Here is a 72,089-nt window from a genome sequence, read left to right on the forward strand (position 1 = left end):
ATCTGGTTGGATTGACCCAAATTAAAAATGTAATATTTTATTTTACTTTATTTTAGTTTATATGTTGAGCCTCAATTTTGAGCCCTGATTATGGATTTGGGAATAGTAAGGCTTACTACGGGCCTTGGGGGCTTATTGCTAGCCTAGGTCCTAGTGCCAGTCCAGCCCATAATTTAAGTCGTGACAGTCATACTTTCTAAATTCTCACATGATGTCATCATTCATGCTACTCAACAACGTAATTCGAGCTAGGGAATTCTTTTTCTTCCAAGCATCATATGCCTCACAGTCCTTCACATGTTGGGCCTGTTAGTAGTATGCCCTAGAGCATATCATTTAGTATGTATCTTGTACATATTTTTAATAATAAAAGGCATTTCCACTTTTCCGTTTACATAATATATTTATGTGTAATAGAAAAGGTCCATTGATATTTTGTTAGAAATATTATTCTTAAGTTTTTAAGAATATGAGTGACAATATTTCTAGCACAAAGTATCATAAATAGGTTCACAATCGAGGATACTTCATAATAAGGACATGACTTATCCAGAAAGATTGTATTCATGTTTGTTCCCAAGTTATTTATATGAGATATAAATAAGATGGAATGGTGAGTCTCATGCCATATAACAAACTTGATAGGCACTTATAAATGATAAGTAGGTAGAACGGTGACACTTATGACAAGCACATGGAGTTTACTCTTGTCAATGTTTTGTCATAAATCATATCAGTGCATATAATCTTTAGACCTGAGATAGCACAGTTATCTTGTATATACATAGTTTGAGTTTGATACTGCTTTCATACTTGTACTGTGTATGGGTATATGGGCATGTGTTGGCTCCTACTAGTTATATATGGAGGTAGGTGTTGATCAAGATGGAATCTGTTCCTCTAAGTAAATAGAGATAAAATCCTATGTTCATTTAATTGTTCTTGATGTTTCAAGTTCTGGCCAGACAGATAGATTTATTCGTAAAAGAGTTTCGATGAGAAAATCTTTTAATCAAGAACTGAATTAAAAGAGAACATAATATTCATAGCAAATGGAGTTTGACATAAACCATGACTCAAATTTGAGTTGGGATTTTGTATGAGAGATTCTAGTGCATGGTAACATATGATTATAGGTTCATTTAAGGTAAACCTTATTACTAATTGGGTGGCCATGGCATGCTATGCTAGGTGTTAACCATGGTCTATGAGGTTCATAAAATGATTTAGAGAAATCATTTATGGTAAGAAAGAGTTCTGATGATATTAAGAGTTGATATCATGTCTCATTGCCAATTAGTGATGAGCCTAGTAAGTCACACACATACACAAGTTATCACCTATTTAAATATGATTTAATTAATTAATAAAGAGTTTAATTGATTAATTAAATAGATTTGGTTTGCAATTAAATTGCAAAGTCCCTAGCATGACTTGAAACCAAATCTAGATTATTGGATGTGTAGTATAAATTAAATTTATATTTAAAGTGTTTAAATATGAATTTAATTGATGAGAAATTAATTAATAGAGATTAATTAATTAATTTATATTTGATATAAATTAATTAGAAGAAGAAAATAATTATTTTGGGTTAAGAACTCAAAATTAAGACACAGGGCATTTTGGTCATTTCACAGTGACACGTGGCACCATGAGATGGTGACACATGGAATTACACATAAGCTTGCCAAATATTTGTTAATCATGTAAGATGATTAAAATCAAGATTAAATATAGGTTTGACACTTGGCACAATGTGATTGGGTCACTTAAACCTAGAGCTAATCAAAAGGTGACATGTGGCTAGGGTTTAATGTGTTAACCTAGCTATTTAAGTGTGGTTATGAAAAGAAAACATAACCAGCAGCCTCTCCTCTCAATTGTCACGCCACTTTGAGCCTCTCCAGCTATTTCTCTTCATCTCTCATCAATTCAAAGAGATTAGCCATCAATCTCTTGAATTAAGAACACTAGAAATTGTTTCTAGTGTCCTGTTTACATCTCTAATCTCTTAAAAGGCAGAACTTGAATTTCTAATTAATAGAAAAGGCTTTAGAAGCTGTTCAAGGGCTGCCATAGGTGTTCTTGGTGTGGACAAGCTAGAGGGACAACATCTGGTGTCCTGAAGACGAATCTCAAAGGCGCAGACACGCTGCAGCACATCAAGAGGTTAGTGTAATCGTTCTTGATTTAATCTAGGGTTCTAAAATTAATCTGATTAATTTTAAAATCTTAAATGGAAAATACAGATCCAAAAACATATTAAAAGAGTTTTAATATGTTGTTTATCATTGAAATCAAATAGATAAAAATAAATCTTGCATGATGCATGTGACCCTAGGTGAAAATTTTTGAATTCAATGGTATAAACTTGTGTTTTTCACGCTTCCGTTCCTTCAGGGCCTTATATCCAGCTTTAGGAACTTTCATGCCAAGGTTGAAACTCTCAAGAAACTCTTATTCTTCTAGCACATACTGGATTTTCATACTCTAGATCTCATAATTATCGCCATTTCAATTTCTCACCGTTGTTAAGTTTAGCAATAATATTCTTAGCAGCTAAAGCCATTAAGTTTTGTATAGAGACAACTTTTACACATTAATTGAATCCTTATCATTTCTAACCTTATCATTAATTAATTATTATAAATACTCACATTAGGCTTAGAGTCAAAAGTTTACTATGTTCTCCATCATCATCTAAGGTCCTAATATGTGATAAATATAACATAGTTAATAATGTAAGGCACCATTTTATTTATTTAAAAAAAAAATCAAACATAATATTTTTATTACCATGTAATTAAAATAAATGATGTATCCAAGAACACATATAAATAACACAAAGAATTAACAATTATAATAAAAAATGTTTTCATTTATCATATATATTTCTTTTTAAATATTTACAATAAAATAACTAGCATAATTATAGATATTCAATACTGAAAGCATTAACTTCAAACTTTATAGGGAAAAGCCTATTCAAATAGATGATAATTGTAGTACGCTTTAACAGGCATCAAATCTCTTAATGCTTTCATTTATTCAAGTTCAGGCCTATAGTCCACTTTAGGTAGTAATTTTCCCATCAGGTTTTTCTTTTACCGTCACTAATTGACAACCCTAAGGAAGAACTAGCAGTATTCACAACTACCCAGTTAGCATACTCCATAATAAATTCTAACATAAGGAATTTGTAGCGACCATTATTGCCTTCATTCATTTTGCACCACAGTGCATCAAGAATTCCCTTCTAATTTGGAGTAATTAGGGTTCTCCTGAAAGCCATGTATTTCTGATGTTCTAGTAAAAGACCATCTTCTCATATAATAATATGAATTAACCCATTAATTTTGATAATATGATTCACCAAATGAATCATTTCATCATTTTAACTAATAGGGTCTATTTGATAACTAGCTAAGTCATCGATCATTCCATTGACTTTGTCCCTCTGTTGGACAATCAAAATCATCCTAGGAGTTCACACAGTTTACATTATGATTTGTAACAAATACAGATATAAAAATAAGTTCTAAAACAAAAATATTCATAAAAAATGCACATAATAATAAAAAAAAATTATTATTGTAAAAAAAATATCATTTTACATAAAAAGGATAAACATAATAATAAAACAAATTTATTATTATTGATATTATTCTTATTAGTGATAAAAAAAATAAAAATTCTAGAAAAAATATTAATTAATTAATTTTTACATAAATAAAAACATTATTTTATATTCCAAAAAAAATATTTTATCACTAATATATATATTTTTTTAATTTAGAACTTATTTTAATTTATTTATATTTTTTAAAAAAATGAAAAAAAAATTCTGGACAGGTCCAAAAATGACCTATCATTTAGACCAAATAGCGTGTAGTTTACCCAAAACTACACACCATTTGGTGCGAACCAAGGGAGGGCAACTATGTGGACCAAGCACGCGATCTAGTGGGCTACACCCTGTGCTCAGGTGAACCGACACGCGTCACTAGGCCACACTACATGCCATGCCTAGCACTAGCCAAACCCAACTCCAGCAGCTGGGATGCATGTGCCATGCACATGTGTGCGTCAATGCGCTAAACGGAGAGCATGTAAGCCACGCGCCAGCAAGATGGCCTCCATTGGCCATGAAAAAATTTTTCAGTGGGAGGTTTTTGGGCATTTTGAGTATTATGATATGGTTATTTTTTACAAACAGGGACTCTTGCTAGGTTTTTAGACTTACATACCCTTGAGCGAAAACTGGGATAAACTGAAAAAAGGACCATCTTCAACCTCTACCTAGAGCTATATTCTACCTGATTTTAGTGAATTTTTATCAATTTTGAAATGCCATAACTTTCTCAATTTAAGTCCAAATTACGCAAATAAGATACCTTTGGAAAGCTTGCTATATTTACTTTTTATGGATTAAAAAATTACCCTAACCATAATCACACATGAAGATATAATGTTTCAAAGTAGAATCATCGATCATTTTTGCAAAAAATCTAGAACAAAAAAAATAAAATTCTAGATCTAATATATATCATACTTTCACATATTTGGCACATCAAATATTACAAAAAAAAAAAATGGAAAACAAGTTTACAAGCTCTAATACCAATGTTGGAATACTAAAATCAAGATCTAAGCACACAAATATGCATAAAACCATAACCTCACTTGTATCGCATAACTGCATATATAATCACATTATAATAGATGAACTATATATATAAATTTTACAATTTAAATGTACCTTTTACAGCAATGAATCTCCAAGATCTGAAGAGAGAATGAATGAATAGAACACTTGCACACCCATTTTTTTTTATGTAAAAGTAAAACTTTACCTTTTCTTTTGCCACTCTTACCTAGTATGTGCTGTAATCAATAGCCTTATAACCACTCAGATTTTTTAGCTTACTATTTTTCAGTTATGGAAAGAATCTCTTAATACCATAATCAATGACCTTCTTATAATTATTGTAACCTATACAATAATTGTAATTGATTCTAATATTAGACCATATCAATAATCATTTGAATTTCCAGTACAAAATAAGTATTAAGTTAATGGGTTAATGAACTTATATTTTAAGTCTATCATTAGACTTTAAAATATAGACTTGAACCTATTATGAGTGGACTTTATTCTTCAATTAGTTTAAAACATGAGGGCATAGGGGACATTGGCATAGTGTCAATTTGAGCTAGCTAATAATTCCCTTGATTGGGTATTGTTAGGTGGCATGCCTTCGAAAGTGTGGTTAATTTGAATTAGCCTTTAAGATTAAATTAGGTTGCTAACTCAAGAAAGAAAGCAACTGCCAAACAGATTCCTGGTTGGTATCACATGCCTAGCTAGTGGGAATATACAAGTTCTAGTTGGACTTGATGCACTTGAAGGGTTAAGCCTAAAAGTACGTCTACTAGAGTAGAAAAAGGATTAAGCATGAAATGAAGATGATGCTGAAGTAATTCTCCATAAAATTAAAGGGGTATGTTACCTTTAGGCCGCATGTTCCCGTCCTTGTCTTTTTTTTTTTTAAATTATTATATAGACCTGATTTGTCGTGAATTCTAGTCACAATATGTATAATGAGACCCACATATAAAATAAGTTGATCCATACTCTATAAGAAAGGAAAAGCATGAATTAACAATGAATTTTTGCAATGAATTCTAATCCGTTGCTAATAGCGACGGATTTTGCAATAAAAATTTCCACTTAGGATTAAATCAAATGTTAGAATATCTCAGGAGATGGTGCCATAAGACTCCAACTCTAATTACTTGGAAGTTTTTCTGAAGTGCTAATTACCAACGAATTGATGCATTATGTAAACCTGTCCTTAATCGAAAGCTACAGATGTTATGAATTAATTTATTGACCTTTGAGGTTAGAGTTTGAACCCCAATAAGACTGGTTACGGTTCATTTCAGGTTTAAAATTAGATTGAAATTGGTTTGATTGAAATCAACTTTGAATCGGTTGGTTCAATCTGGTTCAAAATTAAAACCAAATTCTTTAAAAAATAATAATAAATCAGAGCCAAATGGAGACTGAGATTAAAAGCTCTTGCAGTCTGATTTCAATTCCCGTCTCTTTTTTTACCTTAAATTTAATTTTAAATCTAATAAATTGCATATAAGAGACATGTTAATCATATTTTTAACTCTTACAAACAAGCTACTAATTAATAATAAATATAGACATATATGAAATCATGATAGTATTTAGCTTTGAACTAATAATTAATGAGAATGTCATCCTCTTTTTACAGTAACAAGTATTGATGAAGCAAATGAAATTAACAAAACAAAGGCTCGTCAACTTACAGACTGTTCTCTTGGCTTTTCCATTTTCTATGTGAAACTGTAGCAGTTAGGCAAACACAGAAATATTTGTTATGGCTTTTTCAGAGGATGATAGAAGCTCATGTGTTTAGAGGTTCATATTCTATAACTGGTGGATTACCAAATTATTTTTGTATCAGGGCCAAAACTAGAAATTAATTTTTGGGTCAAAAATAAATATTAAAAAAATTAAATAAAATCTCTATAAATATATAGGGGCTAAAATAAAAATATATAATATTAAGAGAATAAAAATTAAATAATATAAAAATATTAGTGAAATTTACATAGAAGTGCAAAGGCCAAAACAGAAATAAAAATATTAGAGGGGCAAATAGTAGTTCTTTGAAAACTACACTAAATTTTATTGGTAAAATTTTAAGTTTAAAAATTTTAAAAGGGCAAACAATAATTTTTGAAAAAATGATTAAAATTTATAGATAAAATTATAATTTTGAAGACTTTTGAGGCAAACAGTAATTTTTTAAAAAAATATATTAAAATTTATATATAAAATATATTTAACGCTTAAATTTAATATCAGTTTTGGTTAATTAGTACTTTCAATTTCACTAATTACAACTTTTTTCACATATATTACTCTTTCTTTATTTTTTTTTAAATTTAGTTATATATGTTTTTTTTTTCTCCTTTCTTTCAAAGAACAGAGATGAAATTGACCTTAGCAACTATTAAAAAATATTAAGAATTCTATTTACTCAGCTAATAAAAGGCCTAAAAAAAAGTTTTCTTTCTCTCAAAGTTCAACCAGTGTTCAATTTGATTAATTTTGAGCTTTTTTATCTGATTATTCTTAACCTTTTATTTAAACTCAAATTAGTCCTAATCTAATAAAATGTTTTCCAACAGTAAAATATTAATTTTTATTTTTTAAATATTAGAATTATTTACTATTTTTTTATAAAGATAAAAAATGAAAACATATAAAAATTCAAAAATACCAACCCTAAACATCATGTGTGTCTTTATCAACCCTGCAATTATTTTTCATCACTTTAAGTTTTTCTTTTCTTTTTTTTTTTTTAAATTAAAGATAAGACAGATTCATCAATTTAGTTTCAATACAAGGTTGAGGCATAACAAGCCAAATTAATCTTGAGACAAGGCCCATAGGCTCAACAACATCTATAATAACCAAACCATTATAAACCCATATGCTTAAAGAGTCATAATCTAATAAGAGGCTATAACTCAAGTTGCGACAGTCAATCCCATTCCGCTGCTGCACTCATAGTGTTAGCGGTAATGGTAGAGCAAGGTTAGCACCTCCATAGCCTCAACAAGAAGAAGCCAAAACTAAAGCACAAGATTGAACCAGGCAGAAGGAGGAAAGCCACAACACAGTTAAGGACTAAACCATGCAGGGTAGCTATAGATACAACTCAACCAACTCTAAACACCCTCGAGATGTCCCCCCCTCCCTCTCTCACTGCAGTTGAAACCCCTTAAGAGTTAGAAGAAGCTCACACCCATACCAGAACATGCAACCTAGAACAGAGCCAAACAGATTTGATAACTCTCTCCAATAACCAAACGGATCTGTAACAAAAGAGCAAAAAGACCAACCAATTTACAACTCATCCCAAAAGTGGAGAAGGAAAAACCCACTTTTGAGCAAGGGAGGAAACCTCACGGGCAAGAGAAGCTGCAAATCTAGTAGAGAAAAAGGTAGAAACCCTATAGCAGAGACGAAAATAAGAGAGAAGAACTCTCTCTTTAAAAGAGAGAGGCAAGGGTAAAGATCATTAAACAGAGTGTGCTTCATCATTACTTTAAGTTGCAACTCCAAAATCATCATTTGACTTTCAAATCTAAAAGGCTTCAATACCAATTATAACTCTACAAAATCAACTAGCTTAAATAACTTTCAGATCCAAAATGGTTAATCCAAGTTATTTTAGTAATTGGATTTTAGTGTTTATAAAGCACATTAAGCCTTTATATACCACCAATATGGGATATCATATTACATGTCAAGGAAAGTGTTTAGGTAAATTGCAACGGAATAAATATTAATTTGGGCTAATGGGTGCGAAAATAAAATTATAAAAAAAAATAAAATTAAGAAACACAGAATTTACGTGGTTCGGCATAAAACCTACATCCACAAGTGAAGGAGAGTAGAAAATCCACTAATATACTGAAAGTGGTACAAGAATAAGAAAATTAATCACTCAAATCCCTAAACCCAATTACACCCAATAACCTCACGACTATTTTTCTCTAAAATTTTCACTCACCGAATGATTATCTCCAAATGGAGAATTAGTCTCCCCTTTCATAGGCCCAAGGGTCAGCTAAAACATTAAAATAAAATAATTGAGTTTTCAGACCCATTACAGCAAACATTTACAGGTGGCTATTTGCTAGATTCTTAATATGTTTAAGAGATAAAAGCTAGACATTTGAATAAATCTCAGTGAAGAAGGAAAAATAATTAATTGGTGGGACCAATATCTTAACTAAAGAGATATCTTCTTTGGTCATCTTTTTTCTAGCACTTCATCAATCAGTTGCAATTCTTTAATATTAAGAATTCTTAGTCTTAGCCATTAAGAATTCAAGGCACTGCACCACACCGAACAAATCTCTACCTTGACTTAAATTCACTAGTTCTGAATTAGAAGATTTCTCTCCATCTTCTCCGCATAAACCCTTACGGGCAAGATCAGTTATTAGAAATTCCACTCAAGTCCAAACAATGCTTGAACTTGCTCACTGAAAGAGGCTTAGTCAACATATCAGCTGGATTGTTTGCACTACCATTCTTTTTAACAATAATGTTGCCTTATGAAATTATATCTCGAACAAAATGGTACTTCAAATCAATGTGCTTCATCCTTTCATGGAACATTTGATCCTTGGTTAAGTGAAGAGCACTTTGGCTATCACAATGGACGATAGTCACTTGTGAATTTGAACTAAGCTCACTAAACAAACCTCTTAACTAGATCGCTTCCTTTACTGCCTCAACCACTACCATGTATTTTGCTTCTGTAATGGATAATGCAACTATAGGCTGTAAGGTGGCTTTCCAACTGATAGCACAGTCAACAAGGGTAAATAAATAACCTATAATGGATCTTCTTTTATCAAGATCACCTGCATAATCTGAATCAACATAACCAACCACATTGCCCTTACTTTTTGCAAATTCTAAATAAGCATTAGTAGTACCTTGCAAATATCTCAAAATCCATTTCACAGCCTAGCAATGCCTTTTACCAGGATTAGACATATATCTACTAACAATACTAATTGCATGTGAAATGTCAGGGCGAGTGCAAACCATGGCATACATAATACTACCAACAGCATTGGAGTGAGGAACATGTGACATGTACTCAATTTCTTTTTCAAACTGTGGTGACAAAATAGCAGAAAGTCTAAAATGAGCAGCAAGTGGAGTACTTACAGGTTTAGCATTTTTCATGGCAAACCGCTCCAAAACTTTCTTGATAAAATTCTTCGGAGTCAGATAAGGTCTACCTGTAGTCCTGTCTCTCTAAATCTCCATACCAAGAATTTTCTTTGCTGCTCCCAAATCTTTCATCTCAAATTCACCACTTAACTCTTCTTTCAACATGTTGATATCAGACATATCCTTGGCAATAATAAGCATATCATCAACATAAAGCAACAAATAAATAAATGAGCCATTAACAATTTTTCTAAAATACACACAGCTATCATATTGGCTCCTGGAATAACCATGCCCAACCATAAAGGAATCAAATCGCTTGTACCACTGTCAAGGAGACTGCTTCAAACCAGATAATGATTTCTTCAATAAGCAAACATGATTTTCTTTACCTTCAATCTCAAAACCCTCGAGTTGTTGCATATAAATTTTCTCTTCAAGTTCACCATGCAAGAAGGCAGACTTAACATCCAATTGTTCTAACTTTAAATCATGCATAGCAACTCAAGCAAGCAAGGCACGAATAGAGCTATGTTTAACAACAGTTGAGAAAACATCATTAAAGTCTTGTACCTGACTATAGCCCTTAGCCACCAATTATGCCTTGTATCTAGCATCTTTAACATTTGGAATGCCATCTTTCTTCTTGAAGATCCATTTGCAGCCGACAATCTTTTTATCTTTAGGTGGTTTTACCAATACCCAAGTTTTGTTCTTATGAAGAGACTCCACCTCCTCCTGCATAGTAATCAACCCCTTCACAAAATCATCACAAGAAACAGTTTCTGAATATGTGAAAGGAACACCATCTACTTCTATTTCTTGTGTAGCAACATAAGCAAAAGTAACATAATCTGCTAATCTTGAAGGTTCCTTTTCTCCCTCTCTAGCTTATTTCTGGCAATTGAGTGCTCCCCCTCCATTTTTTCCATTGATTCTTCTACTTCTGTAGAAGTGGGTAATTGAATTGGGCTCTGCTCTGAAGTATTATTTTTTGAAAAAGATATATTCTCCACCTCAATCTCAACCTCCACCTGCTTGTCTAAATTCTACACTCCTGTGTCAGAAGAACCAAAAGACTCCTTCCTCGAGTGAAGCATGGAAGATTCATCAAATACAACATCCCTACTAATAACAGACTTTGGTGACTTAGGGTCAGAATAACAAGTTTTATATCCTTTTACACCACGAGGATAAGCAATAAATATTCCCTTTTTAGATCTAGGTTCCAATTTTCCATCATTGACATGGACATAAACATGACAACCAAATATTCTTAGACCATACCTCTTCTGTAGTTTTACAGTCAATTGATGCAGATGGAGAATGATTCACCAAATAGCAAGTTGTATAAGCCGCTTCTGCCTAGAAATCCATAGATAAACCAGAATTTGATAGCAGACACTCAACCTTTTCTAATAGAGTTCTATTCATACACTCAGCTACACCATTCTCTTGTGGAGTTCCTTTAACAATAAGATGCCTTACAATGCCCTCATCTTTGCAAAATTGGTTGAACTCACTATCATAGAATTCCAATCCATTATCAGTGCACAGATGCTTAATCTTCTTACTTGTCTGTCTTTCTACCAATGCTTTCCATTACTTAAAAGTAGCAAAGGCATCATTTTTGTGCTTCAAAAAATAAACCCATACCTTCCTGGCATAGTCATCAATGAAGGTAAGCATGTACTAAGCACCACCTTCTGAAGGAACACATGTAGGCCCCCAAAGATTTGAATAGATATGATCCAAAGGACCTTTAGTTTTGTGAACTCTTGTATTGAAGCTAACTCTCTTTTGTTTGCCAAAAACATAATGCTCACAAAACTCCAAACTTGATGTACTTTGGCAACAAAAAAGACCTCTATTGCTTAACATAGTTAAGCCTTTCTCATTCATGTGTCTTAGCCTCATGTACCACAATTTGGTCACATCTGAATCTAACATAAATGTGGTAATTGTTGTTGTACCAATGACTGCAGAACTTTATAACACATATAACGTACCAATTCATTTGCCTTTCATCACAATAAGAGCACCTTTCAAAACCTTCAGAACTCCACCTTCACCAGAAAATCTACAACCGTTGGCTTTTAGAGTAGATAAAGAGATGAGGTTCTTTATCATATCTGGAGCATGTCGTACCTCAATCAAAGTTCTAACCATGCCATCGTGCATTTTGAGTTTGAGAGTATCAAGACTAGCAACTTTACAAGGATGATCATTATCCATCAATACAACTCCTCTATCTATAGGTTCATAAGAGGAAAAACAATTCATAAGAGGAAAAATAATCTCTGTAGAGACATATATGCTATGAGCAAGCAGAATCCAAGATCCGCCCTTGTCCAGATTGGTACCATCATCAGTCACGGCATAAACATCACACTCTTCCTCATCATTTGCAACACTAGCTTTAGTAGGATTTTCATCTTTCTCATTTCTTTCTTTGTTATTGTTCTAAAGCTTAAAGCAAGCAGCCTTGATGTACCGTTTCTTCTTCCAATAATTACAAGTCAAATTATTGTGTTTGGAGTTTGATTTTGATCTAGATCGACCATCGCTGCTAGAACCTTTTAAAGTGGACCTTCCTCGGACAATTTGACCCTCAGCTGGACTATTCTTATCACTAGAAAGCTCTTTGTCAATGAGGTCTTTTAAAAATAAGGATTCTTTAACCTCCTCTACGGTTAGAGTTTTTCTATTGTAAATTAAAGTCTCTCTGAAATTCTTAAAAGAAGAGGGTAAAGACTATAACAACATAAGAGCTTTGTCTTCTTCTTCATACTTAATATCCAAATTTTCCAAATCCATAAGGATAGAATTAAATTCATCTAGGTGTGATTTTAGGGATATACCTTATGCCTTTTTAAACATGTGCAGATGATGCTTCACAACGAATTTGCTGGTGAGGTTTTTCGTCATATACAAAGATTGAGTTTCTCCCATAAGTCTTTAGCAGTCTTCTCATGGATGACTTCACGCAGGACCTCATTTGACAAGCATAACTGAATGGCAGCTAATGACTTTTCTTCCAATTCTTACTTTTATTCCTCTGTTATTTTGATAGGTAATTTATCTTTTCCCAACAACGCTTTCTACAACCCGTTCTATGTCAAAATCGCTTTCATCTTGACTTGACAAAGGGCAAAACTAACATTGCGATCATACTTCTCAATATCAAATTTTGTAGTCGCCATAACTGATCCCAAAATAAATATCAAACCAGCTCTAATACCAGTTTGTTAGGATAAATCGCAGCGGAATAAATATTAATTTGGGATAATGGATATGACAACAAAATTATAAAAGAAAATAAAATTAAGAAACACACAGAATTTATGTGGTTCGGCGTAAAGCCTTTGTCCATGGGCGAAGGGGAGTAGAAAATCCACTGATAAATTGAAAGTGGTATAAGAATAAGAAAATTAATCACTCAAATCCTTGAACCCAATTACACCCAATAACCTCATGAATACTTTTCTCTAAAATTTTCACTCACCGAATGGTTATCTCCAAATGGAGAATTAGTCTCCCTTTTTATAAGCACAAGGGTTGGCTAAAACATTAAAATAAAATAATTGAGTTTGTCGACCCATTACAGCTCGCTATTTACTAGATTCTTAATATGTCTAAGAGATAAAAGCTAAACATTTGAATAATCTTAGTGAAGAAGGAAAAATAATTAATTGGTGGGACCAATATCTTAACTAAAGACAAAATAAATTGATATCTTCTTTGGCCATCTTGTTTCCAGCACTTCGTCATTCAATTGCAATTTTTTAATATTAAGAATTCTTAGCCTTAGCCATTAAGAATTCAAGGCACTGCACCTCACCGAACAGAAAGTTTGAAGCCTAGAACCAAAGCTTATTCCTTTAACTCCTTCATTCCTACCATTACATCAAAAACTCAACAACACAACCCAAAACACATAAAAGTTTGAAGAACACAACTTAGAACACATCAAAATTTAAGAGCACACCTTGGTTAGGTTAAGGATTGCTAGAAGTTTTAGTAGGGAGATTTCATCTATGACAACAGTAACTGTCAAATGAGGCGAGTGGGTTAAATTCTAAAATTCTGAGTAATTTGAGTAGTTTTGGATTTTTTTTTAAACCCCTAAAAAAGGAGGTAGAAGGCGATCGCACATTAGCAAAAGAGGCCAACGGAGGAGAATTGACTGTGTACCAAAACTCACAAGAGGAGACATCTTCAACCGCCAAAAAATCATCAGTGGTATTGATATGCAAATTCACAATAGCAACAACCATAGTTTGAGAGTTACTAGTAAGGGTGTGTAGTTCTGATTCCAGTTTTGATTTTCGGTTCGATTCTCGCTTCTTATACCCAGAATTGCAGCATTATTGTATTCCTTTTAAAAGAATAAAAACAATTATATAATTTTAACATCAAAATATCAATAAAAGTAATAGTGCTAATATTAAAATAATAATATCAATTTCAAAATAATCAATAAAACATACAAATAATGACTATTCAAGAAAAATATTAAAATCAAACTATCAATTCTCACATAAAAATATATGATAACACCAAATATCTATAATAAGTGATAATATTTTCTTACAAATTATAAAATAATAGTTTATTAGCAAGCATAATATATAGTACTTCAAATAATTAAATCTCGTGAAATAACATATTCACAAATTAAGTCACTTCATAACATATATCTTAATAAATATATTCTGTTATCTTATACATTTATTTTAATTATATAATTTTTAACTAGAAGTTATATTACATGACTAAAAGGTGATTTAATTATATAATTAATTACTATAAAATAATTTAATGTATTTATGATTAAAATCAATAAAAGTTAATAATAGGTTATATATATGCACTTATAATTAAAGACAAATTATATTATAGATATAACCATCTTAATTGCATATAATACATATAATTTTTTTGAAAACATATATATATATATATATATATATATATATATATAAATCAATTCTTCGTTCTTGATAAAGAATCAGAACGAAACCAAAATAATAAAATAAAATCATTTAGGTTTCTATAATAAAGCTTCTTTTTCGATTTCGATTCGATTTAATTGGAAGTCATCAATTCTTCGATTCTAATTTGGATAAAGAATCAGAACAATAAAATAAAATCCGTTTAGTTTCTATAATAACACTTCTTTTTCGATTTCAATTTAATTTAATACGGCTCTTCCAATTCTGATTCGGCTCAATACAGTTCTTCAGTTGAACTATGCACAGCCCTAGTTACTAGTATTGATAGGTTCAGAAAGAAGAAATCACAAATTGAGAAAAAATTAATAACGCAAAGAAATGGAGAGATTAAGAGGCGAATAGTAAAAAGAACAGAGTGCGAAGAGGAAGCCAATAGGATGGAGAAAAACCAAAGATTAAAATTTGATACTTTTATGGTTCTTTTTTTTTTTTTCTCTTTATTTTTTATTTTAAATTTTATTTTTTAAAAATATAAATATTAATATTTATTATTAAAGTATTACAAAGCAATCAATAAAAATTTATTAAATAGTTCAATCAATGTACATAAGCTGAAGTTTACTCAGAACAAATGGTAACTATATTGCAAAAGAAGGAACATTTGTACAGATTGTTATACAAAAAGCACAACAAAACTGCAGCTGAAGCTTTCTCCAGCTACAATGCTTTTCGGTATTCACCTTGAATTAGTGTTCATAATTATTTTTTCCTATTTCATTTTAGCTTTCTTCCTCTCACCCTTCATATCATTTACATGGTCAGGCCTATATTTCTTACAATTAAAATACCTACACATGTACAACTTAACCACCCCGAGAACCCTCCCCCGATGCCGGCAGACAAATTATCCAATCCTGAGGGAGCCTCTAGATTCCATATTCTTTCAAATGGTCAGCCTTCATGTCTAGCAAGTCGCATTCAAGTTCATTTAGCACAGAATCAAGTTCACAATTGCACCAGTATAATGACATGCTTGCTGGCCATCCCGACAGCTGAGAACCACATCCTCGCAGCCTGACAAAGCAAATAAAATCCAAATCATTCCATATAGCGAAAACATTGTGATGTTAGCGATGAATTTAATCAGGAAACAAGGATATGCAGATAAAGGTCAAATATAAGATGATCAAAAATAAAGATGACAACATAAAAATTTCTTTTTTAACTTGGCAAAAGCTATTTCCACAGCCATTTTGGCTGAAGCCACAACCCATACTTAATTTAGAAAGGTGACTTCTGTAATAAAGTATTTCTCAGCATTCTAGCTTTCTGTTAATTTGGAAGTAAATCTAATATATGTAATGATCATAACTGACACCAATACATATCTTTATATCCAACTTTATCAACCACTACATTAAAGCATTACAGTTTTAATATAGCATGCAGATCAAAAGGGAAATTAATATAGATGCATTTATCAGAAACCTTGAGAACACACCCAAAAATAAAAAGTGATACCAAAAGAGATCGATTGCACTATGGACATAAAAAGAAACTTGAGACAGAATTACCTAGCCATTCTGCACAATGATTGGTGGCTCAACAAAACCTGCCTTTAGGTGGTGCATGATCTATGAACAACCCAACAATTTGAAATCTTGTGATGCTCTCAGCCAAAAGGAAAAACAAACAAATGAGCCACAACTGCAACTTATAAAGCTTCCAGGGTAATTGATGCTTTGGTGAAAACAGAGAGAACAAATGGTGCCTCTTCCCCAGGGTGAATTGTAGTAGGCACAATAGTGTAACCTTTTGGATCAGGATCCAAAACCATTTCACATGAAATCTCTCGAGAATTGACGTAATCTGTCCCACCCACTGATTCATGTAGGTAAATATTGTAAGAAGCACGGCGACCACGAGTCTTAAGTATCCTCATCCCAATGTAGAACATCATTGAATCATGACTAGATTGATAATTTCTGAAACCAGCTGCTGTTCTAGAGAAACTCACCCCCTAAACACAGAATGTCAGATTATCTTAAACAATAAACTCCATTCAGAAAAGACTGTGGGTCATTACGCAAGTATACCTGAGTTAAGGTAATAAACACATGAATTGGTAATGATGCATCGGGACCAGCAGCCCTCAATCGAAACTGTGGATTTTGATTCCAAGAAGCATAATCTTGGCATCCACCAGCACTGTAGCCTCGCCATTGGCCATGAACAGAATACCGCATCTCAGGGGGGTAGACACGACATACATATATTGATCGGAAGTGGATCTGGAAGTCTTGCCAAGACATCCAGAAAATACCATCTTTTGACTGTCGGACAAGACAAGATCAGACTCTTTATAAAGAAATCTCATGAAGAAAAAAGAACAGAATGGTAGAAATTAGAATTCTATACAGGCAGAGCAAGTACCTGAGGAACATGCTTCAGCTTGTGTTTTATTCTATCAGTCCATTCGGGTGATGAATCAGACCAAGGACCATTCCACTCAACTTCATTAGCCCATGGATTCCGAATTTGAACAAGCTTATGTCCATCTACCTCCCTAACCTGACAATAATTTCAAAAGAGTTCAGTTTCATCACATTTCTTTAGCTATAGTGTATAGTCAGATGATAAATGGCAATCTTACTTGCAGTATAGAGTAAGCATGGCCTTGGACAATGCCACTTGAAGAAATGTGCACATCAGAACCAGATGGACTCCCAGCACCAAGTAGAAAGCCCTCTTGTTTAAAACGTAGCAATTGAGACCATAGTCTGCCACTAGCAAGATCAATCTGGGCCTGGGCACTCCTCATGTCAATCTCCTCACCAGCACCACCAGTAAGGTCAACAAGAGCATCCTGGACAAGCCCACCTTCCAATGCCTCATAAGAGCCATGCAATTTGGCATATGCTTTCTCCAATATAGACACCCAGAGTTCATTACCTTTCCTGCTGGTAGCAAATGCAGGTTTACCTGGTGATTCACATGGTATCCAATCATCGACAACTACTGGAACCCACTCACCCTACAGACAATGAGACCACAAACCAGAGAATGGAATTATGAACTCAGAAATTGTAACCACCAGGAAAGCATGGAATCGCAAACATGATTCTCATAACAATAACCAAAAAAGAAAATGATGTACCATATAATAATCCATCACTTAGCAGATCCTTCTACTTTTTTTGTTATGATAAGCAAAAATTCTTACTAAACAATACCAAGGAAGTGCCAACCATATGCAAGAGCAGGCTCATATAGATGAAAAGATTGAAAAAAAAAAAAAAAAAAAAAGATCATATCCAGGAGACCCAAGTCTTAAGTTTCAACCATGTGTCTGTAATATGGCAAGAAAACCTTCTTACCCTCTGCAGAATGCATTCCCGTTTCCATCCATCCACTCCGAAGACATTTAAGAGAGTTGTATTTAACTTGCACAGGTTAAACGACTTTTGTTTTTAACACTATGTTGGCGATCAAAAAGGTGATCAAAATCCATAACACTTCCCCCATGATTTCTCAACCAAAAGTGTCAATCAATAATTAAAAATAACAGTTCCAGGACAAAACCTAAGAACAGATATCAAGAACAAGAAATCACGTAATATATTCTTTATCCTCAAAGAAATGAATAAATTCTATTGGACGCTATTCTACCTAAGAAGGAAATGCCCCTAGAATCATTCAATTCAAGTTGACTCCCAATCCACATAATTTGAGACATTGACCAAATCACAAACATACATGAATCAAGCCTGAATCAAGTGAATCACCAATTAAGATGACTTATCTATTTGTAAAATTGTTTCCTTATCAGATCCACATAAGCCAATAGATTTAACTCAAAATTTAACTTCAACCTTGCTGAGAAAATAACCTCTAACCTGCCCCCAAATAATCTTAAATGAAATTAAAATAAAATAAAATAAAACAAAACCAAAATTTCACATAAAACCAAATCACACTTGTTGCTGCACATGCATATGCATCTATATCTTCTACTCCAATTCCAGTAGTCCCCAAGCTAACAGTGGACTTGCCGTGCATAGCGACAACACTAACAAAAATTCTAGAATATATAATTTATATTATCTTATCATATTATAAAGAGTTAGAAAGAACCATATTTTAGTCTTTAGTTTATAATTATATCATTTTTTTTTATTCTTTACACAGTCAATACTCTTAAATCTTATTAAATATATTAGTATAGCGTTTGGATTAGTGCCGGCTTATGGTAGTCTAAACTCTAAAGCATTTACTTCGTACTAAAAAGTTTGGGTGTAGTATTGTTCAAAAATGGCTTCCAAGTCCTAGAAAAGGGATCTGAAGTCAATATATTTGTTAAAATTTCATATTTTTAAATTTTTTTTTTGGGTTGACATGGATATATTTTGTTGTCAAATGATTTTGAGAACTTTAACCAAACCTTACAATTGATTCTCGAGTCACCAAATGAGGATTCCATATCTCAATTTAACAACTACCCTATTGAGTATGGTTTTTCTAGCTCAAATTTAGATATACTCGTCAATGATATGAAATCTTGGGACAGTGTCAACTGTTGCTGAGAGAAACTATGGATAAATTACCTGAATGCAGAAACGAACAGTGTAGATTCCTTCCTCATTGTATTCAGGAGTAATAATTACTTCTGATATTCGTGATACCTCCGTCAAAACAGCAACAGCACTTAAAAACCAACAATCTCCTAAACGACCCTATTTCAGAGACAATTACCGCTAGTTAGGAGGGAAAATAAAGTAAATTTGCACAAAATATCTAAGTTGATCAGAATTATATGAGACTAAAGATAAAAATACCGCATGTCATGCAAAGAAAAGCAATCCAACCTGACAAACATCAGAGGGATTTGCAGACCCAGAAAATAAGCATGGGCAGGAATCCAGACGGTTTTCCTTAACTATTTCACGAGGCCTCATCCAATCAGAGACAACCTAGGTTAGAAATCAAGGAATAGGTTAGAAAAACCAAGAGAACACACCAAGTTAGAAGCAACTTTCAAGTCAGGAAAACCTACCTGCAACTTCAAAGGGGGATTTTCTGGATCCACATACAATGATTGATCATTTGGAGGGAACTCCTGATCAGTAAAACGTGTTTCTCCTCTAGCAGATAGGGCTTCTTTGACAGCCAGTTCAACTGAAAGCATTCGCTGATTGATTTCTTCTTGCGTTTCTACCCTAGGTTTCCTAAACCTCCTTGTGAAAGAGTCCATTTCCACCACAACTTCACGATCTGACCTCCTTTTCCTCCCACTTGAATATTGACCATCCCAATCTACATCATCCCTATCATACAGATCTACATCTGCAGGATCACTATCCCACTCATCAACCTGAAAGGAACACATGAAGCAACAATCAGTGAGCAAGTTCAAAAGTATAAACATGACAGATTGTATTACATAATTTGGAGGTACATACCCTGGTGGGTGAATCTGCCCATTGCCAATTATCTTCAGGAAAGTCAACCATACCAAACTCTGTTGAGCCTATAGCAGTGTGAAGAGAGGCAATCTCATCTTCAGTTAAGCACCTTCCCCATAAAAAGACATCCATTATATGCATTTTAGACTCAGCACCTTCACTATCTGACCTTCCAAATGCATCCACATCCGTAGGCGGTCTAAAACCAACCCAAACTTCTGTCCCTTGTTCCCAAATGCTACTACCAACAGACAATGGTAACCCAGTTTGGAAGCCATCAAAGCCACCATCTAGATAGCAAGTTGCCTCACCTAAATCAGCATCAACTGTCATCGTCACAATATGCCACCTGCAAAATAATTGTAAAACCCAGAGAGACTATCTTGAGGCAGAAGTATAAATCAATGATAAAAAAGCAAAATGAAAGAATCAATTTGCTACCAGTCCCATTCACTATAAAAATAGTACAGAAATGTAGTACAAGAGATATGCAAAGGCACCAACAAACAAAGCAAAAGCACTAAGTTCTGAAGTAACTGCCAACACAAAAAAAAAATTAAATAATAAAATAATAAAATAAAATAAAATTATAGACCTTCCATCTGCAATACTTGTCGCACTGATGCTCCACTCCCTTGCGACTGTTGTTTGCCTATCACCCTTAGTAATCAATCGAAGCCCAACTTGTCCTGCCTCAATACCTTGCTCAGCACCAGCAACCAAAACTTCCCAGCAAACTTTTTTATGAAATTCAGTGCCTAAAAGGCACACTGGTCCAGACTCAGGTTGGATCATCACTGCAATTGAAAAGCTGACTTTTCGAGTTTGACATATGCTGGGATCTATCTCACCACAGTGTCGGCCACTTGTTGTTGGTTCATCATCAAGGATACATATGGCACCAGAAATTCCGGTCTATCAACAACATTAAGAATTAGATGATTCACAATAAAATTCACTCAATTAACACCTAGATCCACTTGTCCATATTTAGATCAGGAACAAAAAGTGTCAAACTGCACAGGCTCAAATAAAAAATAACATTATAATATTTAAAATAAGTAAAGAAAATTAATGCAGCAAAGGCCCCAGGTAAAACATTCTGATAAGGTCTAGATACAGATAAATACAAGACAGTTGGCATACTTTGATGTAGATTCACATGGACAAGAAAAGCTACATAAAATTCAAATTGTACAGAAGCTTGATTACGCAGGATTGGATATACTAGGCTTGAGGCTGTGCTAATAATTCTATAAGACATGAGTTAATTAATTTTGAGTTCAATTCTGGTGAACCCTTATTGGCATGCATTGTGATGCCTAAAAATTCTGTTGAGAGATTGCTACGAAAAGAATTATGCAAAATTTAGGTCATCTATCTTTCTTATTTGATTGTTGTTTTTCTATTTACTCTCAATTTCTGCTAAGCTCTTGAAGATCTATCTTTGCCTGCATTGACATCAACCCCAAAAGTCCCCATATTCCAATTGATGGGTTGCTGGAATTCCTCTTTTCAGTTACCACAGATCAAGTATCATCACTATTTTTCAGAAAATATAAGCCCTGCTATAAATTAGTTATCTAGCTATACATCAGCTCATTCACACAATCCCGCCCAACAGCTTTGACCAGCCACTGATTTGGTCATAAGTTTGATAGTAATTTGCATGAGATTTTCTTAACACCTGCTGGATAAATTATTTAAGTTCTAGATTTACCGTACCGATTCTGGTTTCAGGATCCAAATCCAAAATTTCTCCTTACACCAATCTTGAAGAGACTGATGGTCATCGAGGCATTCTAAAGGCTTTAACATCTAGCTAGGCCAGAAGACACACCATCCACACATGGAAGGAAATGCCAGTATTAAATGTATGATAACAAGAACAAAGGAGCACAAAATAAAGAACTATGGAGAAGCCAGACACAAATCATTGTGCAGAAAGAGGTGACAAATTTATAATATGAATTACAATATAAAAATCAACCTGAAGTGCTCGACGGGCTAATTGAGCCATGCGTATCCGACGTGCAATGCTTGCAACCCTCTCCCGAGCAAAGGAATCACTGAGAACAGAATCACCACCTACAGCACGCACTGCAGCAGCCATAGCTGCTGCCTCCCTGCTGCCAGCATTAGGAATAGAGGAAATCAGGGAAGCTTCAATCTCCTTCCATTTACGTTCTTCTTTCTCCAGAAGAGCCTTCCTTCTTTCTTTACCTCTGCCCTCCTCTTCACGTCTCTGCATTAAGATTTCCTCTTCCATCTCCTTTTCTCTTAAGTAACTACAAAGTTCCAAAAATATATATATATATCTTACATCAGAAAAGATGAATCTTGCATGTTGAAGAAACAAAAAAATAAATAAATAAATATTTGAAGATGTTATCACCTCTCTTGAATAATTTCAAATTGCCTACGATCCTCAGGCATCCATTTCTTAATTTTCTTGGCACTTAGGTCTGAAAACCCTATGCTGTCAAGAAACAGCCTCAAGCGTACCTCATCCTACCACAGCATAAATATAGCCATGTCATTATCATAAACATATAGCAAATACTGCATGCATAGCAAGAGATTAGGACCCTCAAGTACCTGCACTCTTTCTGCTGTAGCAGTCAAACCAAGAAGTAGTAATAAATAACCACCAAACCGATCCCACATGTATACCCATTCAGTGTCTATTGCCTCTTCCAAAGCCAAAATTCGTGCATGCGCACACATTTCCCTTCTATGATCTAAATCAGTGGCTGATTCACGGAAAAACGCCCTGTATCTCATTCTGAAGAAGAATGATCCTACAAGTAGTTCCTCGTTTCTCAGACGATCTCTCAATTTCACAACATCATCTCTAGGAAGCACAAGGTTGCCTGCCTTGTCCCGTGTAGCAGTAGGGTCTCCAACCAAAAGAGCTGTTGAACTAGCAGATCTCTGTGGAGCTGAATAAGTTCCAGATAAAGCATTTCTCGTCTGCATGATGAACATAATACCTTCCACATTAAACACAAGAAAAAATAATAAACTAAATTCACAAAAAAAAAAAAAAGAGTTTTAATTGAATTTCAATAATAAAACAAAACAGTAAGAAGGGAGAAGGATATTTCTATGATGGTATCAAATATTCTTTTAAAAGATTCTGATTAGGATATGGATGTTGACATTCTTAAATGCTAATATCCTCAACACTGTAGGCCCAAGCCAAAAAATGCTAAGATGAAGATAATAATTTAAACCATAATTCAACTTCTTCGATTAGTGGTTATGTTTATGATGCAACAATCTACACAACATTTTCTTAAAGCTTAAGTTGATTCCATACCATTTTTGCGAACAATATCCATGATTCTTAGGAAATAGTCAAAGGTTGCAGTTAATTGCAAGTATTGATTAGATATTATCTATAAGTTATCAAGATCAAACCTTCTCTTATCGTCTCTATTCATTTTTATTCTCTAAAACCAATCCCAATCATTCTCAGTAGAAATGATTTTTCTCACAAATAAATTTCACATTAATCATTTCATGACTGGAGCAAATCAAATAATATATGGAGAAGATTGAAGGAAACAAAAATGTATTCACTTGTCTGAATCAGCTAAACCACAAGTTTCAACTTTTAATAGAGAGTGCTAAAATCATTCCAGAAGTAGGAACTAAATAAAGATATGGAAACTGAAAGCATGATGCAAAGGTTTCTCCAGTATAATGTGTTCGACCTTCTAATCATTCAGCAACATTACTCATGAAAGTTTTGTTAAATAGAAATTTTAAAATGCAAAATAAACTTCTCAATATGGTTGAATGAAAATAAAATACCATTTTGAAAGTAACCAAAATGCAAGTTTATGTTTCAAAAACCTATAATTTGTCATTATAATTTTGTTTTAGGCAAAGTACATATGTGGAACAGTAGCACACTAGTCTAGCATATAATCAACTTAGAATATTGTTAAATCTGTTTACAGCTACATACAGTTATGCACATTATTTGCATTTTATAGTTATACTATACCAACTCAACTCAACGAAGCCTCAATCCCAAAGTAGCTTTTTCTTTTATGGAAAAAAGTAATATATTAACAACCAAAAGAAGAAGCATCAGATCCTTTTGTCAATCTTCCTTCTCTCAAAATTTCCTCTGTTGGTGCCACTCTCACCTTCCTGCAGATGTATTCTTTTCGTATCCAACTCATTCTTGTATTTCCAACATATCATTTTATGGTTATACGCATATAAATAAACTCAAGAAAACCTCAATCCAAATTTAGTTGGGTTAACTAATATATAGCCTCTTTCTCCATCCTATTGTATTTAGGGTTACAAAATATAACTTCCAAACAACCCATATCTGTGTTTCTTTTAATTTCATTTGCTACTAGAAAAGCAACAAAATGTCTTCCATCAGTAAAAGCATTCTGGTTAGAAGAATCAACACTGTATTGAAGAAGCAAGAAAAACAACATAATAAAAACAGCACCACAAAGGCTGATTTCAAATTATAGAATCTAAAGGGGGGAAATAAAAAGATGTCACTGAGATAAATAGCATGACATTTTATAATACCTAGAATTCCAACATAATATATTACATTATGATGATTAGATTGGAAAAATGTCTATTCAAACACATAAGAAGACATAAAAGCAACACCAAGAGGACAGTTTGAAGCCACATCAAACACACCTTAGCGGCAGATCGTGCAATTGCTTGGACAACAGTATCCTTACTGAGAAAATGAACTGCATCTTCCATCATCTGGAGATTTAAGTGGATGTTATCAAATTAAACGGATGCTCCTTGTTAAAAGGAGATGTTAGGCAAGTCATCTACATAAACTACATCCAAAACCAGCAGAAGCAAAAATTTTTGTTGACAGAAAACAGAAGCAGCATGAGCAAGTAAAAATAAGAAAAAATCACTGCAAACCTCAAGTGTCAGGCATGGACGAGAAACAGCAAAACCAAAGGCTACAACAAGCGTAATTGCAGATACAGCAGCACCAGCAAATGGTGGATAAATTTTCAAACTAGCAACAACACCCCAACCCTCAGTTGCCAAAGCAATCCCATAGAGCACAAGAAATGCGACACTGTTCAGCGGATAAATTAGATGTGAATAAAGGATGAAGCTACTTTTGCAGACAAATACAACAATATTTATATGAAATGCTAATAAAAATGAAAATGGAAAAAGAAATGGAAACCTATGAACAAATGAAAGAATGCAAGGAAATAGAATAAACAAACAAACCTGACATTCTTGCCACAATCTGCATGAGCATTGTATACATAAACAGGCAATACTCTAGGCGAATACACTACAATGGGCGGTGAGAGGAGGACCTACAGGGAGATGCAAGCAGATGCACACACCCAAAAAAAAACCGATTTGTAACACAAAATGAAGAACAAACAGAAAGAAATCAGACACAAAGGGCCAAACTTGAATAAATCAAATGCAATAAACTTACCGTCAATGCTCGTCCAGCAAGAAGAAATAGAAATGAAAAATAACCAACAGATGCTCCAACAAATGGTTTACCTGATAAAGAAATGTAAAAGTATAATCTCATTAAAAGTAAAATGTGATGTAGTAATCGCATGGAGCTGCGAAGGTAGTTTATCTGAGACTAATGGACGATTTTTTTTCTTTACCTTGAAACCATCCAACAAGAAACGCTGCCAAGCCCAAAAGAAAAGCAAGGAAACAAACAAACAGCATCTGTGTCCTGGTCAAATAGAAGTTGTTTGAAGCCCAGTGGTGGATAACACCAATAGCTAGCACGATCAGGAGAAGAACTAAAAGGAATGCTACTCCTATCTGTTCCAATTGTGGAAAAGCCAAGTCAAAAGGCTTAAGCTAAAAGGTGTGTTAATTCAGTGACAAGAAATAAATTTCACTTACAGTCCATGGCTTAATCACAACTATAACAGCAGATATTGCACCAAGCAGAAGAAGGAGACCAATAATAACAAATACATATACCCCTCGAGAGAGTTTCCAACCATCATCTTTCCTGCAAACAATTTCAACAGCAGGTCAAGACGCAAATGAGCATCCAATACAATATGAAGTGCCAGTATCTGAAGATGTGTGAAAATATCCATTCATAGATTTAGGCCATAAACTTTAATTGCTCGATTAAAATTACAATCTCACCATTTAAGCAATCCAGAGCAAAGTGATAGCAATGCCGGAATGCACACAAGAGGCAGTAAAGCAGCTAAAAAATCACCCTTTGTTGGAACTTGGTCATCCCTAGATTTGACAACTTCCAAATAGGATGCACCACAAAATGCCACAAGAACAACTACCAAAATAGCAACAGCAAGCAAAAAATGATAAATTCATGTTTATTCAAATGACTTATAAACAGAATGTTACATCAAGTATGAACATTCAAATCCCAAAGTTTAATCACAAATCAAGACCAAGACAAATTACCTGTGAATATCCCAACACATACAGCAGAAGACAGGGAAAACCGATATGTTGCAAACCATGACACAATTGGCAGCACACCAGTAACTACTAAAGCAATTGCAGATGCCATTGCCCAACCAAGGTACACTGATGATGCATAAGGAGTGCTACAGCTTCCTGGGTCACTAGCCCACCCCTTGTACTCTAAATCATCTAAAGGCTTCACAGACACTATTGCACCCAGAGCTAATACAGATCCAATAAATACTATTACACAAATTATAAGAACAATGCCCTGACAAGGAGAAAAGATGTAATTAGAATCAAACAAAAGGTTTAGTGTCAGTATGCAAAGACTACAGAGATAAAATCATAGCTACAAAAATACAACAATAAAAAGTAAGAAATCTCTTGTATTACCATGGACTTCTAACTAGATAGATTTTACAAACTTTTTAAGTATTACATAAGTAAAGGTGGAAGGGTGGTAAAGGGGAAAGGAAGGAACAAGCAAACCTCCTTTGTCCCAGAAGGGCGATGGTTTCCTGCAGGAACTGTGGAGTGTACCCGTGGAACCCAAACCTGGTAGCCATTATGAATCCAAATAGGAATTGCAACAGAGAGACATGCCACTATGAGTGGGACAGTCAGGGACAATCCCAGGAGCACTGATGATTTGCTGCAGAACAATTAAATATATTAGTGGATGTCAAAGTGAAGTATTGCAATTTGACATAATTAGGAAGATCAAATAAGTGTGTCGGAAACGGAACTTAATTATGCATATCTAGAAATATGAATATCTAAGTATGTGTGAAATATGCCAATATAATGAGTTTTCCACAAATACCTAAGTATTTGAATATTTAAGTTCACAAATAAGTTAATATAATATTTATTTAGGTTGTCATAGTTTTCCACAAATACTTAAGTTCTGTTACCATGATGACTATCTCATCAAGTAGTTGATATGATAAGTTTTCCACAAGTTTTTCCCAGACTCATCTCAACAGCAAAAATTCATTCCCTAACACCAACCACCTACCATCCACAATCTCAATAAAGTCCCATGGATTTAAGAGAAAGAAATGATAAACTGAGGCTGTCACAGAAAAAAATTGGGAAAGCTATGGCTAAGATTTCAATTCAAGTGATCAACTTTCCCCAAAGAAGAAGAAAAATATAAGCACATGAAATGAAAGAATTTGTAGAACTCGAAAACCAATCCTAAGGAAAATCACATATAATGCTCAAAAAAGTAAGCACGATGCACCTGATCAATTTCTCAGTTGAATCTGCAACAGTTAGTACAAATCAGAGAGTATCATCCATGCAGCACAACATGCATACAGGATCAAGACAGTACCCCCATAGGAAAAGTGAAAAATGATATAAGTGCACCATACCTCAAGAAGGAAAGCAACAATCCAACACATGTGCTCAGCAACCAGGCAATGAAACCATACTGAAAAACAAAGAAATTTTGGGAGAGAGAGAGATAAGACAACCAGTAATTCCATTGGAAAACCGAGGAAACAAAAAACTCTTTCTTTGTTTTGAAGCAAAGATTAGGTAACAGAAGAAAACAAAAGGGTACAACAAATATACAATTTTTTTAAAACAAAAAAGAAAGGTAAATTAAGAAAACAACGCAGAGGCCTGCAAGTGAGGACACAATTACACTAGGAGTGTACCATTGCATAATCTCCACATACATAAACTGATAAAAGAGAACTTTAAAAATAGAAATTAACCACTTCTCTTCACTATTTGCCATACAAAAACCCCTTGAATCCTCCTCTCCTGAAGTTCAGAAATTTCTAATTGACACAACCCACTGCAATGATTTTTGTAATAAATTTGAACTTTTGAGTTCAACATTTCAAATAAAATAAATAAAAGGGGGAGGGGGAAGCTACTACCAATAATGGCATATTTAAGATTGTAATATTCCATTGCCATATCTCCGACACAGTCAATAATGAAGTTACAGTGTGAAGTGAGTGATCCCTGTAGGCTTCCTAACCAAACGTGCTGCTGAAAACACAAAGAGGCGATGGACCATATGAGTTGAACGTATACAACCATATCTTTTATGGGACATTTCTGTCTATAGGTGTGACACAAATCCATCTCTGTTCATACTTGTTTCAGCAATTGAAAAAAGCGTTCTCCTTCATCAGCCAAAAGTTTGTGCACTTACATTTTTGCCAATAAGTTTGTATGACAATCAACAATTCAAATGGATTTTCTACATGCAAAGAAACACATGAATGCGTCTAATATTATGATTCACAAATTCAGAAACGGCCTATTTACAGCTACATCTATGTCTAGATTGATGTTCCATCACCCAATGAATATGTCCAGATGGGATCATTCATCATTAATTCAGAAAATAACCTAAATGCAGTTCGTTGGCACCTACAATTTTGGACTTTGGACTTCCTGTCACAACATTCAGTGCCAGGTCCATGCCAGCAATCATAAATATCATTCTTATTATCCCACTCCAAGGTTGGCAGATGGAGACAGCAAAAAAGTATGACAAGAAAAGTTTAACATGCAAAGCAGTTATAGGCTCATAGCTGACAAATTTCCAGCATTTAGTGTATATCAATGCAATTGACTGAAACAGCTTATTCATAATTGCACAAGTGTTCCTGAGATCATTGCGCCTCTACATGGCTACAAGTGAGAAAACCGAGACTGACCAGATATCTAAGTGGTAATAGTAATACAAAATGGAGGCTCAGCTGAAACCACTACAATAAGCAAAACATAAAATATATGAGAAGCAGCAGTGAGATATCCTGCAGGTACAGCTCAAGCCAACCACTTTCATGAGCACAACCTTAGATATCTGAGAAGTGGCAACGACAAGATAACCAGCAGACGAAAATGTTACCAGCTTATTAAGAACAAATACCCTCCGTCCCAAAAAGGTTGTCAAATTTCATTTTCACACAGTTTAAGAAAACATAATTAATAGTATGCCAACTCACATTTTTCATTCCATTTCTCCTTGTATACCCTCATTATTTTCTAGAAAAAAAATTAGTATCTTTCTCTTTGTTTAGAGTTGTTTGCCACAATTTATCTCACATTTTACCATGGAGTTAATGAGGGTTAGAATAGGAAAATAACTCTACAATTTTTTTGACTTTGACAAGGTGGGCATATATTTTGGGACATCCTAAAAAGAAATAGTGCACAACCTTTATGGGATGGAGAGAGTATATTTTAATCTATTAATTGCTGCCACACACAATATTTGAATGTAATGGTGCAAACAGCATCTCTAGAGAATCCAAAACTAAGTCATGATTTAAATTCATCAAATATCGAAGTTAAAAGTTGCAACATTCAGTAATTTCTACCTTGCGAGGTTTTGATGTCATGGCCATTTCTTCTGCTTGAAGTGATTGAAGGAAAGCCATTATCGAGCAGACAACAGGAGATAACAGCAGCACAGCAAAGCCAAACTCAAACTGCAACAACATTTCACCAAATTTCCACATGAGCCTTATTTACTATAAATAAATAAAAGAGAAAAGTGTAAATTTTACACATAAACAAGGAAAATTAAAATGAGTGTAAACTTAGAGAGAAAGAGACTCTCCACTCACCTGTTGGTGTGTAGCATTTATAATTTTAATCGTCTTGGGACGAAAAATTGCCACAATAATTGTTTCAACAATGAAGATGAAACTAAAGAGAACCCATGCTCGCTCTGGCGTACTCGCTATGTGATGCAGAACAAATCTAGACAATTGAAGCCACTTTTCAAGCCCATGAAGCCTTAGTTCTTCTGACAGAGAAATTTGATGTGGCAGACCATTGTCAACACTGTTTGAATCAACAATCGTGATATCAGTATTGTCACGATGATCTCTATCTGCATCCAAACTACTCCTCTGGAGTAATGCCAAGATAGTTGGATCCAAGTTTTTCTCCTTTAACATCATAGCAAAATTTGGATCCAATCCTTTGTCCTGCAACAAACTAATCAGTTCTCTATCACCTTGCCTTCCCCTCTTTTTCAGCAAAGATGTGATCCTAGGGTCATTCAGCCTGTCTTGAAATGCAAGAGCAAGATTCAAATCCAACAGTTGTTGATTTGCAAATGTTGACGTGCTGGACTCACAACCTTGGCTATCATGACCACTACTAGAGCAAACTACCAGAGAGTTATTATGATCAAAATTTTTATCCCCAGACGTCCCAGCTTCAGGTTCTTGGATAACTGAACGACAAGAACTGCTACGTAGTGCCAAGCTTGGCCTTCCACTGTCTATGCTTTTATCACTATTCATCCCTTCGTGAGAACTCACAGTTCGACATAGAACAGCATTATTCCAGTTATTAGCATCAGTTGCGCCTTGTGCTGTACAGTGGGTACCAGATTCAACAATATTACCAAGGTTACCTGCTTCAACACTACTACTGCGTTTTACACTTGAGCCACAACCTTCAGAAGAGCTAGAAGAAGTATTATGTTCCTTTCTGCGGAAACCCTCTCTTAGGCGAATCACTGTGCTCTGCAAGGCATCTCTTCTAGCAGCCAGAGGGTTTGTGACTGATAAATGACGAGAAACAGCAGCACCTAACAGCACAGATGCTACAACTGCATAACTAATACAGTGCCCCAAGTACCTGAATCATAGAAAAAGGATAACAATGGTGAGATATAATACTAACCAAACCGATAAGGCAAATTATTAATACAAACAAGATGTATAACAAACCAGTAATGCACGCCAAAGCAAATAAGAAACACCCTGGATGTGCCAGCAACAAAAAGTGCTACAACACGACTTTGGAGAAGCTCAAACCCATACAAGCATGCTCCCATATTCCAATCTGCATAACGTTGAACCAAACTAAATTAGCATCTAATTGGCATAACAGCCAAAAAAAATCATAGTAAAAATACAGCGGTTAACAAGATACCAAGGATAATAACAGCAGCTGATGTAATGGCTCCAAGCCAGCGCGCTTCCTTCGCTGTCAGACCATATAAAATGGAGTAGACAGAAAGAACCAGAAGAGAGCCAAGGTAGAGTAGACCAAGATGTGAAGCCCTATAAACAGAAAGCATAATCAGAACACACTAGAAGAATTGAAAAAAAAAGTTCATTTAGGAGCGAAAAATCTAAACATATCACATAAATCATCATAAAAGCATTTGATAATTTAAGACCTAGACGGGAGTTGAAAGATTTAAATCAGCCCTCTATATTTGGAGTGTCAAATACCTATAAATATAGCAAGCCGCAAAACAAGAAATCAGAAGTGATCAACTAAAAAGAGTGTGCACACTTTGGTCATGGCCAAAACACTGTGAACAGGGCTTACCTGCTAGATTGCCGAGGATATAATTCATTGGGATCAGGTGGTTCAGGTAAACAAGCCATAGGACCCATTTCAATACAATCACTATAAGCAAATTTGTATGCTTTGCGTACATACTCATCCACATCTAGGCCATTCCCTGCAGGTATAAATAAAGTAACAAAAAAAAGTATTAATTATGTAAAAACTGACGGCAATAACTACAATTGATTTTTTGACAATTATGGAATAATATAATAAGCATTCAGTTGCATATATACACAACAAGAGAAGCAAAACAGCATCTACCATGATAAACACAATAAGTCTTACCATTAAAGACGATGCGACAAATGAAAAGCATGTTGATCGCCAAAGCAATCGCTGAGACACCAAAAAAGAAACCAGAGGGTGAATAACGCTCTGATGCATTTTTACCAGCTGTAACATACACTGCACACAGTTCATATGCACAGAGTAGCGCAACAGCCAGAAGAAGGAGAATAGCAACTGCCCCTGTCGAAAACAAGATAAAGAAAATCAGTGACATACTGAAAGTATAGGAGAAACGAAAGGAGAATGCATCTCAAGAACATGAAAAGCTGAATTATACAACAACAAGAGCAAGCTCCAATTAATTCCAAGGACAGGATATAAAAGTTCCAGATAAGCAAGAACCAAAAAAACTAAATAAAATTCAACATGTGGTAAAATCAACAATTAAACCAATGTGGAACTCCCCACTCTGAACACTCCCATTTGCAAGACATGTAGGCCCAACAGAAATATATTGGAAGTGCTGCCAGGTAGCCCAAACAAACAATTGGATCTATAAACAGAGTCTAGGTACATGCAAAACTGCCACTAAATACTTTCACATTAGAACACCCAATCCAACTTTAAGAGATTGAGAAGGCCCAATTACCGCATAAAACTTGTATCCAATGCCCAGAGCAATATCACACTTCCATCTCGAACAATGAAAGTGCCACTAGTGCAACAGCAACGTATAAAGTGGCCTTCAGATGTACACTATTTATAAAGAACAGCATTCTCAACAAATTATGAAATTCCTAATACCACCTGCTGGGGTATCTTATTTCTTGTTTAGCATGGAATAGGAAATTGGAAATTTGCCTATTTAAAACTCTTCCTTGTGTGATAAAGAAAGTAAATTACTACAATAGTAGCTAACAATTGAATTTTGGTGGGCTTTAACCCAAGATAGCACAAAGGATGAGACTTGAGAGGCAATCTTCAGTCTCAAAAAGCAGGCAGCAGTTTTAAAATTGGGTTAAGAGATTTAAATCCAATTATTATTTCTTGTAAAACATTTATACTCTCATAGTGAGAATGATTTTTGTCTCCTTGGATATAGAAGCACTTTGACAAACCATGCAATTCCTCATGTTGTTGCTTCAATCTTATTCCTAATTTAAGTTTTCCACATAAATTAGTATTTAGCACTTTGCTATCAAAAAAATATCCAATCTTGAATGAATCTCAAACTAAATTTTATTAGTTATAGTAAAATTCTCAATTCAACTCAACTAAGCCTTTATCCCAAAAATTTGGAGTGGGCTTTATGGATTCGCTTTCTCCACTCTAAACGATTTTGGGTTAAATCCTCAGAAATGTGTAATGCTTCTAGGTCATAGTTATAGTAAAATTATTTGTTAAAAATTGTTATGGAAAGTCAATCACTATGTTATGGAAAGTCAATCACTATATTATTTTTCTGTATATTTTGTATTCTGTATTCCTATTTAGGATTTCTTATTTAGGATTTCTTATTTAGGATTTCTTCCTAATTAGTAGAACACAATTATAGGAATCAATTGTATATATATACCCATGTACAGATTAATTGAAATCAATAAGAATCATCTCTTTCTACATGGTATCAGAGCAGGTCATCAATCTAGGGTGACTATTTGTTCTCACTACCCAGCTCAGGAGAGACCTTGGTCGCCGACCGGCCGTTTCAACCCCGATCAACATTGCCGGCGTCGTCTCAACCCCCTCATTCCACCACCGTGTGCTGTTGCCTGATCCAATATAACCATTAAAGGACTTCTGAGGTTTGGCTCTCAGATCCTATTTCGGTATTTGTTTGATTTGTGATTTTGGGTTATTTTGCTGCTATAAGCACTTTGGATTAGCGTTTCGGTTAGTTTTCTTTGTCTCAACAAATGGCAGACAATAAGAATATTATTTCTGATGTGATTCCGGTGATGACTAAGATCACGGAACACAAACTTAATGGTTCGAATTACAGGAGTGGAGTAAGATCATAGGGTCTATTTGCGTAGCATTGATAAGGATGATCACCTTACTAAAGATCCACCCACTGATGATACACGACAAACTTGGCTAAGGGAGGATGCTCGATTGTTTTTGCAGTTTCGGAACTCGATTCATAGTGAGGTAATTAGTTTAATTAATCACTGTGAATTTGTTAAGGAATTGATGGATTATTTAGATATTCTGTATTCTGGTAAAGGGAATATCTCCCGTATTTATGATGTTTGTAAGGCATTCTACCGTGCTGAGAAAAAGGATAAGTCTCTCACGGCTTATTTTATGGATTTTAAACGAGTATATGAGGAACTTAATGTATTGTTGCCTTTTAGTCCTGATGTGAAAGTTCAAAGCCCAACGGAGCAATCGGTGTTATGAGTTTTCTTGCGTGCCTTCCTTGAGTATGAGGCTGCTAAATCTCGATTCTCTCGATCGAGATTTCCTCTTTGCATGAAACGTTCACACAGGTCTTTCGTACAGAGAGTACTCAATCTTCACAACCTGTCAGTAGTGCTCTTATTAGCCGTAATCCAAATGGACAACAGGGTAATAGAAGAGGAAGTAGAGGAGGAATTACAGCAAATGTATAATCAGAATGGAGAGGCTAGTTCTAATCAGGACTCAAGAGGAGTCATTTGTTATTATTGCCATGAGCCCGCCATACAAAATATAATTGTCCGCAACTTCAGAAAAAAAATCGATCACGGATGGCAAATATGGCGACAAATAATTCTACTGATATCTTCCTCCGAGAAAACTATTTTGGTATCTGCAGAGGATTTTGCACAATTTTCCCAAGATCGTGCATCTCTAAAGCCTACGGTTCCTCACATCGCGATCACGAGTCGTAAATCTACTACATGCCTTGTGTCTTCTTCATCCAAATGGGTTATTGATTACAGTGCGGCAGATCACATGATAGGTAATTCTAGTCTTCTATCCGCTTTTCGTCTAATCTCACTTCCTCATCGTTACTTTAGCCGATGGTTCTACTTCTTGTGTCATGGGTTCTGAATCGCGAACCCGACTTCGCCAATTTCTTTGTCTTCTGCTTTGTGTCTACCAAAATTCTCTTTTAATCTACTTTAGTTAGTAAACTTACTCGTACCTTAAATTGTTTTGTTTCCTTTTTTTCCGACTGTGTTTGTTTCAGGATCTTACGACGGCGCATTATTGGTAGAGGACGCGAGTCGATGGTCTCTACATTCGAAAATCATGTACCGCGGTCGCTTGTTTTCTCCAGTAACTTAACACCACTTGAAGCTCATTTTAGATTTGGTCATCCGTCTTTTTATACCATGAAGAAGTCAGATCCTCAATTTCGTCTTTATCAAGTACTAGAATGTGAGTCGTGTCGCTTGCAAAACATCATCGTTTGCCTTCTGTGTCTAGAGTCAATAAACGGGCTTCATCTCCTTTTGAGGTAGTTCATTCTGATGTTTGGGGTCCTTGTTCTGTTACATCTAAAACTGGATTTCGTTATTTTGTTACTTTTGTTGATGATTACTCTCGTGTTACCTGGTTATATTTAATGAAAAATCATTCTGAGTTGTTTTCTATCTTTTGTGCCTTTTGTAATGAAATCAAAACTCAATTTAATATTTCTATGCGCATATTAAGAAGTGACAATGCCAAAGAATACTTTTCAAAGACAATTTCAAATTTATATGACACAAAATGGCATTCTTCATCAGTCTTCCTGTGTGGATACCCCATCCCAAAATGGCGTGGCCGAAAGAAAAAATCGTCATCTTCTTGAGGTAACTCGTGCTCTTCTTTTTCAGATGAAAGTACCTAAACACTTTTGGGCGGATGCAGTTTCCACGGCATGTTTTTTGATCAATCGTATGCCGTCTTCTGTCCTTAATGGGGATATTCCTTATACTACTTTGTTTCCTACAAAATCTTTGTTCCCTATTGAACCTCGTATTTTTGGTTGTACCTGTTTTGTGCGTGATGTTCGTCCACAGGTTACTAAATTGGATCCAAAATCTCTCAAATGTGTCTTCCTTGGGTACTCTCGGCTCCAAAAAGAGTACCGTTGTTTCTCTCCTACTCTTAATCGTTATCTTATTTCTGCAGATGTCACATTTTTTGAGTCCACTCCATTTTTTCCTCCATCATCTGTGTATGAGAGTCAGGGGGAGGAGGATGATCTCTTAATATATACTATCCAACCAATGTCTAGTACTCTCCCACAGCCTGTTCCTTCTGTCTCTAGACCTACTCGACCTCCCGTTGTTCATGTTTATTCCAGGAGATTGGAGATTCCTGACTCAGATCCTCCACCAGCTACTTCGTTGGGAGATCCTGTACCTCATACTGATCATGATTCTGATCTAGACTTACCCATTGCTCTTCGTAAAGGTAAACGTTCATGTACTTACCCTATCTCTTCTTTTGTTTCTTATAATCAATTGTCTTCTTATTCTCGGTGTTTTGTTACTTCTTTAGACTCTGTTACTATCCCTAATACTGTTAATGAGGCACTGTCTCATCCTGGCTGGTGTGATGCTATGAAAGAGGAAATGGAGGCTTTAGATGCTAATGGTACATGGGAACTATTGCCTTTACCCACTGGTAAGAAAGCTATTGGTTGTAAATGGGTATATACAGTAAAGGTAAATCCTGATGGTTCTGTGGCTAGGTTAAAAGCACGCCTTGTAGCAAAAGGATATGCTCAGACATATGGGGTTGATTACTCTGATACTTTTTCTCCTGTAGCTAAACTTACTTCTATTCGCTTGTTTATCTCTTTAGCAGCTACATATGATTGGCCCCTGCATCAATTGGATATCAAGAATGCTTTCCTTCATGGTGATCTTCAGGAGGAAGTTTATATGGAGCAACCACCTGTGTTTGTTGCTCAGGGGGAGTTGGGTAAAGTTTGTAGGCTTCGAAAGTCTTTTTATGGCTTGAAACAAAGTCCTAGGGCATGGTTTAGGAGATTCAGTGAAGCAGTACAGGAATTTGGTATGCAAAAGAGTAAGTGTGATCACTCAGTATTTTATAGGCAATCTGAGGTCTAATTCTCTTGGTAGTCTATGTGGATGACATTGTCATCACCGGGAGTGACTCTGCAGTATTTCATCTCTTAAAACCTTCCTCCAAACTCGGTTTGGACCAAAGACTTGGGATTGTTAAACTATTTCTTGGGTATCGGGTTATGAGAAGTAAGAAGGGTATTTTCTTGTCTCAAAGAAAATATGTCATCGATCTATTGACAGAGAGGGAAAATTAGGTGCTAAGCCTTGTAGCGCACCAATGACTCCAACTTTACAAATCAAGTAGTGGGATAGTGAGTTGTTTGAAGATCCAAAGAGATACAGAGATTGGTAGGAAAATTGAACTACCTTACAGTCACTCGTCCCGACATTGCTTATGCCGTTAGTGTGGTAAGTCGGTTTATGTCTTCCCCAACCGTTGCTCATTGGGAAGCCTTGGAACAAATCTTACATTATCTGAAGGGCGCTCAGAAGAGGTTTGCTATATGGTAATCATGGGCATTTGAATGTTGAATGTTTTTCAGATGCCGACTGGGCTGGATCTAAGGTTGACAGGAGGTCAACTACTGGATATTGCGTTTTTATTGGAGGAAATTTGGTATCTTGGAGAAGCAAGAAGCAGAGTGTAGTTTCTCGATCTAGTGCTGAATCCGAATACAGAGCCATGGCACAATCAGTATGTGAGGTAATGTGGATACTTCAATTACTAGATGAGACAGGTTTTAAGACCTCCCTGCCTGTGAAATTGTGGTGTGATAATCAAGCTGCTCTTCACATTGCTTCTAATCCGGTGTTTCATGAGCGAACCAATCATATTGAGATTGATTGTCACTTTATTCGTGAAAAGATTCAACAACAGATCATCTCAACAGGACACATCAAAACTGGAGAGCAGTTAGGAGATATTTTCACAAAAGCTCTGAATGGAGCTAGGATTGACTACATTTGTAACAAGTTGGGCATGATTAACATCTATGCTCCAACTTGAGGGGGAGTGTTATGGAAAGTCAATCACTATGTTATGGAAAGTCAATCACTATATTATTTTTCTGTATATTTTGTATTCTGTATTCCTATTTAGGATTTCTTATTTAGGATTTCTTATTCAGGATTTCTTCCTAATTAGTAGAACACAATTATAGGAATCAATTGTATATATATACCCATGTACAGATTAATTGAAATCAATAAGAATCATCTCTTTCTACAAAAATAAATAAATCCAGAAAGGTACACAACTTAGTGGACTTCCCCAATTAGGATGCATCACAAAATTTAAGACACCTACAACAAAAATCGTCTTCCACAGTTCCACTACATCTAAATTCTGAACTCTAACGCTGTTCTTAAAATAGAAGAACAAGAAATTTAAATATGCATGCACAAAAAAAATTTCAAAAGCAACAGTAGCACTTTAACAGATTTTCATTATCCACATTATATAAGCATCACACAATTATTCACATACAAAAACATAACCTAGCTAGTAATAGTATATGCTCCTCCCTCTTTGTTGCTATAACAGATTCTTACATCTTATGTTTCCCACTATAAATAGGTAGCTTTTTCTGCTACATTGTTTGTTTATTCCTCTAGGATCCTTTTTTTTTTCCTTGATGCTTTACCAAGTTTATTTTCACACTCACTTTTTATGTTTCATTACTTACAAATTTATCCCAATATGGACTCAAAGGTTTAGCAGGATAGGGTCCTTCCATGCTGCTTAGGGTCCTTTCCCTGCTACTTCACACTTATGTTTGCAACTTGGATAGTTTCCATGCTGCTTATGGTCCAACTCTTAGGCTCAACAATGTGTTAGAGACCCAATTCAAGAGAAGGCAGAAGAAAAGGCAAGAAGGAATGCATGAGCAGATTGGTTTATTCTAGAAGGCCAAAGAAGGTTCTAGGAGAACAAGCAGTTATCCAGTAAAGCAAGATTCTGTTAACTGAAATTCCAGGGGAGGAAGAGGCACATGATCCAGAAGGTGCAACAAATAACTATTAAAAAGGTATCAAAATAGGAGAGGGATGTGTGGAAAAATTTAGTAAGATTCCAGCTGAGTCCAGCTTGGGAAAATAGCAGGATAGTCTCTGCTATGAGTTTTGTTATTTTTCTTCTTTTCTGAATTGTTGAGTCATTCCTTAGAAAACTCATTGTAATCCAATCCTTCTCCAGATATCTGGCTCCTTAATGAAATCACTCTGAATACTTCTCCACAACTCTTTTTTCTTTCTCTTGTTCTGACTGTTATCTTCAGTTCATCCATTTATCAATTCCTTATTCTATCACAATGCCAATTTTGAGTCTCCCCCATAAGGAATTCTAGCCTATTATCTAGAGAAAAAAAGACCACAAAAACAATAGACCCCAACATACTTATATATTTAGTCGCCTTTTCATTTTTCATTTCTAAAAATTACAAACTCACAATTTTTTTTTAAAAAAAACTTATATAATAGATTATATTGGTGGATATTTCTCTGTGCATGTGTGTGTGTTTGTTGTAATAATTAATTAAACAAGGGATAAGGCTGCCCATCTCATTTTGTGGTTCAACCTGAGATAAGCCATGATCATCTTGTGTCAAAATTATGTCAACAGAATTATAACACAAACACGATTAAGTTAATCCCAAATCCATTCATTTTCTGTTCTGTTCATGTGTTATGTACTCATGTTTGATATTGTCATGCCTACTCAGTACCTTGTACAATGAAGGCAAACAGTATGGAGTGCGTGCAATGAAATGAGAACTTAAAATAAAAAACAAATTATAGAAGAAGTAAAATGATCATATCAGGCACCAAAGAGATATGCTGTATACAAGTTCCAAAATAGACACATGAATACTACTTCAAAACATATTAAAAAGAAAAGGACTAAATTTTTCTAGATGTAAAATAGAACTTCAACGTTTTTTAATGACAAAGTGGTCAAGGAAATACATACTTGAACTTTGCCATTGTGTTCTCCACCAAAGCATAATTGAATAGAAGGCCAAAAGAAGAGCAGTACCAGCCATTATTACAGCCAAACCAATTATATCTCGACCCAATATTATAATCAACCATGAGCCCCACATGATAAGAACCAGAATTGGAGATATAACAATCATCCATGCTGATAGAGAGAGAAAACGACATAGAATACCCAGCTGAGGTCCTTGTAAAACATAAGGCCATTTTCTAGCAAAGATCCAACTGTAAAAAGAAAAGCCAATAAAGGAAAATAGTGAGATACAGACAAAAACCAATTACAGGCTACTAGCAGAACAAATAAAGGTACACTAAGCAGCTAGAAACAACTCATTCATATTAGATAACAAAAACAACTCATTCATATTAGATAACAAAATAATTAAAAGTTTTTTCATAGAAAAATAAATGTGGCAGTATCTTGAAAAAGAAAAGGCATTCGCATTCAATTACGACACAAAGATAATATAACAATGATAAAAAAAATTAAAAAAAAATCCAAACTTTGCACACTTGCTCGATTTTAGCTAATTCTTTTAATTTTATTAATTTGTACCTAAGACTTAGACATTGCTTTCAATTTTAGCAACTAACATGATTAAGGCCAATTGATCAAAATAATCCAAATATTTGCCCACATTATCAATGTCAGCCAATCATTTTCATTTTAATCTAAACCTTGGATTTGTATACCAGTTTTAGCAATCATAACTTAAAATTGACCAAAAATTATTCTATTACCAAATCCAATAAAATAATATAATATTTTAATTAGTTCATATTTTTCATCTCGCTCCCTAACCCTCTCTCTTCTTCCCCACCCTCCAACGCCCCTCTCTGCCCTCTTCCCACTATGCTTCATCTACAAATGCATGTCTTTTTGGAGGCAACAGTAAGATTTCTTTTGCCATATTATTCTCAGCTACTCCTTTGCTAGCCCATTTTGGTGATGGGGAGCCCAGTTCAACATGTAGTCTACCAATTTGATATTCACACTCTCGAGTCCATAATTCTCAATAGAATGCATGCTGTCATTAATGGAACCTTTTTAGCTAAAAGCAGTCCAGAAAGCAAAACTAACCTTTTATCTCTTTGAAGCCCCACAGCCCTTTTATTTATCTTACCCATGTGACAGCCAATATGAACTAGCTAATCCCGACTTTTAATCATTTTAATACACTCTGGATCAAAATAAATGTGTTCTCTTTCAAGCCGACCCCAACTAGTTAAGGCTTAGTTGTTTGTTCAAGCCATTTACAAACACAAGAAATTGAATCAGTCATTTTCCATTTCTATTCTTTGACAAATAATAAATGCATCAAATGGAGCATAACAAAAGCACAAGGCAAGCATGAATGAGCACCAAAAATGAAAAACATAGGAAGAAGCTAATCCCTAAAATCAAAAGCATCAAGAAACTCCAGAAGAAAACCAGACAGTTCCAGTATGCAGTCAGTGAAAAGTTGAGTTTCTCTCAAGAATCTTCTCAACTCATTTAGTGAATTCCAAAATCCTACAGAAGTTCTAAAATTCCACCATTTCCCTACATTTTACAGTATAAGAGAACCATCCTCCATGACAGACAAGTCATTATACTCTTAGACACCATCTCCAAGAAGCCAACAATCAACCACCATTAGTCATAATCATAAGCCAGAAAATGCCAAGGTGAAAAAATCAAATACACTTCTCCTGAAATCTTTCACAATGCAGTAAATGATTAAATGCTTGTCCAGTTGCATGGTATCTCATGAAAACATTCCATCCACCTGGCCACCATGACCACACCCCATGATATTTGATAATATTACCTCAAGCTCCAGATTTCACATCAATCTCCCAGTAAGAACATCTTATCATCATTGATAGCTTTTGAGGTTTCTTCTGGATATGTTAAATGTTAAAATTTAAGAATTAGAAGTACAAGAAAGAAAGAGAAGGAAAGTATCATAAAAGACTACATCCTTATCTTTCTCGTTAATTCTATATAATAGAACATTACATATTTATATGTACAAATCTCCTATAATTACTCCACTTAAATAGGAATATAAATCCTATACTAAATAAGAATATATAAAATCTACTAATTAGGAACATATAACATCCATGTTGAATTTCCATAACATTAAACAACATTCTTATAGAACATATTATTATTGATTCTTGTAGAAGATATGATTAAACACAATGAAATGAAGGCAAGTACATAACAGAGAGGGAGTAGGAAGGGAGAAAAAAAAAAGATACAAATTAAAAGATAAAAAAGAAAGTGACCACGCAAAACAGCACATCAGATATTTAAACTTAATGCTTGAGAATAACAAACACATAAGAGTCATCATTTTGCTTCCCACCCCCTGTCCCCCCACTTCTCTCTTTCACCCTAAAGCATCAATTGGGACTTGGAAGTCAAATAGTTTCCCAGTTTTGCACGCAATGTATGGTGCTTTTAACAAATAAATAAAAATACATTCAGATAACAATATGCTATGCTATGGTGTATGGGCCATATTTTGATTTCTGTTCCATGCCATTGCAGTTTCCCCTTTATAATAAAGCGCAATGCTTTGGCAAATGGAACCAGTGAAGGTCTGAGGTTTAAGAACTTCAAGTATGTATATCAGTAACATTTAGCAGAATATTTACTCATAAGAATAAAAATTAGAAAGTCAAACTTGGAAAACTCATCATTTTGATGTTGATTGAAATGATAAAGATACTGTCTTTTAAAAAGGAAAATGACTTTTACAGGAATTATTGTCTAAAATGAACTGCCAAACCAGTTCTCCAAAGAAAGATAAATAAAAAATACTATCTACAGATTTTTTCATTAATAAACCAAGTTAAACGTTGTATTCAATTAATTACACTTTTAAACCACAAAGGAATGACAGTAAATCAGATTATGGACCACATTAAAACTGAAGCTGAAACTGAAACTGAAACTGAAACATAACATTCAGAAATCCAACCTCAAATCCTAATAACGAAACCAACTATTATTAACAGATATCATTAATTCAAACGCTAAATCTATGACTTCCATGACACTGGTAGCTATGAGAACTAATTGAAGTAAAGGTTTCCAGAAAAGACCTAGACAGAATTACCTATAAATCCTCCAAGGTCGCCAGTTCACTACCCAAAGAATCCAAAATGAAGCTGAGCCCAAAACTGTGAAAAGGGTCCCTGAAATTGCGCAGGCCAATACAATCCCACGCTCATCTCCCTCCATGGCTCCCCTCCCTGACCTATTAAACACACACATGCATCATAGTCAATGCCAGTTTCACAATAAATACTTCCATATATTATAGCATAAAGCAACCATAAAAAAACAATTCTAAGATACAGGAAAAATAGCAAGAAATCCCCAATGGAGAACACCAATTAAGGAAATAATGAAATGGGATTTAATTACTTCAACATAAAACATGAAAATCAGTACCAATTACATACTATTCATACACATAACAAAAAAAATTTTAAAAAGAAAATGAAAATGAACCCATGATAGAGAAAAGTAATGCAGTGGGCGATGGAATGGAATTTTACCTACAAAAGTGAAGTGCTCTTGATGGGCAACAGCATGATGGTCTGAATTGAACACTGATATGTCAAATAAGGTGTGGAGCTAGTGCAATAAGGTCATATTTTGGAAATGGGTTGTGTCCTGAAACCAAATAATTGAGCTTTTACACAGAAAAAGCTAGGGTTTTGATGGTAGTGTGTAGCTAAATAAGGAGATGAACAAGTGCCAAAATTTAGCTGCTTTAGGGTTTGTTTTGTTGCGTCTGGCGTTTGATTGACTCGCTTCTATCTTCTTTGAGAATTTCTCCTCTCCAGTCAGAGAGTAAAGTAAAAAAAAAAAAAAAAAAACCCTACTGCTTTGTGAGAACTGTGAAGAATTTTTTTTGTTTTTTTTAACTTCTAGAGAGAGAAAGGGAGAGACATGAGAAAAAGATATAGCAGAGCAGGTTAATTTGTGTCTGAAAGTGATTACTATCCCACTCTCACTAAATTTGCGTGTATTACACTTACCAATTAGAGTTCATTCAGGGAAATAAGTTGTGACCACTTGCTCTAGAAGGAGAATGAGATATGAGATTGTTGATTTTCCAAGCAATTAAAATAAATTTATGAAAAAAAATGTGAGAAAAGTGTCCTAATTGGACTTTGTATGTCTTAATTGTGATTTGAGGGTCAATTTATGGTCATGCAAGTAAATCATTTCCTGATTTAGTAGGTAAAGAATTTGTGTCTTCAAACACCAAGTTTATTTAATTAGGAAAATAATTTGGGAGATGAGTTTTTAATTCTCGGTGGAAATTGACTTGCAACCAAATTGGTTACTAATAACCACTTGAGAGATGGTGATAGATAACATGTTAGATATTCGTGAAAATTATACTATTAATTTCAAATTTAATTAATATTTTTAAAATTTAAATATATTTTAAATTTAATTAAAATTTATTTTTAATTATTTAAATTTATTATAAATCTAATTATTATTATCATCTGATGCTCAAAATTATTTAATTTTATATATTTTAATTAATAATTTATATAAAATTTATTTTTTATTAATAATTTATATTTTAAAATTTTAATAATTTAATAAAATATTTAAATTCTATTTTATTTAAAATAAAATATATAAATATTATATTTATATTTAATTAAATATTTATATAAACGGGTTCGAATAATGAATACCGAACATATAAAATCCAAATGCATTATGAATATTATTTTTCAAATTAAAATCTATCCCAAACTCAATTATATATTATCCAAATCTATTCTATTAATTTAATCGAATTAGATACCTACAAAAACTAAATCCGTAGCCATCTCTATTTAGCAACCATTTCTCTTAAGTAGTCCCAAATATTGGATTGATTAACTTTTTTTTAATAAAAAACACACAAGACAAAAGTAACATATATCTTTTTAACAAAATCACGATAATTTTATCATTACATAATTAACTGTATATCCTATACACACATTGTCTATAACTTAGTATATTTAATTGAAAACATTAATATAGGTTGTTGGTATCCATCATTCAATAATTTAATGTCCATCTTACCATTAGATTAGTTATTTGTTTATTGGATCAATTAAGTTCAAATATGAATTTTTGACGTTTAGATAATCAGGATGAACCATAATTCCATGAATAAATGTATTGATGAAATATTATCGGTGGTAATTAACTTAAATTCAACTTTTTTTGAGAGAAAATTCGACTTTATATATAATGAGTTTGATAATATTTAGATTAAATATTATATCAAAATTAAATAAATAAAACTTTTAAAAAATTAGTAAATGATTGACACTAAATTAATAAAATTAGACTAGACGTAAGAAGTGTCTAAAACATTTCTTTACATACCTATTATCTCGAATCAAGATATTGGGTTATGGTGATGATGGTTGTGAAATCTCTGCAGGGGATAAGTTGCCATCCACAAACCTATTGGAAAATTGAGTTCATCAATCTAGTCCCTTAATTCAGATATCCCTTTGGAAATTGATACCTCAATCAGAAATCTCTCAGAAGAAATAATGAATATGTCTCAGTTATTATCAGGATGGCGAGTTTTATCGATTTATATTTTTATGGCATAAATCCTTAGTATTGTGGTAGTGTTATGGGAAAATAATACTTATTAGTGGACTCAATTCTATTAAGATTATATAAATTACATGTCTAGAAAATACTGTCAAAAAATATACTATTTAAATAAGACTAATGTAACTCAACTATCTTTTATAGGCATTATCTAATGCACTTTATGCGATTATAATAGATAATATTTCGTTTCACGCCACATAACTCCATAACTTAGTATATCAAATTGAAAACATTAATATAGCTTTTTAGAATTATAATAATAATATCATTATTGGTATCCATCATTCGATAATTTAATATCTATCTTACCATTTACATTAGTTATTTATTGGATCAATTATATTCAGATAGGTATTTTTATCGTTTAGGGAATCATAATGAATCACAATTCCACAAATTAAATATATTGATGAAATATTATCGGTGGAAATTAATTTAAATTCGATTTTTTTAGTGAAAATTTGACTTTATATATGAATGAGTTTAATAATATATAGATTAAATATTTATATTAAAATTAAATAAATTTTAAAATAAATATTTAATTTAAAAAAATATTTAATTCATTTCCATATAAAATCGAATTTATAATAATAACACTTAATGCTAAATTTGTCTCTCTCTCTCTCAAACATTGAATGAACTCCATTAATTTAAATATTTGTCTAAAATATCTGTTGGAGGAGAGGAAGAAAAGGAAAGATAACAAAACCATAAAACATTAACTCTATAATAATTTGTGGCGAAGTAATAAATTGAATTCATTTAAAGCACATCTCAGCAAGATCACCTGAAGTCATGACCACCTTAAAGTTCTACTGGCTGCAGCAAATATGCAGAATTTGATGCAAGCAGAAAATGCATATTAATTCTTCTATGCTCCCAGTGAATTTCTGCTTCCAGGTAACTACAAAATGAGCTGCATGTTTATATGCCATTTAAGTTAATACCATTAATAAAAATTATATTGCCATAAGGCTACATTTGATAGGACATAATATAATATAATATAATCAATTATGTGATAAAATAAATTATAAATTTTTTATTTTATATTTAGTTATAAAATAAAATTGCAAATAATGTAACATAATGATCTTTTTTATTTTACTTTTTACTTCATTTACAGTGATGCTAATAAGGGAATGGCAATAATTGCAATGATTAGTGATTGAATGGTGATAGTGGTGTTAGCAATGATAGTAGTCACAGCAATGATAGTAGTCGCATGAAGGTGACAATGGTGATGATAACGGGGTGGTGGTACTGACAACAACAATAATAATGATATTAGTAATAATAGTGATAATTTGAGTGACAGCGATGGTGCAGTGACAATGATAATTATTAGCTGATGATAGTAATAATAGTGATCGAGTGTGGCACTAATAGTGATTGTTGAGTAGTAATAGTTATAGCAGCAAATTATACAAATGGTACCTTAACGTAAAAGTTAATAACAGTAAGATACCTAAACTTCAATTTGTAATACAAAATCCCTACCTTTAATTTAAATAACATAAAATCCCTAAGTAACATTCAATAACTAATTTCTCAACTATTTATACCAATGTGGCATTTGTCAAATTGAAATTTTATATTTTCATAGATTGATAGTGTTGGGTAAGCATATTATGGGTTATTAAAGTATCAATTTGTGCAATTTAAATCGTCAAAGCTGTGGGTAGATAGAGAATATAATTAAATTTTTTTTCTCGATAAGTGACAAATTAACAGAGAAAAAATATAAGCTAAAATAAAATTTATGATTATATACATTTTTAAATATAATAATCACTATATTAATTAAAGTGTAATTAATTATATAACATAATTATTATTTCATTATATAAATTTCTATTATATATTTAAATAAAATAATGAAATATACATTGCAATCCCTATTTCATTAGAAATTTCATTACACGTGTACAATCTAATATATATGTATAATGTGTATTGGCATCTTCGCTTGTATTTAACCCATTTATTTTATCCATATTGATGGTGATAAGATAAAATAAATAATTAAAGGCAAGATCTTTCCTTTTCTTTTTCCATGAGATTATTATGAGCCAGTTTGGCTATGTGGGTGCAAACTCGCTTTTGGCTTTTTATTTTGATCTGCCTAAACTGCTTCTCCCTAATCATGTTTGTTTGTATAAGTTCACTATTCAATAGATAAAGAGTATCCCCAATATGTTTTTTATAAATTACTTTTCAAAACCTAAAGTCCTAGAACTAGCTTCAATAAAAGATGATAAAATTTTGTTAATGAGCAAGTGATGTGTATTAAGCCACAATGATTCAATTCTAATTTGGACACAATAGTTATCTTTCTAGATTTTAGAGATAGAAAATTCTTTCAAATTTATTTGTTCATAGTTCTTCTCGGTCTCGGAGTGTCACTCTCCAATTAGCCTCCCCTGCTCTTAGGATGGGAGGACATTATTGTTTCAACCTGGCTTGTAGGCAACTCTCCCCCATCTGGGTTGGGAGTAAATAGGGTTTGTGTTGTTTTTCTTCAGATCTGAAGGATAAAGTGAGGTTATATTAGAAGATCTATGCATTGGGTTATTTTGATTTTGATTGAGCTACACCTTTCGTCATTAATCGATGACCATCGTCCTCTGAAGGGTTCTTAGCATTTACGGTGGTGGATATTTCAGGGATATTCCGTCAATCTCATTTAGCGACAGCAACTGCCCTTCTAAGTTATAGGAGATTGAGAGGCCCTGCTCCCCCTCCGAACACTACCATTAATGTGGCGCTTATTAGCCCTTACGGTCCCGCAATTGGTTGGGCTTGAAGTTTAAGGCAATAATTTTGGTAAGCAAACAAGTTTTCTTGTTTACTCTAAAAGTTTCTGATTCTTCTTCGCTCGTAGTCTTTTAGCCAAATGGTTAGTTTTGTTTGGTTATAGAGACTTGAAGATTTGGTAGACCCATAAATTTTAACCATTCCCTTGTGTTCTTTCATGCTAGTCTTCCCATTTGAGCAATCATCATTTTTCTTCAAATCCTTTTAATAGGCAAATTATTATTATTATTAGTGCTAATTTCTCATTTTTAATTATTATTAATAATTATAATTTTTAAAAGAATTATTATTATTATTATTATTATTATTATTATTAAAAGAGTATTAAAAAAAGATTCATATTTATGTTTTCTTCTACAAATTGCCACCATTTGAGTTAGGTTCTAGAAAGCTTATGTCAAAATTGATAGCAATTTTTTGCTGCCTTTTCGTTATCTCACTTTGAAAATTATGTAATTTCTTTTTTCTTCGCCAAAAATAAATGTCTAATAATTAGAATGCAACTATGAGTTTTAACCCACTAAACAAATAAAATTAAAGAAACCAAAAAAAAAAAACCTTCATTTTGAGCCCTACAGTTTGAAAAGGCAGAACTTGACATATGAAGGTCTAAGCAATGAGTTAACATGTCTGTTACACACTAATAATTCTTTTTGCAAGAATGAAGCAGCCTAATCCTAAAGGCTAAAGCCATTCTTTTTAATCCTATGAAACCAATCCTTTCATATATTAAAATTAGTTAATTAATTTTCATTATTTAATTAATATGGAAAATGCAAATATATATATATATATATATATATATATATATATTTCTAGTGATCTGATTATGAAATTAATTTCATGATTTCTTTCTCTTTTTATTCAATATTTTTAAAATTAATTCTCATAGATATGATAGTATAAATTTTTATCATTTAAACCCACTTGAATATAAACCTAAGATGTTAATACATAGGACTTATATATAACATTATTAGATTTCATTATGCAGTTTTGTTTTTTCAGTTTATGATAATGCCACAAAATTTTTTCAACAAGAATTATATTGTATTTTGTCCTCATTTGGTTGTTCTTCCTCTGTTCTGTTGCAATTAACATGGTATCAGAGTAAGTTTTTCTTTTCTTTTTTTTTTTTTTTTTTTTTTTGTCACTCCTTTCATTTGATTCCTCTTTTCTTTTATTCCTTTTTTTCTTGATTGTTGAATTATGGCAACTTCTGATGATGAAACGAGTGCTCCAAACACTGAAAGGAATCAATTAATTATTATAGATCCCAATCATTCCTATTATATTCACCCATCCATAGCATTAACACAAGATTCAATCCAAAATATAAGAATAAAACAAAGCAAATAATTTTATGAAGAAGAAAACTTCATTGAAACAAATCTAAAAAACTTTTACATAATGAATACAATGGGTATTTATAGAATTCTAAATTTTAATCTTGGTATGAATGAATTAAAGAGTCATAATCTAAGTAGAAAATATATTTAAAGACCTAAATTAAATAGAATTAATATTTTAGAGTCCTAAATAAATTAAGAAATATAAATAAAACTTAATAAAAAATCAATTTATCTATAACTAGAAGTCCTTGTAAAATACAGAAAACGCAAGTATTTGGGTTTAGTCTTGATTTGCGCACTGCATTATTCACTTACACTTTTGAGAAAATTCGACCTCGAATTAATTTCTAGACCGAATAATAATGGAACGACTATCTCCTATACCATTCTCCTCCATTTGAAATAAATTCGACCTCGAATTTTAAAATGCTGATGAATCAAAATCTCTATTAGAATATCACAACAAGTTTTCTTCTTGAATGGTGTCAATATGATTGGCTTAGACAAAATTGATTTGAGTAATTTTACATCTTCCTTGGTATGCTTAAACTCACCTGAACAAATAAAATCAACAAATAACACTAGGAAGATTGTTAGAGAAAATTTCAATTTTCATTAAAATCTCCTTGACTTAATGTTCTTCTTTCCCCATAACATTCTCTTCAAGCTCTTCATCATCCACCATAGTAAAAGGTATTGCAAAAGTGTCAAATTCAAGATGATCCTTTTGTTTTACAAAATCTTTTAGTGACTCATCTTCAATCTTTTGTACGAACATTGACCTCCTCATTAAGCATGCCAGTTCATATTGTTCACAATCTTCCTTTTCATCCTCTCTATCAGGTCCAAAATAGATTTTACCATCATCATCATCATCATATTTTTCAACAATGTTGACAAATTTCCTCTTTGGACATTCATTAGACCTGTGCCCAATCTCATTACACCTATAGCATTTGACTGGAATGGGCTTAACATGGGGATTATTGGTATTTGGAGGGTTAGAACTACTAGCTTTATTGTTGACACTTGCAAGACTCTTAGCTATCTCCACATTACCACCCAAAGAAACATGTTGCGAGGTTTCCTCTTTTTCAATTCTAGCTTGGTGGTCATCTCCATCATATGTGGGATAATAAATTTGGCGAGTTTTCTCCTGTAACATAATCTCAGCTTTCAAGGCTAAGTTCCTTGCCTCTTACACACTCATCACCATCTAAACTCTAATTTTATCATGAATTAAAGGTTTTAATCCCCTCAAATATCATGCTGCTTATTGATTATCACTTTTGAATAAGTGATTTCTTGTTGCGAACCTCAAAAATTTAGCGGTATATTCATTGACACTCCTATTTTCCTACAAGCAATTTTGGTAAGCTTCAAATAAATATTGTTCATAATCTAGAGGTAAAAATCTACCCCTTAATAATTGCAACATCTCCTGCAAGTAGTAATTGGATTGCATTCTTCTCACCTCCTTGTCTCTTTCAATTGATCCCACCATACGGAAGCTCCTCCCTTAATCTATAAGCCACCAATTTTACCTTTTATTCCTCCAGAATTTTAGTATGCTCGAACAAACAATCCACCTTGGTCAACCAATGAAGAAAACCTTTAATGTCAAGATCTCTACTAAAGGTAGGGATATCCATCTTCAATTTGAACTCATCATGCCTCCTATAGTGTTCTTGGAAATTTCAATCATCTCTTCCTTGTCCTTGATGTGCAACATACCTGAAGTTCATCTCCTCATCGTCGCTTGTATCATCCTCCATCATAGCTCTTCTTCTAGGGTTGAAGAGAATAGGATTAAGTTCAGCTCTACCAGGGTTAGCTCCACCAGCTTGAATAGGTATTGATTCCTAATTTCACTAATATTCAACATGGTATGCCATTACTCTTAAAGCTCCTGAAATCGGCGTTCTAAATTTGTTTTAAATTGTTTCATATTGTTCCGCTATTTTTCAATTGCTCTCCAAATAGCTGGCAAACCCTGATTACCATCACGAGGTTGATTGTCACCACCACTGCCAATGTTGGCCATCGTAATAAGCATGAAATCCCTACTCTGATACCACCTTAGGAGTGTAAATGAATCAAGCCAAACCAAGCTTTGACTTGTTTAGGCTTAGCTCGTTAATATTGGTTTAGGCTCAAGCTCAAGCTCGAGCTTTAACATTAAGGCTCGAGTTCAGCTCGTTCGAAATATGTTGAATTCGAGTTTGGCTCGTTTAAGTTCATTTATTATATTAATGAGCCAAGCTCGAGCTCGACTCGTGTTAAGCTCAATAAACTCATTAAAATAAACTTAAACAAAAACTCAATAAAATCAAGCTCCGTTTGAGTTCAATAAGCTCGATCTCAAATTCGATAACCTCGAGCTTGAGCTCGAGTTTGAGTTTAATAAGTTTGAGCTCAAGCTCGACTATTATTATATCTATTTTAATTCACATTTTTTTTCATAATACATTATTACATGAGTCCATAGTAACAATAATAGAAAATAATAAAAAAAAACAGTTTAAAATACATTACAAGTTATTTTAAGATAACACAAATTACAACACCATTATAATTCAAATAAAATTAATTATTCTTTATTCTTTCAATTTAAAACTACATAGTTTTAAATCAAAACTACGTAGTTTTAAAATTACATTATAATTTTATGTAATTACAATTAAATTAGTATTTTATTTTTCTAATATTATTCTGATAAAATATATTATTTTTTGCATTATTAATTAATTCATAATATAATAAATTTTATTATTTTTATATAAGTATATTATAATTTGAGCTTTTTTATTATTTTTATATTTAATTTATTTAAATAAGTTTAAAAAGATTAAATATATTAGATTATTTAATTTATCAAATAATATTTGGTGCTTTATACTTTTTACCAATACTCTATTTAATATATGAACAAATTAATTTGTATAAAATAAGTAGACAATTAATATTAAGAACAATAATAATTATGAAAGTACGTATCTAAGTTATATATAGAGAAGATGAACTAGTGCTAAACTTAAATTTTAACTTTTTAAATGTTTAAAGTTTAAAGAGAGATTATAAAAATAGATATTAGGAAAGGGATATTATAGAGAATAATAATAATAATATATGGATATATTAGTTAGTACAAATAGAAAAAATAAGAGACTGTAAAAAGATAGAAAGTAATAATAATTGTTAGATATATTAGTATTAAACTTGAAGTTTAATCTTTTAAAAATTTAAAATATAGAGAGAAAGAGAACAAGAGAGATATGAATTCATGTTTTAAGTCATATGACTACCATTAAAATTGTATAATTAAATTCTGATTTATTTAGTACTTTAATACTGATAAAATAATTCAAAATAATTTTTATGTATTTATTATATAATATTTTAAAGTTATTTCTCATATAAAAATTAACTTCATCTTTTATAAAAAAAATTTTATTTAAAATACAAATAATTACATATTATAAATGCACTTTTTATTTTGATCATATCATAATTTTATATAATAATATAATATTTAATAATATATTATTTTATTATATTGGGACTATATACCTAATATTCTGATTTTATTTTTATACAAATTAACTTTATTTAAAAAAATAAATTATAAATAACTATATTTTATATATTGATTATATTATAATTTTAAATAATATATTTTTTGTATTTTATTTATAAAACAATCATAAATAAAATAAATATATTTACAACATTATAAATTACAATTAACCGAACTAGTTCACAAGCTTACGAACGAGCCTTAAAATGAGCCGAACCAAACATAACTTTTACGAAGCTGAGTTTCGAGTAAATCACAAGCAACTTAGTTTATTTACACCCTTGTGCCACCCGATGTAGCGTGTAACATGGAAAAATATAGACACAAAATCTAATCCATGGTCTTAAGAAATACAAGATTCAATCCAAAATCTAAGAATAAACTAAAGCAAATATAGTTTCATGAAGAAGAAAATTTCATTAAAATAAATCTAAAAAACTTTTACATAATGAAAATACAATTATAGAATTCTAAATCTAAATAGAAAATATATTTAAAGATCTAAATTAAATGAAAGTAATATTTTAGAGTACTAAATAAATTAGAAAATATAAATAAAACTAAATAAAGAATCCATTTAAAACTAGAAGTCCTTGTCAAATATTAAAAACACAAGTTTTCGGGTCTGGTCTTGTTTAGGCACCTCGTCGACTTCCACCCATGGTTCCAAGCTATGGTCGTAGCGCTTGAGGCCAAAAACAAAATAGGTTTGGTTGATGGAACTTATGAAGAGGTTGAACAAACTTCTCCGTCATATCGAGCTTGGAGAAGGTGCAATGGGTTGGTGAAACTCTGGATACTCAACTCAGCGTCCAAAGATATCTTTGACACTATTGTGTACTGCTTTACAACTTCAGAAATGTGGAATGAATTAAAACAGCGATTTGCTGGATCATTTCTCATAAGGATTTTTCAATTGAGGCATGACATCTATCAGATTTTGCAAGGTACAAATCTAATCAACATATACTATTCCAAGCTAAAAAAAACTTTGAGATGAGCTTGGTTCCTTAAATACTAGTCAAAATCTGCGTGTCAATGCTGAATATGAGAAACAAGAAAAGGTTTTGCAATTTTTGATGTGGTTGAACGAGTCATACATTGTAATTTGAGGACAGAACTTACTAATGGACCCCCTACCCTTTGTTAATCAAGTTTACAATAAGCTTTCTCGTGAAGAGTCTTGGAGACAAATTGTCACTCAAGGCTATTAATCTACAACAGCTTTGGTCTCACAAGCTTTTGCGGTTCAATCTAGGAGGAATTCCAAGAAAAATAGGAATCTCATTTGTGATCATTGTAAGAAACCAGGGCGTACCAAGGATAAATGTTTCAGGCTACATGGGTTTCCAACAGATTTCAAATTCACTAATAAATCTAGTAATGGAACCTCTCAATCATGGTCTGGGAAAGCTACTGCAAACATGGCTACTATAGGAGATAATGTGCAATCTGATGTTCATCAGTCTCCCAATACTATGGGTAATGCTGGATCACCTTTCACTAAAGAACAACTGCAGTAGATTTGCAACTATATGACTGCTATTGGATTCAATTCCAAGAGTTCATCAACACCAGAGGTTAACAAGGTAGGTATTGCTCACTGTCTTGTCTCTTTATTATAGTTCAATAGCAGGATCATAGATACCGACGCCTTATAACATAGATTCAAGTTACAATATGTATGATGGAATCCAACTATTAAATATATGAGTCTCAAATATTTATATTCTAAGTCATGATGACTCGAATCTAAGTAAGAATTTCTCATAATAGATTAATAAATTTGTTTTTCTATGTATTTATTTTGAATAGTTTTATTCTGTTTTTTGAATCAGCAAGTTTAGTGATACAAAATGAAATGGAAATGAAAATCACTACCTAATTATGGGGTGATTAAGAATCAAAGGAAGAATCTCACTTCCTTGAGTTGCACAAGAAAAGCACATGTTATTATGAAATGGCAGACACTGCCTTATGTTTTTATAATATCCCTTTGATAAGTGTTACAAATTACAACACAAAAACTTTGGTTTCAAAGATACTATTAATATTAACAAAGTTTGCATTGTTTGGATCATTAGAAATTGTTCCTTTATAGTGAATGATGAACCAACTAATGAGACTAAGGGGGTGTTTGGTTTACCTGTTGGGTGCAGCTGATAGCTGATAGGCACCCAAACAGGTAAATTGTGGTGTTTTACAAGTTTAAAAAAATAGAGCTAATAGCTGATGGACAACTGATATGATACCCATTAGCTGCAGTTTGTATCAGCTCTAAAAATAGAGCTGTTTCTCATCAGCTGATAGCTGATCTGGTTTTATTTTTTATTTTGACCATATTATCCTTTTTTATTTAACTTGAAAATTAATATTATTAATATTTTTATTTTTTTATTTGTAATTTTAATATTTTAATTAATGTATTTCAGCTTTGTTAAAATATTTTTTATTAATAACATAAAATATAAAATATTTATTTATATCCAAAAACTTAAAATTAATTATAAATTTTTCTATTAACAATAATAATTATTTTATTATTTTATCTATATTTTTAAAATTATTTAATTATCTTAAAAAATAATTATTTTCTTATTTCAATAATAAAATAAATGATATAATATAAAAGATTAATAATTATATATTTATTTAAATAATATAATATATTAATTTAATAATTATATATTTAATTTAATAATAAAATAAATAATATAATGTAATAAATTTATAATTTTATATTTATTTAAATAATAAAATAAATTATATGATATATACCCTTATTAGTCATTTCACATATTAACAAAGAATAAATAAATATAATTTTACCAAACACTTAATAAAAAAATTTATCATCACTATCGCTTATCACTATCACCTATGATAATGTATCGCCTAATAGCTATCAATTGTATTCAACAGTTAATCCAAACAGGCCCTAAGGCAAGTGTTGCAACTGAAGAACATGTTGTCTGATGGATTAGCAAAACAAGATTAACATGTCTTTTTATCTTAAAACAACTTAAAGTTCTATGGCTCTCTCTCTCTCTCTCTCTCTCTTTCTTTTTGAAAATAAAAATTTTAGATTTCGTTTGGATTTTAAGATTTGAATTTAAAATTTAAAATTTAATATTTAATTTAAAATTTAGAATTTAAAATTTATAAATTTTAAAATTTTATGTTTGACTAATAAAAAAAATTTTAAATATAAGTGTCTCAAAGTTCTGACATCATGTAAAACTGATATAATTGATTGTAATTGGATGAATTTGAAATAATTAGGTAAAAATAGTTATTTTAAAATTTTAATTCTTAAACTTGTTATAAATACATGGAATTTGAACCAAATCTAAATCTATTTTCATTTAAAATATCTAAACAATATATTTAATCTAAATTCAAACCCATAAAATCAAATCCATGGATCCTAAAAAAATCAATTCATTTGATCTCCTTTTATCAATTCCCATATTTGAAATGAAAGAATGCAATTCATTTTAATTTAAAAAATAATTTTTAAAAAATCAAAAATTAGGTATAATTCTGTGAAAATTGAATTAAATGCTTTTCTTTCTGATGATTTTTTCCAAATTAAAACTTATATTTCTAAAAGTTAATTATTCAAGCTATTAGAGAAATATGGATTATAAGGTGAAATCTTTGAAGTCTTTGTTCACCCCAAATTAGAATAGAATTCTATCTTGTTATTAAATTTATTGCTTAAAATTTTATTTATAATGCAAAAATTATTAATTTAAATGGATAGATGAATTCTTCTATCATTAGAATGAAGGAGGCTTGCTCACAAGAATAAACCACATAATAGCCATATGAAGAGGCCTTTTGGACCCATAGATACCTTGTTCTAGGAGCAGGACACATGGAAAGAAATAATATGGGCTGGAGAAATATGAAAATCATAGAACTTCTCATGCTTCATTTGTGGGCACTATTTCACATGAAACTGCTGTTTAACATGACAAAGTGAGTTTCACTAATGAAGGTTGTTGGCATGTAGAGCTTTACAACTAATATTTTACATCACTAACTTGCTTTTCTTTTGTCAAAAAATTGAAATAATTTTTTTAAAATTTTTTTTCAAAAATTAAAAAGCAGAATTTTATGTTTATATAAGTGAGATTGAATGAAATTTAAATTAACATAAAATGATTAGAGAAATTAAAAAGTAAATACAATACAAATATAAATATTAATTTATATATTTTTAAAATAAAAAGATTAAATAATTAATTTTATTAAACTAAAGAGACTAAATAATAATTTTTCTAAAATATTAAGGGTAATATATATATATATATATATATAATTTTAAAAGTTATTTAAATTTTTTTTTGTTATCTCAATTAATAACCAACCAGACTAATCACCCCCTGACCCTGCAATAATCTAAAAACCACATGAGCCAGATAACAAACTATAAGATCTCGAATCAAACAATACGTTTACAGCTCACAGGCTCAAACCTGGATCTCCTCCAAGCCTACCCTGGATCTCTTCCAAGCCTACCTTATCACTAACTAGCCAATAAATCATTGGTTATTTTAAATGGGCTGAACTGAATCTGAACAAAACTATTTAAGTCCAGACTCTACCAGGTCCCGCCCAGGTCTTATTATTACCTAATTGTTGATGTTGAGCAGAGAGTAGAGAGTGAGGTATTGAGGGACTGCGAGCGGGGCATCTTGCAGAAGTAGAGATACAATGCACCTTGGATTCTCACTGCTGTCTGCTATCACAGTGCCATTCCCTCACATGCATCTCTTCATCATTTAAATTTTTTTTTTTTAAACACTCATATCAATAAGAGGCTAACAAAACTGGTACATTGGATGAAGAAGAAGAAGAAGAAGAAAATGGAGTCTTCATTCATTCATTCACAAACCACTCCAAGAAAAGGTGTTAACAAACAAATAGAATACAAAGAGAGTAACAAAGGCCTGTTTCTTTTAGATTTGAGAAACTTTGGCCATATTCCCAACCACTTACATGGAGAATCAGAATACTTTAGGTTAAAAAAAGAACCAAGTCCAAATTTCCCACTAGAATAGGTCACATCACTAACCCAACCTAACAGTAAAAAGGGTGTACAAAGGAGGGGAGGCATTACCAGGTTGAATGATACAGAGGGAGAGGATTAATATATATATATATATATATATATATGAGGTGAAATAGATTTTCCTCTTTATGGGCAATTGGAGTTTCTGCCAGGGCCCCCATAATAAAAGTAATGGCCCCAGTCACCATTGCTACCAGTTTGAACATCATAGCAATTAGATTGCTCAGTGAAGGTGCCAATTCCTTTAGGTGCCTTGAGATTATTGGAACCATCAACAACTTGAATATTCCTGAAGTAACTTGCTTTCCCAAACCCTTCTTCAGGGAAATGTCCACTGCCCATCTGAGTTGAGGTGTGTTGACCATTTGGCACTGAGTTCACCACCTCACCTCCCCACTCAATCATGGAAGCACTGTCTGTTAAGTATGAGAATAGGAAAGATGGCCAATAACCCAACACATAGTCATTACCAAATTGCATCCACCAGTGTCCCTCTTTCGGATCCTACAAGAATTCCCAAATAATCAAATTAAGATACATGAACAAGCAACAATACAGAGATGCAGAAGTAAACTAAGAAGCACCCATATAGAGAATGTAAGTAAAAATCTGTAACTACAGTGTTTATCTCTTGATTAATATTCTCTTTTCATTTTCTATTTAACCCTTCAGTAAATGTCCAAGTCACTGATCCAAAGATAATGAAAAAGATTCTTAGCATCTGCAATCACAATGATGTTTCTGACACCCTCCCTCTATTATATAAGAAAGTAACATTTATCTTCTCATGTAATGCCAAATATACATTTTATCTTGCCACTTGAAGCTCCATTTACAGGACAAAATCCTTCAAAGTTCACATGCACCATATTGTACTATTTAACCTAGAGCTGAATGAAGGCCTTGGCATTTACCTTCCAGACAAGAATACTGATATCATATTGGGAATTGCGGTAGCCAGAAACAGGAGAGATGCTTGCTCCCATTGCTATCTCACTGTTGATCTGAATAAAGCCTGAACAAAGGAGATTGTAGCATCCTGTGGCTTGATACGCATCACTCTGTAATATTATCACAAATGAAACGTTGTGAGCAAAACCCATTAATAATTTCACTAAATTTTTTGAGGGAATTCCAAGAGTGACCAAGTTGGAAGTTTACAGTCCAGTATGTGAAAAGCCTTGTGTTGTTGTCACCATATAGATCTGGACTGACCTGTTTCCATCCACATGAAAGTATTAAAGTGAAGGGCAAGGTATATAATGATATGTTATTATTTATTTCAATTATTTCTGGTCAATACAGAATTAAAACAAAAAACTACAATAATACCTGCCAGCCAGCTTCAATACTGTTGAGATCTTCACCAAATGAACCTCCCAATATCCATAGCTGAGACAAGCTGAATTCATTAGGCTGTTGTATTTTGGGTTCCCACACATTAATGGTTGCTTTTGCTCCATAATACTTGTCCCCTTCTACATAAGCTATTGCATGCTAATCACCCCAAGGATATGCCACAGGAAAGAAAACAAACATTTAGAACAAATAGATAATAACAAAATGTCAAAATCAACAAAGTAAATGGCAAAAGCTTCTTATATAATATGTTTTCAAGGGAATAAAAGATGAAAAAAGAAAAAGAAAGAAAGAAAGAAAGAACAAATGCAAGGAAATTTACCTGGTGGCCACTTTCATTAGTGAGATCAGGATCTGCAGACCTTGGCTTGGGGATGCTTCTGTGCTTCTTCCTGCCATACCTTTTCACTGAGCTTGCACGCAAAACATCATCCTTCTTTGTTCTTCTAATGGGTATGGTACCCTCAGGGCATTTACCATTCATGTGCCACAACTGAGTGATTGGATTTGTTCTTTCTTTTGATTCTGTGGCCACCTTATTCTCATCAAAGAGCCCTTCTGGGTGGTAACTAGGCCTCATCTATAAAACCCAAAAGAACCCCAAAGGTATAAAATCAGTAACAGCAAAGAAAATCATTTTTGAGAAGATGCCTTAAAAGGAGAAGTATGAGGTTGAAGGAGATTACCTGAATCTTGTGGTCTTTGAGGAATGGATGATCAAAAGCGGGCTGATGAGCCATGTGAACACAGTCTATTATATCCCCATCTGGACTCTGTATAGCCATCAAAAATCCAAAAAAGAGATGAGAAATCCTACAATAATACGCATAAATTTCTCACTCAAACAAAACTATTTTGAAGGTAATGAGTGACATGAGGTCCCCAAATATATACAAATAAAAAGAATAGATTGAAAAGAAAATAAAGAAAGAAAGAAAAGAAAGGAAACTCAAGTACCCATTAGCATTTATTCTTTATTTCTTCAATAACTCCCCAAAGGGAAATAATTGCAAAGGAGAGAGAGAAAAGAGGGAGGAAATAATCAGAGCATCAATGAGTCTTCGAAAAATAAAAATTGAACATCAAAAATAACAAAAAGTACACAGTAGCGTCCATTTACTTTGATGACCCATTTGATTGCTGAGAAAAATGCAGGAAGTGAAAAGAATGTGAATCCCATTTCAAATATTTATAGCATTTGGTTTATAATTTCAAAAACTCAAAACAAATCCTTCACATAATTAAACAACCCCATTATAAAAACCAGTACTAAGATGAGAGCTTCAACTATCATCTTAGCCATTAGACAACCAAAAACAAAAAGAACCCCAGCGCCAAAACTTGATTTCCTTTGCTTACGCCCCTCCCTCCCTCCCCCTCCGCACTTTCTCAGCAACCAAACAAAGCTTATGAGAGAGATATACCTCAATGCTCTTAACAGCTGGCTTGTTCAAGCGATTCAAGTGTTTTTGCACCTCAAGTTTCTGTCTTTCGACACTTAATCTAGCGGCGCGAGTTAATGACAAAAGACCCAATAAGCAAAAAAACACCGTCAATCCTCTGCCTCTGCTAAAATGCGCACCACCACCGCCACCACCCATCTTTAGTCAAACCCACCAAAGAACCAAGAATGTCCAAATTAAGCAGCTCTCGCTTATCGTTCGAGCCTGGTGGAGGTTAGAGCTTAATCACAACCAATATTTACCAAGCGCACACAAAGAAAGGAAGAAACAGAAAGAAAAAGAGCGCTTAAAAGGCTTAAGCTTTTCTCTTTTCTGCTTATCCTACGCACCCCTAGAGCTCAACTTTGAAGTGGGTCTGGTTCTGTTCACTCAAAAAAACACTATGCCCACCACCATCATTCCCCTCTCTCTCTCTCTCTCTCTCTCTCTGTAGCCTTTCATTGAAAACTGTCCCTTTCCCTGTCCTATAAAAAAAAATAACAAAAACCCACTTTCCCTATCAAAAAGGAAAATGAAAATTTTGTTAAAAAGAAAAAAAGAAAATGAAGAAATTTTTTTTTAATTGTTTTGATTCTCCATCAAGCCTTCTTTTTTTCAGATCTTTGCACGAGCACGAATGGCAAATGGAAATTTTAAAGATAAAATTACTAAAATTTCTTTAAATTTTAGCATAATATGCAAAATTTTTCAAAATTAATATTTAAACAAAATTAGTAAGAAAAAAAAAATAGTTTGGAAGTGCTTCCATAAACATAAAAAAAAAAAAATAATAACAACAAAGAAATTTAAAGTTATTATTATGCAAAAAGTTTATGAAATAAGAAAATAATATAAAGAACGTATTGAATTTAATATTAAAATAAAGATGGGAAATTGGGTCATTAATTGGTGTTAGTACAGTGTTCACATGAGCTCACTTTGTCGTTTTCAGAAGGCTGCGTTTTGGAGCCCACAATGACAAATCAAATCCCTCTGCTTTTTCACTTTGCCCCTTATCCTTTCTCAAATTCCATACCAGCCATCCTCTCGTTTTGCTTTTAATATTCCTCCTTAATTACACGTTCCACTAACTTTGCTTTTATGGAGTCATTACGAGGCGTTTGAATTTGTATGGAAATAAATTTATTAATTATTATATTAAATTTTTATATATAAATTTATATTTTATATATATTTTTATAAATATTTTAATATAAAAAATAAATTTAATAATTATTAAATTTATTTTTTATATAAGTTCAAATTTAAATTAAATATATTTTTATTTTTAGTTATTTATTTATTAATAATAATATATTTATTGTAAAAAGTATATTAAATATGTATTTAGCAACAACTTTAAGTAGTATTTATTTTTTTAATTTATACTGCTTGAATTTATAATAATATTTAAAAATTAAGTGAATTAAATAATGCTTCTAATTTTTAAAATAATTTATAATATTTTAATTATTATAAAAAAGATAATATAATTATTTTTATATTTAATAATTATATAAATAATTAATCACTTATAATTAATATTTAATTATTAATAAAATAATTAATAATTATTAAAATAATTAATTATTACTAAAACATTCAGTCTTGCTGAATAGACTATTAAAATTTGAATCTTATAAATTTGTTTTAAAATAATATTATCTTATATTTAAATAGTTATATTAATATTTTTATATTTTTATTTTTGTTAATAATTATATTGACAATTTTTAGTTAATAATATTAAAATCATTTTATATTCATATTTTTTACTAAATTACTATGTATCATTAATAGAAATTCTTATATATATGATGGCCCCATTATTAATGTAATGGTGATTATGGTTGTTTGAAAACTTGAATTTCAGGGTTGGTTGATGATTAAATTGGTGATTTTCATGGTCTTATGTTTGATTGATTAACTTGAGGAAAACCATCTAATCCTATTTCCGGCATTTAACTTGTCTAAGTGGTACATAAGAAATTGTAAGTTATTCATTATTTAAAGTATTTTATGATAATTAAAAAAATAAATAAATTACCTAAATTATAATAAAAATATTTTTTTCGTTCACTTTTATTTATGATTTTTTATAAATCATTTTGTTCAAAATTATTTATCTTTTAAGAATATTAAGGAATATTAAATTTTTTTTTTCTAATTTTGCCTTAATATTTACTAAACATAATAACTATTTTTATAATTTTTTAAAGCGCATCCTATCACTCTTTCTTTCTTTTAATTAAGTGATAAATGATAATTTAATTAAATTAAAAATTATTTTATTATAATGTAAATAATTTAATTTATTCTTTAATTATCACGAAAAAATTTTAAACTAAAGATAAAAGTGAATAACAGTATAACTTAATTTAACTAAATTACCTCGTATCTCATATAGATGAAGATATTAATTTATATTTTATGAAATTATATAAATAATTATTACGTTTAATAGAGATAATAAAAAAAATTAATATTTATTAATTTTCTCAAAATAATAAATTATACACAAAATAATTTATAAATGTCGACAAATAAATGTGAATAAGAGAATAATTTATATACTTAAATATAATTAGATCACACTTGTTAAAATAATAAATTTCTTAAAAATATGCTTCTAAAAATCAACTTCCTAGAAAATATACCATTTTAAATCAAACGAGTCCTCAATGTAATTAAATGTAATTGCATGCATTTTCCCACCATTTCTTGGGAATTTAATGATAAATGAAAAAAAATTATATATATATATATATATATATATATATATATATATATATATATATATATATATATATATCAAGATGAAGAATCATTTGCAACTTGGCGTCTCATCCACGATCATGTTTTAATGTTATTCTAAACGAAGATTCTTCTTTGCTTATCAGAATATTAATTTTTTAATTTATACGTTTACTATGATAATTAGTGCTGTGTGCATTATAAGGATAAAGGTGCACGATTGTGGACAACGTTGCGGTTGCCAAACTTTAGTTCAACTAAAATATAATTATTATTTTTAAACATTTAAATTTTAAGTATAATTAATTTAAATTCATATAAAAATGAAATTAATAATTATCAGAATAAATATTTACATTTAAATTTTTATATTATTTATTTTATATTTTAATTAATTATATATATATTTCAATATAAAATTTAATTTAATAATTATTAAATTATTTTTATATGAGTTTAAACTTATACAGGATGGATAAGTTTGAGAATTTATGCTAAAATAAACATAAGTCTGAAATAAGAATCCACACTGCTAATAAAAAATAACCTACTTAATTTAATAAAAAACTGTTATGTGGTACATTAAAAATTAAAATGAATATAATTCAAATAATAATAATAATAATTTATCAATAAACTTATTTTAAAATTTAAAAATTAAATAATATATATATATATATATATTCTTTATTAAGTATAAAGTTATATCAATTAATATTAAAAATATAAGATGTACATTGTTACTTTCTAATAAAAATATTTTAAAAAATAATTAATAATCAATTAAAAATACAAATTTGATTTGATTTTGATAAGTATATAATTATTTAAAATTTTGATATAAATTACGTTTAACGTAATTAATTAAAATTTTATTATTAATAAAATTTTATAATATAATTTTAAAATATAAAAATAAATATTAAATTGTATTATTAAAATACAATAATAAATAATTTATGCAAAATACAGATAAAATCAGTAATTAATTAATTAATTAATTGAAATCTTCTTAGTTTCCTATTTTTTAAAATATTTCAATTAAAAAAAGAAATAATAACTAGTAAAGTTAACATAAATTAAATAATTCTTTTTTTAAAAAATATTTTTTAAAAAATTATTGTCAAAATGTTTTAAATTTATAATTTAAAAAATTTTAAAAATACTTTCAAATGAATAATTATGAAATTATTTTAAAATTTATTAACAGACTCGGCAACATATATAGAATTTTTTTAATATAGACTATTGACGAAATAATTCTTACATAAAATTAAATTGTTATTAGAATGATGATAATTTCATCATGTGAAAAAGAGTAATATTTACAAGTTTTAATGATAGGCATACCCCACAAAATATTAGGTTGATATAAAATATATTGGATAAATGTAATTTGATGCTTAAATTTATGATGATTGATGATGATTTTAATATTTAAATGTTTTAATGATTATCGCAAAAGGTTGCCTTGATTTTAACTTCCCTTGATCTACATACTTAATTGAGTAGGCTCAACTCTTTCATCTAAAACTTAAGCTTCTCAGTTAACATCTCAACTACTGTTTTAGAATATAGCTCTAATTCCACCATTTTATATCCAAAATCCCACGCTATCTAAAACCCCAAAACAACATGTAATTCAGCCTGTATTAACGAACAAAAGCCAAGCCTCTTAACAAATCCACCCAACCAAACACCAATTGCAATCCCGCAACACACCCCCTTCACCAGTCTACCCAAGTTGCTCTTATTAGCCCCATCTATGTTGAGTTTAACCAAAGCCAAAGTAGGAGGATACCACGTTATTGAAAGAATTGAAGACAACCCATTAGCACTTCTCCCATATAAATTCAACAAACGCTAGGCTCTCATATAAAAACCCAACTGGCTCTTCAACCTATAATCTTAGAATCTAAGTCAAGCATCACACCCTGAAGTAGGGGTGGCCACGGTCCGATTTCGAACAGGAATCGGTCAAAACTAGAATCAGTTTCAAACTGAACCGAAATTATCTTTCTACGGTATGATTCATGTTCATATAAATTCAACAACCCGTTAGCACTTCTCCCATATAAATTCAGCAAACGCTTGGCTCTCATATAAAAACCCAACTGGCTCTTCAACCTATAATCTTAGAATCTAAGTCAAGCATCACACCCTGAAATAGGGGTGGCCACAGTCCAGTTTCGAATCGAAACCGGTTGGGTCAAAACTAGATCAGAACCTGTCAAAACCAAAACTGACTTCGAATCGGACTGAAACTGTCCTTCTACGGTATGGTTCAGGTTCATATTTTTTAGAAACGGTGAACCGGCGGTTCCGAACGTTCTGAACCGGACCAAACCGACAATTTAAATATAAAAAAATTCAATAAATACCTCATTCCACTCCTAATTCATTTATATATATATATATCATTAATTCTCTACACAATTATTTTCTATACTCTCTTTAATTCTTAATACTCTTTCAATTTCTCTCAAATTTTTCAAATAATTATTTTCTACACTCCTTTTAATTCTCAATACTCTCACAATTCCCCTACTTTATTATTTTATATGCTCACTGAAATTTTTAATACTATCTCAATTACTCTGTTTTTATTTTATATCTTCAATAAAGCTTTCAATACCCTCTATTTTTATTTTTTTTTCTTTTATATTTTTTTAATTATCAATTATCATATAATTTTTTTAAAAATGGCAAGTAATATAACTGGAAATTTTGATTCCTCTGAATCCTAAAGGGATGCATAGGCAAAATTAAGTTCGTGTACTTTTTTCTAATTTTTTTAAAAAAATTAATTTTATCTCTAGTTTTTTAATAAGTCAAGTCTTTACTTATTAAATTTTTCTTAAAAATAAATTATTTCCATTCTTTTTTTTTTTCTTATTCTATTTTGATTGAAAGATTTCGAAGATAAATTAGAATATTTTTACAAATATAACTTAAATTCAAAATCAATAAAATTTTTCTCTAATTTTTTTCATCTAAGTTGCTCTTAAATCACCCCTTAACTGCTCTCAAATTGTCCTCCAAACCGTCTTAAACCATCATTTTTCGAACCATCCTTCAAACGTTAAATCGGGGCTCGAACAGGAACCATCGGTTCAATAACTGTCTTCCAAACCGTCCCATAACGGTTTGGTTCAGGTTCATGATTTCATTGAACCTGAATCGGCAGTTCAAGAACTGTAAACACCATTTCATTAGGCCATTTTCAAAGCCACTAAGCAGTGATCCCAATAGCCTACAAACTTGATGAATCATCACTGAAACAGGTGACTAAAGACCTTATTTCATCAAACCACTAAATGACCTATAGACGTAAAAAAAAGTGTAACATAGCAGAATCCCACACTTTCGCCCATACTTCTTTTGTTCTTGGGCAATCACAAAGGACATGAGAAATTATTTCCCGACTAGAACCACAAACAACACATCCTTCATTCCATAGAAAGAGATTAGTGAGCTCACTCCTCATTAGTCACAAGTTTTCAATGGATCTTTAGCCATAAGAACATTTTAACTCTCTGAGGCACCTCCAAATTTTTAAGAAGACACCGCATACCACCAGAAGAAGTCCCATCCATATAACAAGCCATATTAGCAGCACTTTTCACTCTAAAATTGCCAAACAAAGTACCTCACCAGGCAAGTCAATCCACGTCATGCATAAAGTAACTTTTTCGAGTTACGGACATGCATGCTTACTAAGAATATTCTCAAGCAAATCTTGATTCCACCCTTTATCTGACCAAATATGGGCAACACTATAATTCTCCCACCTTTATGGAATACCATTAATAGCTTCCACATGAAGAGGTTGACTCCCGAGCTAAATGTCATCCCAAAAATTTATCAGAAAGCCATTACACACCACCTTAGATATTCCATATTGAAGAATACTACTGCTTTTAACTATACCATTCCAGACAATAGATGCATCTGCCCAATCAACAAATTTGTGAAGTTTAGAATGGTTGCCACAATACTTTCTTTTAAGAACATCTATCCACAACCCATTTGATTCCATTATCAGCCACCAGCCGAATTTAAATAAGAATGCAACATTCATATTCCTTCACTGTCAAATACCCAAGCCTCCAATAGTAGCAAGTATTGTAATTTGATTCCAATCCACTAGATGCACCTTCTTATTACCACATTGGTCAGCCTAAATAAAATCCCTTATTCTCTTATCAACCAAATCACAAAAAAAAATCTTAGCAAATGATAGTTTGCATTAAATGATTAGGCATCATATTTAAGATAGATCTTACCAATATAACTCGACTAGCCATAGAGAGAACCTTCATCTTCCATCCTATAAGCTTAGCATCCATTTTGCTAATTAACCTATCAAATAAAGATTTACTACGTCTACCATGCACCATTAGAATTCTAAGACATAACCACAATTATCTGACCCCAGACAAAAGAACAAACATTAGATGAAAACTACACTTATGATTTATGGCAAAGTTAACTTTTTGCCCGGAAGCCAACTGAAAACTATCCAAGCACTAATGAATATGGCCATATGATCAGTCGTAACCTTAATAAAGAGCAATACGTCATCCACAAAAAATAAGTGGGATAGCTTGGGCCCCTTCCTAATTAATCGAATAAGATGCCAAACTCGCCTTCACACTACTTCCACAATCATGTGGGCTAGCCTTTCAATACACAAAACGAACAAATACGACAAAATAGGATCTCCTTGTCTTACTCCTCCAAAAGGATAGAAACTCTCAGTAAGATATTCATAATAAATAACCTTCATTATAGTAGTATAAAGACAATGTACTATGATTTGAATCCAAGCAACAGGAAACTCAAATTAATGAAGCGTGTTTTCAATTTAAGCCAATCATAAGGCCTATTTTAAGCACTATCCACAAAAAAGATACCTACTTGTGCTGCATAGAATTTAACACTTCCTGGAGCACAATAACATTGTCATGAAGATAACGCTTAAGAATAAAACTACTCTTCGTACTAGTTATAAGAGAAGGAAGTGCAAATTTCATTTGGTTAACCAACGTCTTCATAACAATTTTATATGAGACATTACATAAACTAATCAGACAGAGCTGACTAACACTCTCGAGGGTACCAACTTTTGGAATAAGAGTGATAAGAATATCATATTGATGATTTTACCATTTAAAGGTTTAACAATAGGTATAATGCATAAGATATACATATGACAATTCCAACTTGTCCCCATAGTGGCATGTCATAGCATTAAAGGATGCTTCTAAAATATTAACAAAATATATGTATATGTAATGCATGGATATTCTAGAGGAAATATATAATAATATTGAAATCATAAACAATATTTAATATCTAACTCACAAAGCTGACGACCTAACTGCTGCTGGTCCAGTTGGAGAAGAAGACAGCCAGTTTCCATTCACCTATGCAGAGACACAAACATCTATCAAACGTCTATCTAAAATTATAATAATTGACTAAGAATTAATAATAACAATCCTAGGGTTTGCTAGGATTTCGACAAAGTTTCCTTTGTAACTAAACCTAACTCCCTGCAAATCAAATGCAACATGAATGGCCTTGGGCCCATAACAATTATCACATTGCCCATTCAAAGCCTACTAGAATCCTTATCTAAGTTCCATTCTCCAATCTCAGGTCAGGTAACCAAACTTTAATATAGTTTTATTAATTCTCCACTCAACTAAGTCTTTATTTCAAAAATTTGGGGTAGGCTATATGGATTCTCTTTCTCCACTCTAAACGATTTTGGGTTAAATCCTCAAAAATGTGTAATGCTTCTAGGTCATATTGTACTACTCTCCTCCAAGTCAGTTTAGGTCTACCCCTTCTTTTCTTTCTATCCTCTAATTTAATGTGCTCTAATTGCCTAACTGAAGCCTCCGTATGTCTACGCTTCACATGACCAAACCACCTCAATCTCCCTTCTCTCAACTTATTCTCAATTGGCACCACTCATACATTTTCTATAATACTCTCATTACGGATTTTATCTAGTCTAGTATGGCCACTCATCCACCTTAATATTCTCATCTCCATAACTCTTATCTTAGACACATACGACTTCTTCAATGCCCAACACTCACTACCATATAATATGGCCGGTCGTATGGCTGTACGATAAAATTTTATTAATTTATCATGAGCGTTAACTCTAGGTCAAGATGCACAAGTGGAGTTTAGGCTTACCAATGCTAATTCTACTACTTGAAATGCGTTTAGAGCATCCCAAAATGTTAGGAATGATTATAAGCATGACCACCTTTCGAGATAATCCATTAGGTGCTCTGATTAGGCTGAGAATTGGGTCTTAGGAGTCAGTGAGGTATCACCGATTTGATTGCACTTTCAAAATGCTCAATGGATGCTGGTTACAAATTCGAATAATGTCATTCGAGATTATTCTTTAAAAGTACAATTTAGTTTAGGTCATTTGATAAGCATCTCCATCAAGGTGAGATTGGTGCCAAATCGAAACTTGAGGAATGTAGATCATGATCCATAAGTCTAATCATCCTACTGACCAAAATCAAGTTGAAAATAATTAGGTTTCTCCCTCCTCCACTTATCATAAATAACCACAAAATCAAGCATGGATGGTTTTATCTGAAAGCTGGTCAACCAAGGAGTCCAAAGCTGCCAGAATCTTGTCGATTAGATATTGGGATCTCCAGAAATGGCTTCCTAAACATTTGACATCGATTCTTTTCTCTCTCCCTTTATCTTTGTTGCCGTCACTTGCAATAGTTGCCATTATTTGCAGTAGTTTCCATTCACCTTTTCTTGGTTGCTATAGTGATTGGAAGTTGTTGGTGTCATTAGTCGGCGGTGGGCCTAATTGAAGGAAAGCAGATAGGGGAGGGGAAACCTAGATGAGATTCAGGATAAAGAAGGAAAGGTAAGGGGGTAGGGAGGGTAGAGGAGGGGATTCTAGAAATTTCATTTAAAAAAATAATTAAATTATTATTATATGTAAATGATATTATACTAAAATATCTTACCTAAATATTATAATATAAAATAAAATATAATTGATATTTTATTATTTAGTTAATAAAATAATGCTTTAAATTAGAATATTAAAATTAATATAATAATATATTTTTAGTAAAATAATATTTTAAAATACTTAAAATTAAATTTAAAATTTTGGGTGTAATATTTTGGGATGTTACACCTATAATCAAATTGATCGATTCCAGCCTGATTTTGATCTTGTTCAATATTTATTTTTAGTCAATTTGATTTTAATCAATTTTGATTTTGAATTGAATTGATCCGATTTTAATTCAAGTTCTGAATCAACCCAAGGTTGGATCTTGGGAGGCACTAGGCTAAGCTTTGGGAAGGGAAAGAAGTGATTGATTATGGGACAAGAAGATAAGAGATTAAAAAGGATATTTTAATCTTTTCCCATTAAATTAATGGCAAATTGACTTTAAAATGGACGAAGAGACCTGTTTATTGACAGAATCAATATTTAGGGATAAAATTAATTACTTTTGAAAATTGAAAATGTAAATATTAATTATAACATAATAAATCATATAAAATAAATATAGTTTAACGTGGTTATCAGAAAAATCTTGTTATTTTCATTGTGGTTCACAAAAATAGTATTGAATATGGCTAAAATTGGATCGAACAGATTTTATTATCTTAGATAAAACTAAAACATTTTTAATACCCAAATACTTGTTCCTCATGCTTTGGGGCTTTCATTGATCCCCTTTTATCTTTACTTAACCTTTCTCAACTCGT

The 72,089-nt window shown here is 32.3% G+C and overlaps 2 protein-coding genes across 4 annotated transcripts; both read right to left on the reverse strand.

Annotated features, from left to right (window-relative positions):
- Positions 1–15,377: 15,377 nt before the first annotated feature.
- On the reverse strand, positions 15,378–44,154 carry LOC110671222 (calpain-type cysteine protease DEK1). Of its 2 annotated transcripts, XR_009148233.1 has the most exons (32): positions 43,823–44,154; positions 43,378–43,518; positions 40,239–40,489; positions 32,316–32,498; positions 32,007–32,142; positions 31,602–31,732; positions 31,397–31,511; positions 30,278–31,304; positions 30,029–30,139; positions 28,055–28,113; positions 27,165–27,327; positions 26,670–26,943; positions 26,385–26,535; positions 26,130–26,241; positions 25,880–26,045; positions 25,696–25,766; positions 25,476–25,567; positions 25,152–25,314; positions 24,909–24,980; positions 22,821–23,195; positions 22,618–22,733; positions 22,213–22,510; positions 20,818–21,137; positions 20,220–20,571; positions 19,814–20,131; positions 19,626–19,730; positions 19,365–19,493; positions 17,414–17,794; positions 17,194–17,331; positions 16,857–17,093; positions 16,335–16,780; positions 15,378–15,834 (listed from the first exon to the last, which is right to left on the reverse strand). XR_009148233.1 is itself a non-coding variant. In XM_058145635.1 (31 exons), exons 2-31 carry the CDS (start codon positions 43,500–43,502, stop codon positions 16,475–16,477), a joined length of 6,477 nt encoding a protein of 2,158 aa, XP_058001618.1. In that variant the 5' UTR covers positions 43,503–43,518; positions 43,823–44,154; the 3' UTR covers positions 15,378–16,474. The 2 variants fall into 2 exon arrangements, 1 of the variants encoding a protein (XP_058001618.1); XM_058145635.1 differs by having other exon boundaries at positions 15,378–16,780.
- A 14,377-nt stretch (positions 44,155–58,531) lies between these two features.
- On the reverse strand, positions 58,532–62,059 carry LOC110671205 (uncharacterized). Of its 2 annotated transcripts, none has more exons than XM_021833607.2 (7): positions 61,530–62,059; positions 60,792–60,878; positions 60,428–60,685; positions 60,079–60,243; positions 59,908–59,961; positions 59,661–59,807; positions 58,532–59,250 (listed from the first exon to the last, which is right to left on the reverse strand). In XM_021833607.2, the coding sequence occupies exons 1-7, from the start codon at positions 61,704–61,706 to the stop codon at positions 58,873–58,875; spliced, it is 1,266 nt and encodes a 421-aa protein (XP_021689299.2). In that variant the 5' UTR covers positions 61,707–62,059; the 3' UTR covers positions 58,532–58,872. The 2 variants fall into 2 exon arrangements, with proteins under 2 accessions (XP_021689299.2, XP_058001619.1); XM_058145636.1 differs by lacking the exon at positions 61,530–62,059 and adding an exon at positions 61,063–61,221.
- Positions 62,060–72,089: the final 10,030 nt, after the last annotated feature.

The sequence above is a fragment of the Hevea brasiliensis genome, chromosome 4, assembly GCF_030052815.1.
Source record: "Hevea brasiliensis isolate MT/VB/25A 57/8 chromosome 4, ASM3005281v1, whole genome shotgun sequence".
Lineage (NCBI taxonomy): Eukaryota > Viridiplantae > Streptophyta > Magnoliopsida > Malpighiales > Euphorbiaceae > Hevea > Hevea brasiliensis.

Excerpts from the sequence above, each read along its gene's own strand:
- LOC110671205 (XM_021833607.2), bottom strand. The coding sequence starts at position 61,706 with ATGGGTGGTGGCGGTGGTGGTGCGCATTTTAGCAGAGGCAGAGGATTG. Across the intron at positions 60,879-61,529 it reads CAGCTGTTAAGAGCATTGAG|AGTCCAGATGGGGATATAAT; the intron begins GTATATCTCTCT and ends ATGGCTATACAG. Across the intron at positions 59,251-59,660 it reads TCAGTATTCTTGTCTGGAAG|GATCCGAAAGAGGGACACTG; the intron begins GTAAATGCCAAG and ends GAATTCTTGTAG.
- LOC110671222 (XM_058145635.1), bottom strand. The coding sequence starts at position 43,502 with ATGGAGGGAGATGAGCGTGGGATTGTATTGGCCTGCGCAATTTCAGGG. Across the intron at positions 31,305-31,396 it reads TGCTTTGGCGTGCATTACTG|GTACTTGGGGCACTGTATTA; the intron begins GTTTGTTATACA and ends TCTATGATTCAG. Across the intron at positions 25,767-25,879 it reads TCTTGTTGGATGGTTTCAAG|GTAAACCATTTGTTGGAGCA; the intron begins GTAAAGAAAAAA and ends TTTCTTTATCAG.